Raw genomic sequence first — 67,202 nt, 5'->3', positions numbered from 1 at the left:
GCATTCACCTCTGGTAGGTATGTTAGCATGCTAGTGATACTTGTGCAGAGTCTTTTTCATGTTTATCCTGTTGAACAACACCAGTAGTTTGGGAGAGTCTTTGTTATTTTCCACCACTAGTGCCACTAGTCACCACTTGTCAAGATGGCGCCGTCCTATGGTAACTTGGTGCTGCTCTGTTTGTGTATTTTTTGTGTCCACAAGTGGATTGTGTGGACTGTTTACTGAAGTATGAACAGATGCAAATCCGAGATACCGTGCAGGATGTACAACCTAAACTGTTTTTCTCATCAAGCAACTTTGTGCTTGGGATCTCGGTGGAAGCTAATGCTAACACCAAAACAACACGCTCATACATCCTTCTACATGAATCTAAGGTGGTGTATTGACTCAAAGATCCTGTCAAATTCTTGCTCGCCTGAGGTTGAGAGTCTCACAATCAGATGTAGACCTTTCTATTTACCGAAAGAATTCTCCTTTGTAATATTAGTGACTGCTTATGCACTTTATATTTGCACTTTGCACTGCAACTTTAACTATAATATGCACTTTTATTTCATGCACTGTTTTATTTGCATTACACAGCTGGCCTTTTTAATGTGTGTCTGTGATTAGGTTGGCATGTAATGACTGAGGTCAGGCTGGAGAGCGCTAACATTTTACTCTTTTTGTTTTTACCTTTTACCTTTTACTTTGTGCTCTTTTTACTTTTTATCATTATTGGCTATGAAACAAATTATATGTGTGTACATGGACTGTATTGTTTTTTGAGCTGCACTGCAACAAATTCTAATCAACTTGTTGAAATGGCAATAAAGCATTGAAATTGAGCTGAATTTTCTTTACCACACACAATAGTCCTACTCCTTTCCATTTACCCTCCCCCACAGCACACACGCATACACACACACCAGCCTTGGAGGTGATGTGCTAATTGATGCAAAGTAATGGAGGAGGTGAAGTCATAATAGTCGCCCTGCTAAGCTTTGCAGAGTTGTTGTGTTTGCAAGACTCACACTGAAAAAAACTCCATGTTTTCTGAACATGTTTATTTGATTGAGATTTGATTAGAAAAAAGCTTGAAATAAAGCAAACAGAGAAGAGGAGAAACATGAAGAGAAAGAACAGAAGGAGGAAGAAGGGGGACATGGAGAAGGAAGAGGATTAGGCATGGGGGGGTGGAGACCTCCTGCGGTTTTGAGGTCAAACACACAGCTGTGGTCATCACCTTTCTCTGCAGGGGACTCACACACACACACACACACACACACTCACACACACACTAATGCGATCATCACTCTCTATGGGAGTTTGACCTGAGCCAGATGGTCACCACTCTCTTTTTATGACTCTTTTTCTGTCTGCCTTCTCTCTGTCCGCACCTAAAGTCTGAGCTTTTCAAATACGCTCTCCAGACTCGATACATTTCAAAACACCAGTCTTTAATTGTGGTGTGAATGTGGCAAACAAAACCAAATCAATGTTGTATCAATAACACGATTCCACAGGGAGCTGTGTAGCAAGAAGAGACATTTCCGTCGTCTCAAACTCTCTGTGATGGCACATTTTGAACACCAACAGGCAACAACACCTACAACACAATAGGTGCTGTCATTAACCTGTATTTAAGTTTATGCTGTGAAAACAGTTACAAAAAGATCCCAGTAGTGCAAAACCACAGGAATTACTTTTTGCCTTGATAAACAAGTAACAAGAAAAAAAAGCCAATTCTAACCGCAAGCAACAATGTGGATGCCATGTTCCAAATATTTGGTCATGAGGGGAAATAAGAGGATTTTTAATCATAATAATTTCTTTATTAGAGTTTCTGTTTCAAATAATTCATCCTCATGTTAGATGTAAAACGAAAAAAAGAAGAAAAGGTTTTTTTTGTGTCACCATCATAAAAAATGTTTTCACAATTTCATCATTTTACATGACAATGAATCTTCTGAAATGTTTGTTGCATTTTTATAAGATGTTTTTTAAGAGTCAAAAATTCAAGATTGGAAAAACATATTTCCAAAAAGAGTAATAGACAACAGACTTAAGTTGTGTGCAGAAAAAAGGATGTAAAAGTAACATTTGTTCAACATGAAACATGTTTATATTTTTTAAAAAACAACTCTTCATGAATGTATGTTTTAATCTGAACTCAAACCTCTTCTGGGTGTTCAGATCTCTGTGGTGGTTGATGCTGTCTTCACTTTCATGAAGTGCTTGTATTGTTTAAATGAAAGTTGTGTGAAACCCACATACCATACAAACCAACACATCACAGTAGATTACTGGTTAAAACCTTTATTGCATGTTGATTCCCATCTCTCTCTTTTTCCTCCTCATCTCTCTACTGTCGCTACAGTCTAATATGGGACAACCGATTAGTTACTGATTCACATGATGTCCTGATTGTAGATGGAGCTCATTTTATCTCTATGTTACTTTTCTATTTTATCTGTGGCCTATTTTTTTCTGACATGGTTGTTTTTCTAATAAAGATCTTGAAGGTCAAAGCTTGCAATATCAACTGTGTGGCCTATGTTTCTATTTCCCACTGTATATTTTTTCCTGCACCAAAAGCAAACAGCGACTTTTGCTCACGCCCAAAGTATTGGGTGTGCACACTGTCTACATTCAGCGCTTTCCTGCATCAAACTCCACCGCAACTTCCTTGTCTTCATAAATTGTCTTATTACATACGTCCACAAAATATGAAATACTGGTAATGCTCCAAACCAAAAGAGAGGAAACAGAAATTCATTAGCTTTCTTCTACATAAAACTGTACACTGATGATGCCCTCCCTGTTAGTTTTTGGGATAATTGCAAACTGAGGTCTGTTTAGTTTGAACATTTCAGTTTAGCTTACATAATTTGACTTTGATAATTTTTGTCATTGACCTTTATTTATCCAGGATTAAGCACTTTGCTCCCACAGTAGTGATAGTGAAGAAGGGACCAGTGCTGCTCTTTCACTTCACTGCACCCAGATGTATCCTGAGAGACTGGCAACCTTCCTGTCAGCCCACTTTTCCAATCTTTAGCTAACACTGCTCACTAATCATGATTTAGTTGAATTTAGCTTTGTTTAGTGTTAAATATAGTGTGGTACAGTTAGTTTTATTCGTAAAAACCCACAAACAACTGTTTTAAAGTGGGTCATACTGGTGAAGGTTCATATTAAAGGAGTTTAATTTGAAGTTTCTGAGTGTTCCAGTTATTTAACGCATGAATGTGTTCCTTTCTAGAAGGTTAGACTTCCTCAATCCAAGTGAGTGTGATCGTGTGCTGGTGTGTATGTGTGTGTGTATGTCTAAAGATCATGCCAAATTACAGCAGTGCCTAAAATGTTTTTTATAAGGCTACAGACACGTGTTTTCAATGTTCTTTAAATGCACTGCCAACACACACACATGCACATGCACAGTGCTTCCAGTGCCAGATAGTTAAAATTAAACCCCTCCCTTCTTGTCTCAAAGACAAAAATTAATGTTCCCTCTTTTGCCATCAGACTGCATGTGATTAAAAAACTGATAAAGTGATATTAATAAAACAGTAATGTAAAGTTGCTGGAAACCATAAGATTGCTGTAATTTTCTCAAAATAGCAAATTCATTAGCCTACAGTGTGCTTTCAGGTATTGTCATAGTAACCACAGCCATTTATGAACCCATACTGTTCATGTCAAATTTGACCCATTTTTAACATTTGAGCTGGAGCAGTAAAAACGTGTTAAATGGGAGCGGAGCAGGTGAACCCAATTGCAAACACAGGCGAGGACACAGGGATGTGCTAGGAACAAGGTATTTATGTTAAGGCGAGGAAAAGGGAATGCAGGCCTGGGGAAGCTTGGACTGGTAGCTGGGAACATGGGACTGGAACTGAAGCTTGAAGCTGGGAACCTGGGGCTGGAGCTGGTAGCCAGGAAAGTGAGTAGGGGAAAGCCACACCCATGCCAACACACAGACACAGACAGGGAGAGACAGACGGGGGGGGGGGGGGGGGGGGGGGAGGGAGACACAAGAGACACCAGGGAATATGCTGCGGCACGGCCAGGGCTGTGATAAAACACCCTGAACACCATTCTCTGAGCGTGAAATTGTATGACTTTTCCTGAAGTGACTCAGAATGCACAAAAATGCAGTTTTCTTTTTGTGCAGCTGATACACATTTCTGTACAACGAGGGTTAAATTTGACCCATACTTTCTTCACATTCAATAACATTCATTGAAATCATTATGGCTCTTATATTCTCCTGTTTCAGGTAACATAGGACCACAATATTCTCCATAAGAAACCTAAAGAATACACTTTCTCTGTTCACTGAAAGCCTCAAGAAGGATAATTACCCATTTATTACTGACTGTTGAGGTATTTATGAATAAAAAAATAGTTATATGGTTCAGGAGTTTGGTATAGAGACTAATTATGAGTCAGAATATGAGCAGTATGTGAGGTGTTAATACCATGAACACCAGGCCTGATCTTACAAGTTACCTTGAGAAGTGTCACCTGTCGTGAACTTTCACAGCCACGGGTCGTCATTTGTTATTTTTGACATGTTGCCAGACTCCAAGGAGGCAGGTCACCTGATATGAAGCTGGCAGAGGACAGACTCCGAGGGAGAGAGATTCAAGATATGAGCGCATGAGGGTGGGGTGCTGCAAATAACAGCAGGGAGCAATTTTTTGTTGAGACCGTGATGGAAAGTGGATTATAACCCTCATCCCTGAAGTATTTTGGTTCAGTTTCAGTCTGCATTTATTCGTTAAGTGACAGCAGAAGGCTGGTTGAGCTCACCGGTGTTCAGATAAAGCCTCCATCGTTGTTGTTGGCAACAGAAGGCATTTAGCGTATGTTGTGGCCTTTTAGTAGCTGCCATAAAGTTTAGCGGAAATTAAATCCCCTATCAACAAAACATTTTACCAGCACTACCTGTGCCATGATCAGAACGCAGAGCAGCAGTGATGTCTGGTTAAGCTGTGATATGTTTTCATAATGTACTGTCCTCAGTTGACTTTAAATGAATAATTAAGCTTTTTTTTTCAGGTTGGGGGCAGCTGGCGTCTTCCACAAAAGTCTGAGCAAAGTGAGAACTTGTAGATTTAAACTGGAGCACAGATTAGATATAATTAGAGAATGTGAAAACCAATTATGGCTCGTCTTTATGTCTGTAATTAACTTAATAGGCAGCTCTCCTGAAGTTGGACCCAAGTGGTTTCCCTATTGGAATAAAACGTTTTTCCACACAGGCTGGATCACTTAAACACAGATCAATCCAAAGATTGTTTCTGCTATTTAGCTGTCATTTTCTCAAAGTGCCCAAAGTATTAATTACCAGCTACTTTTTTTACAACTCCAAGTCATAATTATGAGATATATACTCACCGAGCACTTTATTAGGACCACCTGTGCAATCTAATGCAATCCATTACAACAGCTCTGCCATAAATTCTACTTTTACAAAGCTTATTGGATTGCATTGGATTGCACAGGTGTTCCTAATAAAGTGCTTGATGAGTGTATATTCTCTTTGATTAAGCGATGTTCTTTTGAGGAAAAACATTACTTGTGAACGTGCAAAAATGCAGGATTTGCAGAAAAACACAATCGCACGTCTGTGTGTGTGTGTGTGTGTGGAAGTGTGTCCCAGTAAGTCTATCTTTGTAAGGCTCAGTCTGAGTTGTTGAACTTGGGAGTTAAAACATTTTAGCCAGTTGTGACTTTCTCACATACCTCCAGATGGAAGTTTTAGAGGAAAAACTTGGTTTTAAGGTTAACGTTAGACTTGGGTTTAGGTTTAGTTTAGGGTTAGGGTTGGGGTCAGGCACTTATTTGTGATGGTTACCGTTTGGGTAAGGGGCCAGAGAATACATTATGTCAATGAGGGTCTTCACAAGGATAGAAGTACCTGTGTGAGTGTTTGTGTGTGGGACCTACTCCTCACGACACTGTGGTCAATCAAACCACCCTCTTCTCTCTGTGTGTCTCTGCGGCCTGGCTGCAATTCTGCATGGTTTTACCCTCTCTCTCTCTCTCTCTCACACACACACACACACACACACACACACAGACAGCCTCTTATAAATCCAGGTTGTGTTGTTTCCAGCAGCAGTAGAAGTTTATGAGGGTTTGGCCTGGCTGTTCAGGTCACGACATGGGCTTGGCGTGTGAGTGTGTGTGTGTGCGTAGGCGAGGTGGGATGGGAGGTAAAATGGCGATAGTGGGAATAGGAGCTGCGTTTTTATAAATAAAGAATTATTCTGAAATAGCAGTTTAAGTCTGATTTTGCATGAGCTATGAAATGCAAACAACGTGATGTTCGCAAGAACAACTTGTAGTAAACACAGCTTATATTCAGTAGCTTGTTGCATCATCATGCGGCCCCCATCTCTTTTTTTCCATATTTAAATCATAAACATATATTTCTTCAGATTCTATATGTTACGTACTTCCTGGGGCAGTGTGGTGGCCTAGTAATCAAGATACATACCGTATACTATGATAGATGATGACGTTTGTTGCATCTCCTTCACCATTTACTGTCTGCATCTCTACTGTGGTCTGCCTAATAATGAATAATAATAATAATAAATGCCCAAAAGTAATCTTAAAAGACACTCACATTATGTCCAACCCTTATCCAAGGCGTGCCATGTGTTTTCCCCATCCCCTAGTCAGCCATAGTTTCTCTCTTTTCTATACAGTTTGAAAATGATTGTGCAGAGACTTTAACTCGTCATAGTCACATTACTGTTGCATAGTTATACAGTTTTTAAAAGTTCATGTACCGGTAAGAAGTCTGACATCTGTTATGTGAGAGTGATCTGCTAACAGCAGCCTTTTTAATGTGAGGAACTCCCAACTTTACATTATAATTCGGACGACATCTGTGTTTGATAATTTTGTGTTTCCTGACACTATATCTCATAAATGAGGCGCTGGCAGCTGAGTCTCAAATCTTGGCTACAAACTCCTAAAAAAGCATGAACATAAGAACATAAAAACGTGGGAACAAGGTGACATCAACATCGTGTCTTTTAAGACGATAAAAATATGAGATGAACTTTACAACACCGAGATGTTTGTGCCGTGAAAACTGAATATTAGATTATCAAGAAAAAGGAGGAAACGCTACACGTAAGATCCTAGAAGCTACTGCCAGCAGCTGTGATCCTTTGATGTCTCGTGTTCAGCTCCAAGAGGGAAAATATATCGGACTCTCTTACTCTCCCTGGATTCCCTGCCCTCGTTACGTTTTTTTTTTTTTTTTTTTTTTTTTTCCTGTTTTACTGCAGGCAGTTAAAGCCGGAGCCAAAACCTGCTGGATACTTTTATATAGAAAACACTAAAACAGCAAACGAGAGCTGATCACGAACATGGGTTAGAGGAATGGAATGGAAAGGAAAAAACACGGGGAAAGGAGGATGTAGCAGTGGAGGATATGTATAAGCACACTGTTAATATCAAGTATAAATTATATAGTATGGAAGTGGAGGAGAAGAGTAAAATGACTTGATAGTGTGAAAAAAACTGGATACAAAAAAGTTCAGACTCCAGAACACCAGTGAAATGTTGTAGATGTCTCTTTTATTAGAAACCCTTTCTTCAGTAGTGACCAAAAGAGGTTAGTGAACCGTTATTAAACATTGTGGTGAGGCATCAGGCCATTTGTCATGTACACAAAATACCACTTTGGCAGTCGCTCTTTGCCAAATATGACCATAACACACTCACAAAGCACTCACACAACCCTTTTCGAGTATCGTCGGTGGGATGTGAGTAGCGGATGATCACAATCTGAGTAAATCAGCGACGCTCCACTGACCTTCTGGTATCTCACTGAGCCTCCTGACATCAGATCCAGGGAAAAGCTGATAAGGACTGCACACGTCGACACAGTAAAGGGACAGTTCGAGTAAAAACAGAAAGAGTTTGTAACACAACTGAATATTATTACAAAAATATAGTTTGCATGAACATCTTAAGCTGCAGTTAAACTACTTATAACAGAGTATTATGCAGTATGAAATCTGTGCATAGTTGTCTCTCAGTCCAGCTTATAAAGCAGGACCAGCTAGACTGCTAAATATGTGCTCAAAGATTGTTGTTCAAATGCTTGAGTCGAGATTTCAAACGGCATATACTAAAAGAAAGAATATTACATCAGTCCCTTCTCATATTTTATTTGGAGAATATCAGCTTTTGCAATCAATCAGAAGATTTAGTCCCACATGCTCAGACTGAACAGACTGTGGGACTCTTTTGTTCCTCAATCTGTCAAACTGTTAAATCAGTTAGTCAGTGCTCTTGTGCAGGCACTGAATGTGAAAGTGAGGGATGAAATTCATTTGCACTGCAGGTAATTATCTGTAACGTCTGATGTAATGTTTGTAGTATTTGTTTTGTTGTTTGGTTACATGTAGTGTTTTGTGTGTTGTTATGTAGGAAACAGCCTACGCTTTGGGACGCAAGACAAGTGAAATAAATGATAAAGTGAAATCAAATCAAATCAACATTTCTTGCAACGTAGCCGTACTTCTTGCAGATTCTGTTGCCTCAACATCTGAGAGGTGATGTGAACCTGAACATGGCGGGTGCAGCTGATGCTGTTCTCTGCAGCTCTGAGGAGATCTCTGCTGATTCAACACACAGCTGAGGAACACATGGGCATCCCACGCACACACACACACACACACACACACACACACACACACAGGCACGAACACGCAGTCGCACACACATATGCATTAGTGTTGTTATCATGGAGAAATGTATACGTATTCTTCTTGCTGTACTTTTCTGAAATATAGAAAGACAAAAGCAATGTTCATCATGGAGAAGTTTTACAGTTTAATGCTTGACAGTAAAGTAACATTTACATAAAAACAGCAAATCATAACCAGAATCTAGTTTAAAACTGCATATATTAAATACTTATATCTAATAATACTTATATCTTTTTGTCCAATTTACTAACATTGCTAGCTGGGTGGATAGCTAATAAAAACAAACATAAATGTGGAAATGTTATTGGTATTTTTCTGTTATTGTAAATCAACCTACAACAATTTTAGGGGAGTACTCAGTTTTTTTTTATGATCGGTTACATGCATAGTTCAATACCCAGTGCCCGTCTTCAAAACTCTTCACACAGCCAACACACCAGCAACAATAATTGACCAAACAAAAAGTATCCAACAACGACAGCATTCAAATTTCCTAAATACTTTTCTCACTCAAACACAAACAACCAGCTAAACTCTGTGGATCTGCAGCACATTTTACAAACGTTTACATATACTCACTTCAAGAACTAACATGTATTCATATCGACAGTAATTTGCCAAATCATAAGCACACTGAAATACATTTATATTCAACCAACCCCCCACAGATCCAGTATGCCAAAAGACTTTTTCCTCTGTGTGATGTTGATGAATGAGTGTTTGCTGTTTGTTGGAGCTTTTTTATACATAGTCAATTTTTGCTGTATTGGAGAATTTACAGTACTTTCTTGTTTTTTTTTTATGACAATATTCTAATTTACTGTACTAATGCTGTATCACAGTATTATAAAGTACAGTATTTTGTATTTACTTTATGACAAGAAAAGAAAAAATCAAGTCAAAAGTAAAACCCATTGAAACCTTTCCTACTGCATTTCTGTGACTCGCTCCTGTACAAATCTTACTATATTTCATAATGAAAAGTTTGTTTACACAATTTACACATTTCTCACACCATCAATAATTAACTAACAACATATACACAATAAAAAAGTGTTTTACTACTTCCAAGGCTGCCATAAAAAGATGCATCATGTGTTGCCTGCTGTTTATTGAATCTCATTGTGTTCTGACTGACACGTGAGTTGTTGTGTTAGTGTCTGCTGGAAGGATACGTGTAAAACGAACGGCTGTGTCAACCAGTGTGTTGATAGAGTTGACTGTGTGAAGAGTTTTGAAGAGGTGGACTAAGTATTGAACTATGTATGTAACCAATCGTAAAAAACTATAACGTCAGGTAAGATAAGACTTTATTGATCTCCAGAGGGGACATTTGCATGTTACAGCAGTGCAGGAAATGGATAAGAACTAGGAGTAATAAATGCAAACAAAATAAGAAGTCAAGTAAATGGAATTCAATCTATATACCTTATATACATTATGAACATTACAATACTTAGGCTATATACATGGCCAGACTTGTGGATTGTAAAAATAAAAAAAAAGTTGTGCAAAATACTAGCTAGCTATAGTTATACTGAATATGTTTATATTATAAAGGTGAAGTAGTGAATACAAAAACAAAGTGTTGTCAGTTTATTTATGAACTATCCTTTATCCAGTTTTTGTAGTGTAAAGAAATATTGACAAACGCTGTTTTGTATGCAGTCAAAGCAAATAAAGCAGACAAGGTGAGGACATATCTGAACCTGACAGTCAGACACTGGAAACAGAGATAGAGTGGATCCTCTTTCTTTCACTATCGCCTCACGAGCACACTTATTTTTCCCATCACTTTATTTATAGAAATCGTCACTTACAACATGTGTGACAATAGTACATTAACAGAAAACAGTTAGGCATCATAATGAAACAAAGATAACATGAAGGACATGACTTCCTTTTCAGTTTGTTGATACAGTCAACAAGGGAACAAGACAAAGGTTAAAAGTAATAATATTTAAATAGCTAGAAAGATAACAGAAAAACAAGGCAATACAATCAGATTTCTTTAAAAAAAAATCTTGGAGCATACTAACTGTATGTGCCCATTTCTCAATGTTTACAAGCTGGGGATGCTCAAAATACTTTCTAAATTCAATCAGGAAAAGTTCAAACGTTGGGTGAGACCTTGAGGACTTGGATTAATGGATGTGGACTTTTCCCAGTTAAATATATACGTTTACAGTCCGTTGAACTTCCTGGTGTTTGTTGTCATAGTATAGTATTACATCCTATTGGCTTCCAGCTTAATTGAGTGGTGGGTTTGAGTGTATGGTGAGTATATACCGACACTCATAAAATAGATGTTCAGTCTTGTCTTCTTCACTGCTACATAAGTCACATTTGTAATAATTATCGATATCCACAGATCTTGAGACGAAGCATCTCTGACATACAGCAGCTGCAACAGGTGTGGCACCGCCGTCATTTTTGTCCCTGCCGGGCTGCCATCGCAGAGCGACAACATTGAACTGCCAAAGGCAACTTCTGCTTCCACTGCGCTGCACTGATTTGAATATAAAAAGATCACATACCTCAGGAGTGCTGCCGTGACAGTTTCACACAGTTGTTCGGACTTGTTGAGGCTTCCCCGCATCGCAAATCTCCGCGACTTTCTACCTTATCTAAGTACAAACTGACGGTTGGTAAGTTTAGTTAGCACCTTTAGCTGCAGTAGCATGAAGCTAGCCAACTTCAGCTAGCTGTAGCGCTATATAAACAAACGCAAACTCATGTTTAAATTAAATGGTAAATAACATGTAATGAAGCTAAAAAAGAAAGGAAACTAAGCAAGAAAGGCGTGTAAAGTTATAATAATGTCTGTAAATATTTACTCGTTGACAGAACACGTCTGTCAGGCTATTATTAGCTAATCTATCAGGTCTGTGTGTAATTTACTTTAATGTATTTTTAGTGATTACTGGCTGTGTGTTTCCATAGATACAGACACAGACGACCACTGTGCGGATTAGCTTTCGACTTAATGTTAATGTCAGCTCGTAAGAAACATGTAGCAGCACAAAAATCTCTAAAGGTTTTACTGGGCATTGAGTGGTTGTTGTGACATGTTAGTGGTGCCATTACAGATCATAATAATCCAGCAAAGATCAAAAGAAACCACCCCCGCTCCCAGTGGTTTATTCTGGCAGTGGTGGAAGAAGTATTTAGATCCTTTACTTAAATAAAAATAAAGTGTTAGCAGTAGACTGTACTTAAAATATTAAAGTAAAAGTACTCATTTCCTCCCTGTGACTAATATGTTATTATATATGACATCAGTAGATTATTAATACTGGAGCATCAGTGTGTAAGCAGCATGTTGCTGTTGTAGCTGCTGGAAGTGGAATTACTTTGAATTACTTTATATACAGTTAGCTACTTTAGTCCAGTGGTTTCCAACCTAGGGGTCCGGCCCCTCTAAAGGGTCACCAGATAAATCTGAGGGGTCGTGAGATGATTAATGGAGAGGAAAGTAGAAAAGTTTTGATACACAAATCTGTTTTCAGTTTTTGGACTTTTTCTCTAATCTTTGATTTATAGTGAAATATTGGATCATTTGAACATTTATTGAAGTGAAACCATGTGAGAAGTTTAGAGGGAGAAATCACTATTTGGTGGAGTTTTTAACAACTCATAGACGTCTGAAATGTGACCCTGACTACACACTGCTTTTTGTAAGACGTCAAAAGCCAAGAAGGTTGGAAACCACTGATTTCATCTTTGATAATGTGTTGTATTTTAAAAGCTTGTTATATCATCCATTGTGTCAAATCTTCATCTGAAAAGTAACTAAAGCTGTCAAATAAATGTAGGGGAGTAGAAAGTACAATATTTCTCTCTGAAATGTAGTGGAGGGGAAGTATAAAGTAGCATCAAATGGAAATACTCAAGTAAAGTACAAGTACCTCAGAATTGTACTGAAGTACAGTACTTTAGTAAATGTACTTTTTTACTTTCCACCACTGCATTCTTGAACTTGGAAATAGTTTCACAATATAATTTTAACTCAAGGTTACTGAGGTGATGACTGTAAAATGCAGTTGAAAGCACCGGAAAAACCTGGACCTTGAGTTGTCAAACTGATATCATGATATTAACAAGCATCATTTGCACTGTACACTTAATGATATGGTTGATTAAATTGATGTTCAGTGCATCGTAACAATGATAAGGTGGGTAAATATTCACTGTGATCAGTCAAACAAGTTTCAGTGTTGATTTTTGTAGCATACTAGTATGAAATGAAAGTTTATCCTCTCTTGATGATTGAAAATCAGTTTCAACATTTCATCATTTACTTTGGAAACAGTCAGCACTATTGTCCTCTAAATTAAGTGACCTGAATAATGCTAGTTATTATTGTACATGTCAGACAAGTCAAGTAATACACATATTTACTGTGTTATTTTGACAGGTGATTCTTAGAAAACAAGCACCTGAAACCAGATGAACCACAGAGGCGTCAAAACAGGAAAGATGACTCAATTGTTTCTTGCAAACTGATTTATTCTTGGAAGTGAACTGAAGACGAGAGCTTTGGAAAAATGTTAATAATGATGCCTTCACTGACCTGCGGAACAGATAATCTGAAGTGATGGAGAACAGAGAGGAGAGGTAAACACACACACACACACACACACTCTTGTGCTGCCCCTGTCCTGATTATATCTCATCACTAACCTGTTTCCACTGGAAACATGTTGAATACGAAAGCAAGATGCCACTGAAATCATGTTTCCTTTCATCTGGGCAAGATGTGAGATTATATCGACCACTGAGCTCTCTCAGTATATAACAGTCAAGTAAAGTTGCAACAATTGGTCAATTAATAATTTAGTTGATTGACAGAAAATTAAGTGCCAACTGTTTTGATAATCAATTAATCATTTTGAGTCATTTTTTAAGAAAAAATAAAATGCCAAAATCTCTAGTTCCTTTAGCCCTCTATGATAGTAAACTGAATATCTTTGGGTTGTGGACTGTTGGTCGGGACAAAACAAGATGTTTTAGGTTGCATCTTGGGCTTTGGTGAACAGTGATTGACACTTTTCACCAATTTCTAACATTATAGACCAAACAACTAATTACTAAGAGAGATAATAATGGACAGATTAACTGATAATGAAAATAATTGCCAGTTGCAGCCCTACAATTAAGCTTTAATTGCTGTATATAGTGACTTTCATAGCAGTCGTGCATTTCATTTACAAGTGACAAACTAATCACAGTTGTTTGTTGTTTGTTGGTTTTATATGTTTATGTTTAAATGGTCAGCCTCAGTCAGTATCAGTCAGGCTTTACTGAATACGTTTTAGCAGTTATTGAGGTTTTGAGAATTTAAACTTAAAATGCGACAAATTAATTTTTGTAATTTTTGATATACAGCTTCATAATGAGATGGCTGAACTCCATGATGGCCGATTGCTTTAATGTGAAGAAATATCAAACTCACAATGAAAGAGTGTTCATTCAGTGTTATACCTCAGTGTTGCAGCTCTGCTATATATTTGTGTCCAGTTCAATATTGAATGAATGAATGAATGAATAGTTTTATTTTTGTATCCAGTCATTTACATGACCCATCCCTCATGGGATTATTCAGGCATATTAACTAACAACAAACCAAACATTCCAGCATGTAAACCCACCATTATCCAGCAGCACAATACATCAACACCATTCAAACGTAAACATAAACCTCCCACAACTAACGCTCCAGGAGATATATCCCACAATGGAAAAACAACAAATATATAAACAGCCCCATGAGCACAAAACACAACACACAAATCCAAACAAAACAAAATCTGCATCCATCAATGCCAAACACTGTATGAAACAGTGTTCTCTGCATGTCTTCAAGCAAAATCCAGCTGAATCAGGTGCTTCTTAGTTCAAAGACAGCAGACTTCCAGAGAACAAAAGAGACTGGAGGACGCCGATTAATTCACAGCCTTTAATTGTGCAAACAGACTAACGTTTCAACACAACTGTGTCTTCAGTCTTTGACTCTGGTGAAGACACATTAATGTCAAAACGTCTGTTTGCATAATTAAAGGCTGTGAATTAATCGGTGTGCTTCAGTCTTTTGTTCTCTTGGTGCCAAACACTGTATATTTGATCCACTTCATAGACCGATAGTTTGCAACCTATATAGAATAGAGTCTGAGGAATTTTTCTATCATATGTTACTTTTCTCCTCCAATCCCATGCTTTAGAAATATATTCAGAAAATGCAAAGACATTATCAAAAAGGCTTCAATTAAAGCTCAACAATATTGAACAATATTTGTCATAAATCATGATATAAAGGACATAAGAGAATGAAATTATATCTGTATCTTCTAGTTTCAGAATATAGTGATAATAAACCTCATCTGTGCACAGAGTGATCTCTGACTTAGGAAAATTATACTTAACATATTTTCACATTTGTAATCTTTCTTAAATAAAAAATAAGTTGTCCGTTTAGGCTTTTGCCAGATATCAGTGTTGTCTACACTGTTGGCGTTCAGGTATTTACAATGTTTTTCTCCTTCCTCGACACATAACTGCATGTCTGGGCCTGAGCTGAACAAAACAATTAGTGGTTGATGGATGAATTAGATGGAATTTAATCTGTCGTTCAGATAATTGTCTTTCGTGTCACGGATGCCTGAAAAAATACTTTAAAGAAGAAATGTCTGGTTGTGTCTGGGCCAGGCTGGTGATTGTTAGGTTCAGCCATAACTGTCAGGTTAGGTTGAGGGCAGGTTATGTCTAAAATTTCAGGCTCAATTCAGGGTAATGTTAGTAATAAATTTTGTGTGGGTTATTGCAGCCCTGCTGATGAGCGGGCCCCCACACCTCCAGAGAGAGGACTGCTCCACATCTGGAAGTCAGGGGGCCCCAGTGAGCAGCTTTGCCCTGAGAGAGTGCTGCTGTCCAAGTGCGTCCTGCAGGTCGCGCTGGGAGAACACCATGGACTCCTGCTATCACAGGGTGAGAGAGAGTGTGGACATTATATTGTGTTTGAAATCCCCTAATCTAGGTATTAATAGTATTTGTGGTTCAGAGTTCTTCTCTCTAGATAAACAAGTTCTTTCCAAAAACAGCACCAGAGGAACATCTTCTATTTTATCCATATCGCAAAGGATGATTTTTCTTTTGCGTGCATCTGTAGCTGCAGATTGAAACCAAGTTGCTCGTGTGAACTGAGCTTGCTGTGGTTATATCATTACATCTTCAACAATTACATTCCTCCCATTCACATTAAACCATAAAAACATTTCTACCCTTAGCTTCAAGATCAAAATTAGCCATTTCCACTCAGTTGTTGCCATCTTCCAGGTGGTCAGGTGTATTCTTTCGGTGAGCTGCTGTGGAGAGGTCTGAGCGTTCCAGTTTCTGCTCCGGTGCTGGAGGAGTCCCTGCTGGGGAGGACGGTGGTCCGTGTGGCTGCCGGCGGTTTCCACTGTGGGGCGGTGAGCGAACAGGGAAACGTCTACATGTGGGGGGAGAACACTGCAGGACAGTGTGGGCTGACCGAGAGGGGCACAACCGCAAACATCACAGGTTGGTCAACACCTTCCTTTCTCATTTTATTCTTTCATTCCTTCCTACATCCCTTTGAGTCGTCTTCCCTCCTCGCCTCCTTCTTCCTTCAGCGCTTCTATATTCTTCCTCATTCGTTCTTAGCTTTCTTCCTTCCTGTCTCACTTCAGTCTTTCCTCACTTCCTTCCTTCTTTCTTTCCCTACATCCATTTAGAGAAATTTAGAGTTTATTCTAAACACATGGTCCTTCTTCAAATTTTCCTTTTCTTTTCACTTATTTGTTTATTATTAATTTTTTTTGTCAGTTATTGTGTCATTGAAGGCTATATACTGTAGCCGTGTAAAGTGTGTTGTACCTGATCTGAAAAGATGTTAATACATGCCAGGACAACATAAGCTATCTAAAAACCACAAGAACTCTGACCAGTGTGCTCAGGCAGGTCTGTGTATTTTTTGGTGCTTGTAGAGCTTGTTGGTGGTGAGGTCAACATGGAGCAGATTAAAGATCTAATACTTTCCACTTCATGACACTTACAATAAGATTGTAACGGATGCAGCTGTGGTAACAGAAAATGTGGAAATAATCAAAGTTAGATTATAAAAAGTATCAGAAAGATATGTCTACTTTTGTCATAAAATCCCCTCAAACAGCCTTTAGACTCTTTATATGTATGTGTTTGACACTTTGCTTTGTGCTAGTTTCAGAACCATGTCCTGTCACTGTGGTGGACAATGAGGTCGTTCCTCCAGTGGTGGTTCGGGTTGTGGATCTGGCCTGTGGACGTGAGCACAGCCTGGCTTTGTCAGCCCAGAATGAGCTGTGGGCTTGGGGCAGTGGCTGCCAGCTTGGCCTGGTCACAAACACCTTCCCCGTATGGAGACCGCAGAAGGTATGCCTGTGTAAGACTAAATGGATTGACAGAACAGTATATTTTTATAATTTATCATTTTCTATTTCTGGCCCAGGTGGAGCACTTGGCAGGCAGACATGTGATCCAGGTAGTTGCTCTTCCTGATATCTTCATTGCCACATTAAAAGTACAGAAATAAGATGTTGTTTCCAGTGTTACTGTTTCTGTTTATTTCCCACAGGTGGCTTGTGGTGCCTACCACAGCCTGGCTCTGGTTCGGAGTTTACCTCAGCAGAACTACACTACGCAGAAACCCCCGGAGAAGAAGGAGCAGGGTCAGTCACCTCGCTACTCATCTACAGAGAGGGAGGAGCCCCTTGCAGTTGATGATGCTCACTACTGTCCACTGGGAGTGGAGCTAACTGAAGTCATGACAGCCGAGGTAAACATACCGTGAGACGAAGAAATTGAAGAAATCTGGTGATGAAAACCACACTCAAAAAATGAACACAATTAGTAGTATAAAATTGTCACTTTACATCAGCTTCAACATCCTGGAATCTGTCATTTCTAGAAGAGAAATTACAGAATCTGGAGGTTGTAAAAATGTCATTGATTGACTTTTAAACTAGTCATTGTTGTGATGTGGTGCTATGGGATCTTTGAGATATGTTTCAGCAGCTATAGCACTACATCATACTGTTCCTTTCTACATGTATTGGTGCTCATTTAAATGATTTTGAGTGTTTTCAGCACTGGTTGATCCCCTTCTTTGGTGTCTATTCCCAGATGTCCCCCAGAAGAAGAAGACCCAGACAAAGGCTCCGACCTGGGGGAAGATCTGCTGGCAGCAGCCCTGGGTCTGGAGCTGGTCTATGTCCATACTCTGAAGACGGCAAATCTAACACTATACAGTACAGTATTATGAATATTATGCTTCTCCCTTTTATTTCTCAGTTTTAACATTTTTGCATTTCATGTCCTTCTCTTATTTTCATTTATCTCTGTTCCTTTCCTCCATCGCAAAACAGGGAGAATCTTCCCGCTGGCACCAAGCTGGAGTCCGAAGGGCACGCTGACCCTCTAACCCAGACAGACGGCAGCCCTAAATCCCAACCACTGTCAGGCTGGACAGCCAACAAGAACTCCTTTAATGACGAGCTCGAGCTTCAGAACCTCCTCCAGAAGCTGTCTGGTCACTCATTAGAGATGCGACATGCCAGCGGACCTGGAGATACCGACTCGCTGAGCAGTCAGACTTCAGGTTAGTGATGTATCTGTTCCCTTTTCCTCTGTGCAGTCCTATGCTCTAAAGTTTGTTCCTTTGCATGTTTGTTCTTTTATATTTATATATTTCTCATCTCTTTATCCATAGGTGTGTTCTTTTGTTTTTTGTTCTTAGATTTATGTGATCTGTTCTCTTTGTTGTCCTAGCTATTTGTTAATAGTAGTTAGCTCATTTGTTCATTGTTTGCTTGTTACTCCGTTCTTTGCAGATTTTTAGTATTTAATTTATTTTATTGCTACTGTTTTTCTTCCCTTCTCTCCATTCATCTTTCCGTCCAGATGACAGCTATGTTTCTTCAACTCCTTCCACGGATATTTTCACTTCCAGTTACAAAGACGACATGCCGATTAAGAGTCAAACTAACAAGTAAGACCAAGTTTAGTTGACGATGAAGCACTTTTATTTGGACAAGAAAGTCTAAGAAAATTGTCAATCATGTTGTAATCTATGTTGTGATAAAATAAGTTGTAGAGGTACAATCAAGAAAGAGAGTCAATAGCACTGAAGATGAATAGGAATGTGTTGGGTATTACAAGGAGAGGAGTCAAGCATAAATTAGCTCTGTATGCAGACGACTTACTTCTGTTCTTGGCAGACCCAGATAAATCCATTCCCTAAGTATTGAATATATTGGATGCATTTGGTAATATATCAGATTATGAGGTGAACTTCGGTAAAAGCAAACTCATGCCTGTTAATGCAGCAGCCAAGATTTTCCCCCCTCACTATGTTTCCATTCAAGATCTCCCAGGAGAAGTTAACTTTCCTGGGAGTCTGTGTTACTAAGAAATTTAATGACCTGTTTGACTTCATTTTCACCCCTTTACTTAAACGCTTGAAGCAAGATTTTCAGCATGGGGCTCTCCTCCCCCTTCCACTGGCCAGCTGCATAAACTGTGTCACAATGAATATTCTGCCTAGGTTTCTTTATCTCTTTCAGTGCATTCTCATTTTCATTCCCAAACCTTTTTTTCATTAACTTGACAGTATTATCTCCCAGTTTTTTTGGAACAGTAAGAACCCTAAGAGGGAAAAAGGAGATATTACAGAATCCCAAAAGCTTAGGTGGTATGTCCTTGCCCAATTTTCAGTTTTATTATTAATCTCCGCTTGATACTATATTGGACTAAACTTAAATCCCCTGACCCCATCCTGGCCCGGCTCCGCATTGAATCATTCTCCTCCGCCCCTTTATCATTGTCTGCTTTTTTATGTTTATCATTCACAGACCCACCCCCCAGGTGCAACAATAACATTATTGTTGCCAACAGTATTAAATTTTGGAGGCAATTTATTTAACATTACAGGTTCCAACATCTCTCCCTTTTGGCCCACCTTCACGCCAACCCACTGTTCCCTCCTTCCCTACATGATAATGCTTTTGAATCATGGTGCAATAAGGGTGTTGCTTTTGTCAAAGATTTTTACGTAGATGGCGTTTTTGCCTCATTCAAGCAACTTATTGATCAGTTTGTTATCCCAAGATCTCACCGTTTCAGACACTTTCAGGTTAGGAACTTTGTGCGCAAGTGTTATCCTGATTTCCCCTCTATCCCTCCCTCTTCATCTATTGATGCTCTTCTAGACGTTGACCCTGATCTTAGAGGGGCCATCATTACAGTTTATAACCACCTTTTTGCACTACAATCCCCTGTGTCTGTTACTTTATAAGCAGCCTGGTCCCAGGACATAGGTGGTGCTATAGGTGACCCAACTTTGAGAGTCCTTCTGATCAGCGTGCATTGCTTCTCTATCTGTGTCATACATGTGGTGATTCATTGCAAAATTGTTCATAGGACTCACTGGACCAGATGTAGACTGGCTAGATTTGATCTAAACATAGACCCAACGTGTTTTCGTCACCAAGCTCCTGCCACTCTTATATTTGTTCTGGTCCTGTCCTTCTCTTGCCCCTTTCTGGACATCAGTATTTGCAACAATCTCTCAAGTTGTCCCAAGCCCTTCTGAGTCTTCTCCTATTGCTGGTCTACTCTGTGTTCTCCCACGTGATAGCCTACTTCACTTCCCGCCTTCCAGCATGACTATTTTGTCTTTGTAACACTTTTGGCCAGACGACTCATATTACTCAGAAAAGTGGAAAAGTGCCCTCCATTCATTTTTGTTTAATCATTGTGTAATAGGAACACACTGAAGGTCAATTTTCCCTCAATATCCACATGCCAAATTGACTCTCACCTACAGTGTATTTGCCACCTGATCCTTGACCTTCTCTCCTACAGTAGCGGTGGAGTGGCCGGGGTCTACTCCTCCTCCTCCCCAGTGTGTTCGGAAGAGGTTCGGATTTATCTGGAGAAGGAGAGGCAGGCACTGCAGGGGCAGAAGAGCTCCAGTCTCACAGATATTAACCAGAAGGGGAAAACAGGACCAAACAGGAGACGCTCCCTGCCTGGAACACCCACTCATGGTAGGAATAGAAAGGGTCTGAACAAACGGATTGATAAAAACTCTTCATCTCAGACATTTGAGTTCCAAAATTAAACAATGCAGCCCTAACTTGTAGATGTAAATACACTGATGAACTCAGTTTCCCTTTTACGTTACTTGGGTTAAAGTTCTAATATACTGTTTACAAAAAATATCAGTAAGTACAGGAGATATGTTCTCCATTACGTGTCTGTCTCAAAGGATCTGATGCCTGATGAATGCCACCTGTTCATAAGTAGGTGCACGTTCATGGGATTTGATCATTAGCATAATCCATGCCACCATATAAGGCTACTTGTTCTGCTCCGTTTCTGTGTCTCACTCACAGATTTATTACCAAGGAGTCAAACGAAGAGCAGGGTGACCAATTTTAATGTTATCTGCAACAGAAACATACAGTGCAATTTCAGTTTGTTTGCCTTTCCCTTTGACGCAGTTAACCGTAATGAGTTCTCAATGACCTGATATTATTGTTAGCTCAAATCAGTTGAATGCACAGGCTCACATGATAAAATTGTATTTGATGTCTTTGGATTCAGTATTTGCTTTTTTGAGATAAGGTGACAATTAACTTATTATCAGGAGAAAATGAAAACAACTACACATATAACTTGTATTGCAGAAGCCATGAAACAATTATAAACCCTTCTCATAGCTCAACTAACCATGTACTCTTTATACATCCACAGAAGAATTTATGAAGTGTATTACAACAGTGGAACAAAAATGTAGGCAGATGCATGTTGTAACCTTTACGGAAACTGGTGATTAAGAGACGCAGCAGAGTAAGTTCTCCTCTGGTTTGCCAGGACTTTCAGGAGTGTCAAAATGAAAGTGTCTCATCAATCACCACAAAACCACTCAGCACATAGACTTGTTTTCAGTTTTAGTAGTTTTAGTTAGTTGTCACGTCTTTGACAAACATGGCTAATAGTTTCTGTGTGCACCCTGCGTGAGACACATGGCTACGAAAATGCACCACTTACTCTGCGAATCAGGCATGATGCACCTGTGCCTTGACATATGAAATAAATACCCATGAGTGGTGTAACATACTTGTAATCTAGCTGTCTGTTGACACGTGGCATTAACATGCGTCTCCACATGCGTCCTGAGTGACCACTTGTGATCGGATCTCACTTCTCTATGTGCAAATAAACACGGACATCATTTCTGTTTTCAAAGACCAAATTCGTTCGTTATTCGTCCAAAGCTGTGTTCAACTTGTTTGATAACAGGATACATGTTTAGGATATATATGAATATTCCGCGTCGAGAAAGAGAGAGATGCAGTGATCTCCCCGCAGCTGCGTGCGCATTTACGCACAAGACACAGCAGCATAACTTCATTGATTATTTAAATCTCCGACATGCCGACAGGATCAGTCAGGATCTAATGTTAATTAATGTTCTGCGATCTTCTACACATCCAACAGGTCATCTGTTACACACACAGTCCAGGTTTATACTGTTTGGAGTAAAGCAGCCGTCCTCTTGATAAATCCTGAGCTCCATTATGTTTAGCAGCGTAGCAAAACTAAAAACTGTCGTTATCAATTTGACAGGACAGAAGAAACTATGCAGTAAGGTTTTAGCTTCTGAAGTATTTTTTAGACAGACAAGCGAAAAATGAATGGTTGATGAATGAATGAATGGCCCAGATCACCTCCGAATGTGGTCTTAGTGATCGGATCTCAATCCGTCCTCAATGCATCTTGGGTCTGTTTACACCTGTACATAGAGCTGTCCACTTGTGATCGGATCACCCGAGACGGATGTTAATACCAGGTGTAAACAGAGCCATACATTGGGCCTCATGCAAGAACATTTTTTTATGCTTATCCAAAATCTCTTTTTTTCTGTGAGGTTTGTTTGTACGATTTTTCCAAGTCAGATTTACCAAACTCTCTTAACCAGACAATGGTTTGTTTTAGCCTGATGAATGCCGTCTGTTCATGAGTAGGTGCACGTTCATGGGTTTGATCATTAGCATAATCCACAGCACCATACAAGGCTTCCTGTTCTGCTCCGTTTCTGTGTCTTACTCACAAATTTGTCATCAAGGAGTAAAAAGAAGAACTTCATCTTGCAGAGCTTTAAGTCCTGCTTTTAGAAATCAGCAGACAAAAACATAATGAATTTAGCAGTGCCAGTAGTGGCGTTAGAGGACTCAAAACAATTAGAAAATATGAATAGTAGAGCAGTCAACAGTGTGTCATCAGAACAATGCTGAACTGTGACAGAAATAAAGAGGGAATATACCGTCTGCTAGAGCGGTCCATGTCTAATATGAGAGGTGGTAAAGGAGGATATGACGATCATGAAGGTATCAGATGAAATAATATTGTATAACCTGCAGTAGGTGATTCTTACACGTCAGGTGCAAAAGATGATACTGGACAAAGACCTGCATAAAGACCTCGAGGCAGCTGTCTGAGAGAATTTTCCTACAACTATTGAAACATAGAAGTTGCTGTGCTGAAATATTCAAATAAATATTATAAAATCTAAAAACCTCTCACTAAATTGGAAATCCATGATGATGATGACAATAAGATGAACTGAGTATTCATTTTGCATGAAGTTTGTCTTGAGAACGAATCCGTTTGTACGAGTGGTTCTTGCATGAGGCCCAAAGTCTGGCCCCAGTCAAATTAACAATACCAGCAGACTCGCTGAAACGCAGAAGGATGACTCATTTTAACGTTATCTGCAACAGAAACACACAATGCAATTTCTGTTTGTTTGCCTTTCACTTTGACGCAAGGAACAGTAATGAGTTCTCAGTGACCTGATGTTATCAGCTCAAATCAGTTGAATGCGCATGCTCACATGATAAAACCATATTTGACTTTTTGAGATTAAATATTTGCTTTTTTGAGATAAGGTGACAATTAACTTATTATTGGGAGAAAATGAAAACAACTACACATATAACTTGTATTGCAGAAGCCATGAAACAAATATTATAAACCCTTCTCAACTAACCATTTATTCTTCAAGCATCCACAGGAGACTTTATGAAGTGTATCACAACAGTGGAACAAAAATACAGGCAGATGCATGTTTTAACCTTTTGGGAAACTGGTGATTAAGAGACGCAGTAGACTAACTTCTCCTTATCTGGTTTGCTAGAGTGTCACAATGAAAGTGTCTCAGCAGTCAGTACAAAACCACTCAGCATACAGACTATTTGTCAGTTCTAGTAGTTTTAGTTAGTAGTTATTTCAGTCTATTACACAACTCGTCTAATGCTGTCATTTTTTAAAGTTCATTACATTAAGCTTCAGTTTGTTTTTTCTTCTATTTCTTCCTGCTTTCCTCTGATGTTGTTGGTTCTGTGATTTCCTGCTCTGTGCCTGCTTACCTCACCTTGACAGCTTCACCTTGCTCACTGTTTGAGCTTTGTGATTAACATTATTATTTTTCTTTCTTTCTTATCAACTGTGTGTATCTGTTACAGGAATAAATAATGTTGTATTGAATTGGATTACTGGCTCTTTATGCCTCTGTGCTGGCAACAGCATTATGTTTTCGGGTTATCTCAGGAACACCTTGAGAGAATTTCTTCAAATTTGGCACAAACGTTCACTTGGACTCAAGGATGAACTCAAGAACTTGAACTCAAGACTGAATACGCTAATTATGACAAAGTTTCATCTAATTTTATCTAATAGGATAAAATTATGAAGTGATGATGTGTTATATCTAAAAGGTCAACTTCACTGTGACATAATAATGTTCTGCAAAAACTCTTTTCTGGCCATTATTCAACGCCATAACTCAGGAACAGAAGGGGAGATCGTGACCATATTTCACATATGGTCAGATACTGAATTGCTGACACTAATCTTGGTGTCCACTTTGAAACTGTGGTGATTGTATTGATCCTCTCTGTTGCCGGGTTGAAGATGTGTGTGAAGCATCCACGTTTTAGAATTTGTAGCTTCTTTGCAGCAACATCCACATCTATCATGGCTACAATTTTGTGTTCTATCAGAATCAGCTTTATTGGTCAAGCATTTGAACACATGCAAGGAAAATACACTTAATACCTTTTATTAAATTCCCTCAAAGTCTTCACTACAAATATTAGGTGAGTCTAGACAAACATGGAACTGCAATTTGACTGGTTGGCGGAGGCTTACAACAGCGAGGTGATAAAATGTTTAAAGTTGGTTTCAGAGGAGCTCACATAAGTTGTCAGGGTGTGTGCGGGTTATATGACCATGTCTGCTGTTTCCTTCATCATGCTGCTGTATGAGACACTTCATCTCTTTTCTCTGTTTCTTGTGGCTGTTTTTACTCCTGACGCACGAAGTTCATTTGCAGTCTTGACAGATGCTCAAATTTAACCAGTAGGTGATGGTTCAGTTGTTTGAAACAACATTGCAACCAGGATCTCACCATTAGATCATGTATTTTTCTTTCAGGGTCTCCACGGCGACGGCGCCCTTGTGCCTGCGGGCCATCGTCTGCGGGTCGGACTCAGGCTGCAGCCCCAGAGGAGGCAGGAGATATACTGCCGTCTCTGGAGACAGAGGTGTGGAGTTGGGGACGCGGGTCTGAGGGGCAACTGGGCCATGGAGATCAGCTTGCCAGGTCTGTTTACACACACACACACACACACACATAATATATCCCCCTTGTATAAACATATTCTTATACACTAAGACAGAGAACAGTATAGTACAAAATTAATGTTTGATTAAATGACTGTATAATGACGATAAATTGATTTTAATGCAATAAATGTCATATTTATTACATTGAATGTGTTTCGCTAACTACACTTTATTTCTGTTTTACATAAAATAAGACTATTTCATATGTAACATGTAAATTACCAACCCATAAAACCTCTTTTATTATATACTTCTTTTATTGATCAGATACTATGTAATATAAATAAATGATGTGAAATGTAGTGAAATCCATGAGACTGGACTTAACTGTGTGTGTGTGTGTGTGTGTGTGTGTGTGTGTGTGTGTGTGTGTGTGTGTGTGTGTGTGTGTGTCTCCAGACTCCAGCCTCTGTGTATTAATTCTTTGACAAGCGAGGAAGTGATAAAAGTCGCCGCAGGGTCGCACCATTCGCTGGCTCTCACCGCTCAATGCCAGGTCAGACACAGACACACACACACAAACGAACAACGGCACTTCTATACTTGTGAGGACCCTCATTGACAGACAGAGTGTATTCTTTACATCCTTTTCCTTCACCATCACAACTACATGCCTTATTCCAACCCTCACCCTGACCTTACCTAAACCTGAGAGCTCAAAACTCTGGCCAAGACTGGCCAAAATGTCCTCACCTTCTGGTTCCAAAATTCAAATTGGTCCTTGCAAACATAGACATACTTACACACACACACACACACACACACACACACACAGACGAACTAACTGCTCTCGTGTGTCACAGGTGTACTCGTGGGGCAGCAACATGTGCGGACAGCTCGGTCATATCAACAGTCCTGTCACTGTCCCGCAACAGACTAAGGTACAGAAATGTCTATTCTTTTATTCATTCAGTCATTCACACTCACTTCACTTGTTTCACACGTTCAGTCATACATTAATTAATTCCCTTAAATGCTTATTTCTTCACCTGTTATTTACTGACCTTAGTTCAGTGATTCCTGTGGCGTGAAGCTCCATGTTAGCAGAGCAGCAGCAGTCTGTGTGAAACCATTTGTTAATAGTTTATATACTGCTTATAAATGCTAAATAACTGGACTCAAGTGTGACCAATTAATAAATGTATTGTTTATTGTAGTGGTTGTAATTACAGTAACACAACTACAAAAAGTTAGTAAATGTCCTGATAGCATTCTGTGTTTTGTCTCTGGACGGCCACCATAGCTGTCTGATGGTCTTCGAGCGTGGGACGTGTCAGCCGGTCAGAGCCACTCCCTCCTCTTGGCTGACGGAGACTGTGTCCAGCCTGTCCTGTTGTACTGCGGCCAGCAGCAAGAGACGAGCTCATACCAGAGTCAAAGGTCGTGCCAGAGGTCACCTAACAGGGCAGAGAGTTACACAGTCAGACCCACCCTGCTGCCTTTCTGCGTGGAGGTTCGTAGGTCCAAATCACAACTGTTGTTTTTTTTTTTTTGTTTTTAATCTTTCAACAAGACTGACAGCGAAAAAGTGTTCTTTTTAAGAAACGACATGTGTGGCGCTGGCAGGGATCATCACAACAGACACAGATATGTTTACATTTTCAGCTAGAGGAAATAAACAGAACAAAAATGGAAAGTCAGAGAAAGTTGATGAAAAAAATGTTTAAAACAACAGAAGAAAAACCATAAAATACTGGAATGATGGAACATTATGGACGAGAGAAGAAGTCACTTTAAAGTCTGAAGTGCACAGCAGAAGAGTGTTTTGAATCCAAGCTCTGAGATGTTGGTTATGATTAAATCTGCAAAAAAGCACAAAGTGCTATTTGTGGGTGTATAATGTAAAATTAGGTGCTGATTGGTGTGGATCAAAGAAAACAAAGAAGCACACAAACACACACATCCAGTGCAGTTTTATTAATACATAGTTCAACAAAAAATAAACAACAAAGACACATTTAAGCATTAATCATGTTAATGTTACTGCGTTCTTATTATGAGTAGAGAAGTTCAAACCTAATATAAGCCTCACCAAAGCCTCACCAACCTCCACACACACCTGTAATCTTAACCAAAACATCTCCATGCTGTAACTATTAATGACTTTTGTTTCTTTTCTGTGTGTGTGTGTGTGTGTGTGTGTGTGTGTGTGTGTGTGTAGATGGGTTACGTTAGCAGGGTGTGCAGCGGTGGTCAGAGCTGTGCAGTGCTGGCAGATCACAACGTCATGGGTTTCATCTCAGCCATCCATGAACTGGCTTCCAGAGAGAGACAGTTCTACTGCTGGCTGAGCAGCGTCAGGAAGCTGCTCATGACCCCGCTGTTTAACAGAGGTGAGAGGGTGTCTGCTCTCCGTCTTTCTTTGATTAATACCACTAATTCCTGTGGTGCTGATTTTCTAACAGTTGAGAAAAATGTTACTAAGATACATATTTAAAGTGTTAGCTCGTATTCAGACTTAAAAACAGCCCTTTGATAAAACAGCGCAAAAGGCTGCGTCGGTGGAGACGTGTTGTTCAGGTGAGACAGTGAAATACAATCCAGGAAGTGAAATTGGAATGACAGAGCGTATTAAAGGGGACGTATCGTGCACATTTCGAGGTCTGTGTTTATATTCTGGGGCTCATGGAATATCTGCATGCATGACAGTTTCAAAAAACTCCTTATTGAATGACTTTCGCAACAAAGGCTGAGGTTGTCGATACAATCAGATCATCATGAGGAGGAAGTAAAGGTAACATTGAAAACGAAGGCTTTTGACTTACACAGAGCATTTTTACACATGTTCACCTCAAGCTTTGGAACTTTGATCATGTTTAACATCGACATCCAACATTATAACAGTATAAAAATAACAGAAAATCACAAAAAGCACGATATGTCCCCTTCAAGGCTTAGCAGACACCAGAGGTTTATAACACTCACAAGTCCGGGAAGTTATTTGACTAATAGTATGATAATAGTAAAACATTTTGCAATTTTAAAATTCTGTTTATATTTACTTTTTGGGTGTGAATTATTGAGTAAAGCAGACAGCAGTCCATAATAATGAATAGTTTGAATGTGTGTCTTCTACCCTTTTCCTCTCAAATGTAAATGAAAACTTGTGTGTGTCTGTGTGTGTGTACGCTCTACCCCACAGAGAGCGCGAGTCCGTCGTTAGGTGAGCCGTGCACTCATCTCTTCTTCTCTCTCTGTGAGCGTCTTGTTCGTCTGAGCGTCCTGATCGGTCGACACTCCACGTCACTCAGCTACTTCCTGCATGACGTGCAGGGCCGTGATGTCACTTCCCTTCCCCTGCTGACGCACACTGAACACTTCTTGGACATTTATAAAGAGTAAGGTTCAACTTTTTGTCTCGGCATAAAATGATCTTTACTGAACGGTATCGGACAAAAGTTTGGACACATTTTCTCATTAATGGGAGTGTGTCCAAACTTTTGACAGTTTCTGTATTTTCTCAAATAAGTTTAGGACACACATCCTCATATTTTAAAGGTTATGTGTATATTTTATTGTAGTTTTTGTTTGTTTTCAGTTCCTCTACTCTTGCAGTTTTCAGTTCTTTTAGTTTGTTTCATTCCCAGTTTCACTGTCATGTTTTTCTCTTGTTTTTACTATGAATTTGACGTGATTCATCCCACTTTACGTCTGTGGGTAGAATAACTGCCAGTTTTTACAGAAACGATCATTGTCTCATACAACAGAAAGCAATTCAAAGGCAAATACTATAGCTCTAATTGTTTTACATATGATGATATTTATGATTATATTTAACACATATATTTAACAGCCATAAACAAGTTTGATTAAATACCAGCTCATATTCTTTGCCTCAATGTTAAAATCACATCATGTCCACTGTAATAACAGTGTATACTGTACCTGTACTGCATTTGACTGCATACGTCTGTATGAATACTGTGTTTTATTTTGAACTGTGAATGAATTTTCCTGAGTTTCACAACTCATGCAGTTGCTGCTCTCTGGGCTCGTTTGGAACAACTTGAGAAATCTGTCACATGGGTGTTTATGCTGTTTTCAAACCAAGAGTTTGTTCGTCTGGTACGAATCAGTAGATGAGTCGCTAAACCTGTTGCATTTTCCACCTGGTCTGGTTTCTTTTCATGTTGAAAAAATTCAAACAAACCAAAATGCATCACTAAACTCCATGACAGAGTGTTGACTAGATGTATCTGGAGCAGGAGCAAGACTGAGGAGGAAGAAGGTCTGCCCAAATATCAATAAGGCAACATACTTTGTTGCTAGTCCAGGTCGGACCTCGATTCATTCTCCCACTAGCTGCTAGCAACTGTTGATTTAGCTCATCAGCATCCCAGCATGCAAAGCAACACTTTGTAACCACTTCCTCTAAAGGATCTTGATATGGTTGTTTTGGTCTACACTTGAGTACGATTGCTGTGTTCAGATTTATCCAAACCAACTGCAACAAGCAGGAAAACTAACCAGAGTCCGATTCAACCGGACTGAACAAGACAGGTTTGAAAACAGCCTAAAACATAAACCAGTAAGGTTTGATTTCAGAGCCAGTAAAGCTACAAAGTTTCTGTTGACAATAGATAGTGAAGGAGTGATGAAAATAATTCCTTTCAACATGTCAACAATAGTAAGAACACCACTGATATGATGTAACTGTAATAATAACAGCACAGTTGGTCTGACATTGTGAATTAAAATAAAAATCCCAATTAAAGTCTCTCTTTCTCTCCGTCCAGGTATTGTTCTTCAGTAGGTGACTTCCAGGTGATGGGTGGATTCCAGTCACTCCATAAACTCTCACTGTAAGCTCCTTTTTTTTCATTTTATGTCCTCACTCGAGGAGTCCTGCTTGCCTCATTTTTCCCTGCACCCCAAAAATGTAGAGACATGAATGTGCCCTCTCCAAGTCCCACCACAAAGGGCTCCAACAACAGAACGAAATCTGAGTCTGAGCAGGAAAAGATTCAGATTTAACAACTTCCTGTGCAGCAGGAAATATTAAAACAGACAATTTGAACTAAAAGCAAACACATATTTAGATGAAAGTACTCAAGATAATTGAGTCCAAAGAGAGTTTAAAGTTTGTCTTTCTCTGTCTGTCTGTGTCCAGTGAGTGTTTAGGTTCTCAGCAGACGATACTCGCTCAGCTCTGTGTATCAAACAAGTCTGCCGGCGATGATGTTGATCTGGTGTCGTTGTTGTACTGGCCTCTGCAGCAGCTCCACCAGTACGGCCGAGTTCTGCTTAAACTGGCAGCCTGCTATGATGTGGTGAGGGTGAAACACTCTCTCATCACGCTTCTTTTTTCACTCAAACACTCTTTTACTTCTTGTTCATCTCTCTTTCACTTTCTCTCAACTCTCTGTATTTCCCATCATTGAGTAATTTTGGCTGTATTGTAAGTATTACTGTCAGTGTAATAATCAGAGGATTATCCAGCCTTGGCAGAGACAGAGATAAAGAGAGTTCTTTAAATTAAGAACTTAGTCCTCATTATATTTACATTGTGGACTAGAAAATGTTCCTCAACCTCTTCCTCATTTTTCTGTAGGCAGCCGGGTTCGTCTCCGTCAGTCTCCATACAGACGGAGTTTGTCAACACTGAGTCTGAACTAGTTCATATTTTTCTCTGGTTTTGAGTTGTTCCAGTAGTCTGATAAAGCGTACTGTATCTGAGGGGATTCATTTGTATGTTCAAAAATTAAAAAAAAAAAAGTTTAAAATGTGTTTTCTCTCATCTTCTCTTTCTTTCCTCCAGTTAACAACAGAGTATCAGTCCCTCCATCAGGGCAGCTGTCAGTATGAGTCTCTGTCTTTGTCCCTGCTGAGGAGGAAGAAGGAGGCTGAAACCACCTTCCTCTTCTGGAAGACACACTCTGGAAAAAATACTGTGAGAACAACTCTGTGTTTAATTATTTTTAACCTGCACACATTTGTCTTTTCTGTACTGGTTTGCTGACAAATCCTCAAGAGATTTTACATCGCCAAAATATAATACATAGAAGACAGTTTGCTCTTGTAAATCATTTCTTAGCTCTTAAATTTCTTAAGCTACTGCGCTTGTATTCACCAAATTAGATATACTGGCGTCCCTGCTTTCTGTGTGCTCCTTTCTAATCAGATATTAGTCACAAAAAGATTTTTGCCCTGGACAGAATGCCCCGAACAACAAGCTTTATCAGTCAAATCCTCTAAGTATAGCTATACTATAGTTATATATATGCATAGCTGAGGTTAAATGAAAGGTTGGGGGTTTGGCCTGCAAGTTCTACCAAGCTGAAGTGAAAACTCAGAGTCTTCTTGCATATGTCAGTGTTTAAATGGAAACCATGTATCCCCAAAATGTCAACTTTTGTGAAACATCATTAAAGGTATTCAGATAAAAGCTAAGCAGTATGACTGTTAAATGACAAATATGACAGCGTTAGTTGTCTTCATTGACAGTTTTCTACAGTGGAACAGTAATTCTATATGGGTCAACATGTGTTAGCCGGTTTTGGTGAACTGATGTTGCTACAAGGAAGGGAAATTAATTAAGTGATACTGATGTTTAAATGTCATTTGACGAACTTTCCAAAAAGAGAAACAGAGATGAGAAATGGAAACTGGTAACTATTCTATGTAATTCTCAGGTTTATCAGTAAGTGTGTGAATTACTGCAGACTCTCTGCTAACAGTAAGAACTAGGGTGACATCTCATAAATGGGTCAAAAGCAGGTTGAACACGTGTTCAGTAGACCTGCGTCACACGTGCGTCTACTGTCTGAAAGGGGTATGTTGAGGTAGTAATAGATACATGCAGCAGTTGTGTCTGACTTGAATCTATTCAGCTTCTTAACGTGTGTGTGTGTGTGTGTTATACGTGTGTGTTTGTCAGGAGGTTCTGCGTCTCCCGCAGCGTCGTGTGGTGTGTGAAAGCAGCAACAGGTCTCTGACTCTGCAGAACGCCGGCCGGTTCTCCAACCACTGGTTCATACTGTTCAACGACGCGCTGGTGCACACACAGGTACACACACACACAAACACACACAGAGAATCAGTACAAAATGAACTAAATGATGGTAATTTTTAAGGGATAGTTACAGGTAGTATGCAGTAGGTCCAGGGCGACTAATGCTGATACTTAAATAAACTGTCTCTTAATAACTGGGGCCTCTTCCAGCTCCTTAGAGGTAACATCTGATGAGAGAAGTCATGATTGATGTGATCATGGTGTCCTTCAATTAACAATTAAATCCAAACAGCAATCAAAACATTTAATATAAATAATTTTAAATGAACATGATGCTGACAGTGATGATGTTGCCGTTGGAAACATGGTTCAGATCAGACAACGCTTCCACTGAATATCAGTCTTCATCTCTGTCTTCTTGGTGTTTATGGTCCTCTAACATGTTTTGCAGATGAAGTTTATATTTGTGTCTTTCGTTCACTCAGGGTGCCATTCCCTCTCAGAGCTTTGTAAGTATATGTGACACCAGTTAACCCAACTTCACCTCCAACCAACCAGTTAAATCATGTGAGCTTTGTGCTGCGGCAGCATGGGTGGGCTGGCCTCTGCTCAGTGCTGACACTTTTTACAGGTTCACATGGGAATAGTAAGCAAATAAATGAATATTCAAACAGGACTTTATGTAATGTTAAACGGACCGTTAACCCAAAAATTTATATCAATATGGGAAGACAAACTTAATGAATATCCAGATTTGTCATATTGCAGCCTTGTTCATTGTGGAAATAAGTTTTGCAAAAGCTGTAAAGAAAGCTGTACATTGTACGGTCTGATTGCATAAAACCGCGGCCCGTAAACATTACAGACGTCCTGTGTTAATATTTATTTAATGCATGTTGTCCTGATAACAGATTGTGCCCAAACTGAGCTTTAGCCGCTGCCAAACAGGCTGCTGTGTGTGTGTGTGTGTGTTTGTGTGTGGATTTGGGTTTAGATGTGTTTGTAGCAGCAACATTAAGAGGTCATAGTTGCAGTAGCACATAGCCTGTAAAAGGATGCAACTCACCGCTGCATTTTGGCTGTCAAATGCATCTTGCTCCAGGAGACGTCAGCATCACCTGCTCTGAACAAGAAAAACGTTACCGTCACCGTTTTGCTCAGATGACAACTTCCTCATTCTTGGAGGATAACATATTTACTGTCGCCTTGTCCTGTGTGTCTCTCCCTCTCCACTCTCTGTGTTTGTTTTTAGGCAGTTTGCTGCTGAACCCTTGATAAGGTCTAATAGTTTGTGTGTCTCTTTTTGGTGTGAGGTGGTGTGTTGAACCTGTCCTGTTTCTCTCTCTCTCTGTCTGTGGTTTTGGGTTCATGTCCTGTGCTGTTAATTAGATCTTAAAAACATTGTTGATACTGCAGGTTACAAACATTTCACCTTCTTAATATAATAGTTAAACATGGTTGAATTAAACCACACAAGATTAAACTAATCTGAAAGGAGCGTATCATAGACTTTGCATGTTTTTTGGGCCATTAACTATAAATCACATATACTGTATTTTCCGTTATTGCTGAGTTCTTTGAAGCAAAGTGTAACTTTTTAGATTCATTTCCTACCTTCCAGGCAGCCTTTGTTTTCTGTAAATTCCAGTATTTAGTGAAAATTAGCTTGCAGAGACTTGAAACTTACTCAAGATAGGTAATAAATTACAGTGAACACTTTATTATTTATTTATTTGTATAAGTTTCCATCATCAGCATGTGGAAGTTGCAAGACGGGACTATTTTCAAACTCTTTGTGGTGCATTCAAGGAAGCTCTGAAAAATTCAACTTAAAAGACAAAATATTAAGAAAACATGGATGTCATAAAAATGATGATATGAGAGTGTTTCTTACATTTCGCCTCAGATGTTTAATTTTTTTCTACATGCAGCAGTAGCACCACATGAAGATGAAGTAGAGAAAAAAAACAAACCTTGGGGTGAAAAGTAACGTGTCACTGTGACAGATTACCTACATACCTCAAGCAACAGTCACGTCTGCAAGTTGATTTTCAAAACATACTGAAATTGCCTGAAAGTAATTGCTGCCTGGAACGTAGGTACTCGGTTTAGAATTTGATACGACCTTTGTACAAGAATTTGTACAAAGAAATAATGATTTGTACAATTAAATAAATACCATAAAGGTCAAAACTCTGTTGAGAAAACAACCGACAAATATGTGACTTTGTAATAGAAATGGGAAGTGGGTGCACAGTGACATCTCATTCAGCATTCCTTCATCTCACGAGCATATTATAAAACTGAAATCACACCGGCGGTTCTCTGTGGAACTCACATGCTGCATGTGGATGTGGTAATCTCTGAAGTCATGAATTTGGTAATCTCAGACAGTGTGAGGTTGCCTAATGTGAGAAGTATCAACATCCTACATATGCAGAAAATGTGAAGAAGTACATTAACCACTGCCGCTCTGTGTCTCTCTTCAGTTCTCCACACATCACGTCTACCCTCTGACCTGTCTGTGGGTGAAACCGGTCACTGAGAACAGCGGCGGACTGTGAGTTTGTGTTTGATGTGCTCACTTATTGTTTTTGAAAAGCCAAACTATGAATGTCGAAAGTAAGGAACACAGAGTCATTGATGTTTTAATATAATCAGTGAGCCATCATTGTTTATGATGATGAATAATGAGACATCTCACTCACCCCCACATATAAAGTGATAATAATGTAGTGTTATATCTTCGGCCTGGTTTGCTGATACCACAAACTGTACCGAAACACGGACACAGTGTCTGGTGTTGCCCATAAAAGGTGTTTTTGATCCCTGGAGATGGAAATTACATCTCAGTAAATCCATATTTGGACAATGGGGATGGGCGCGGCTCTGAATGGAGCTGAAACTGTTTAGGAAGCAGCAAATCACTACGGCTGAGAGTGAGAGGACCGAAATCTGTGAGTCATTTTTCACATCGACATCGAAACTCACATTAGAAGAAGTGAAATTAGTTCTTGAAAACCAAACTTCTTCTATTCATTGACTTCTTTTGACTGAATATTTTTATGGACTCAGCATCTAGTGGCCAGTGGATGAACTGCATTTTAAGGCACTACAGCACTGTTGAACATTCAGCCTTGGTTCAGAGGTTGCTCGCTGCCAGGTTGATACTTGTGTCTGCTCTGGAAATAGATCAAATATATTGGTGAAGGGATTTGGGTTTAACTTAAACCTGAGACACACCTGAGAGTCTACACCTTTATACCAACCTGCTGGAAACTAAACTCTTCTAACTTTGTAAAAAATCTTATAAAACACTTTGTACCATGTGTGTTGAACATCTTTATACACATTCAGTTTATTATTGTCGTTGCGTTGTGTGTCTTCAGCTATGCCATCAAAATTACGTGTCCAGAGGAGAGTTTCACCCTGGTGGCCTCAACACCACAAGAGAAGGTACATTCATGGTTTATACACTCGCTACACACTTACTGAAGCTTCATCCGAGGAGTTTTATGCACATAATGCAGTGAAGTAGAGAATCTGAATGGCAGCTACAATTTTAGAAACAAAAGCATTAAGAAATTTGGCGATAAGATTGATGGAATCTGTGTATAAATCAAGTCTTTGCGTTATTGGTGTTTCAGCCTCGTTACTAAACAGCAGAAGTGACACATGTTTATATGATGTACTGAACTAGGAAGCAAATGTATTAATTCAGCCCAGCTGATATAAAAACATTAATAAACATGAACTTTTCCTTCCAATTTTTCTCAAAGGAAGGTTTTTTTGACATAGATGAGATCATTAAATAGTGTGACCATTGAGTTTTTGTAATTTGGTATAGTGCAGTGCAATCTGTGAAACAGGCTGGACGAGGAAGAACACATCACTAATCACACCAACTCCTGCTCCCCTGGTTCAAAGATCACTTTCCAGCTTCTCTTGTTGTTGATTCGTATTTCAGAATCTTTTCTGCCTCTGTCTCATACTGCCGTATCTCCCTCAGCAACTTCTTTTTTTTGTTTTCTCTTTTTCTTTGTAGAACAAGTGGCTGCGTTCTATTAACCAGGAGATAGACCAGGTGCTGGGTGGCGGAGGTCAGGGGTCGTCACCGGGGTTGACGGCAATGTCTCGGACAGCCTCCTACAAGTTTACGGGAGAAGGAAGATTCAAAGACGCCCGGTACACGGGGGGCTGGCTGGCTGGACGAGTTCATGGCAGGTTAGAGAGCATGTGTGTGCGTGTGCATGTGTGTGTGTGTGTGTGTGTGTGTGTGTGTGTGTGTGTGTGTGTGTGTGTGTGTGTGTGTGTGTGTGGTTATCTCACATCCATCTCTGCAGCTTGAGCATTTACTGAATAATGTTTGCTCATGTTTTCACGTCTGTGCATTCCTTTTCGGCAGCTCACTATAAACTATGATGATATTGCAGTAGGAGAGTATTGAAAATGGTCCCAGCTCATACCTGCCCATTGTACCACATAACAATAACATAATTATTGATTAGTCAAAACATACCGAGCCACTGGTGGGCAGGGCTGCAACTAACAATTTTTATCTATAAATTATTTTTAGGGCTGTAGTCAACCAAAGAATATCTTGGTCGACTAAAATTGTACATAATGTAATGAGACAGAGTGCACAGTAAACTCGGCAGCCACTGTTCTGTATTTCTCTGTTTTGCGTCTTCAGGTTAGGCTAACCCATTGTTGCTAACTTTGGAGCTAACCCCCTTCACTTTTCCAGCATTTGGGGAAACAACAGACGTGACTTTTTACCATTTATTAACTGACACACTGCAGTCTGTTCTGTACATTTACTGCCAGACTGACAACTTACTACTAACCTTTTCCTCTGCCCCACTCACATCCACCATCACTTCTCTGCCGCTCGCTCTTTCCCACTCGCTACGCAAACATACTCTTTAACGGAGCCACGCTACCAGTAGTTTCCCAGGCAACAACTCACGTACCAGAACAGCGATGCACAGAGACTCCCAAACGCTATTTACCATTCATTCGGATATTAAATATTAAAAAATATTTTTTTGGCCTGGCGGGGGTTCTCGTTGTTATCATTATAGGAGAAACACCGATTCAGTAAACGTTGAGTACAGTTAGACCCAGCGGTCTCCATTAGGTTGGGCGAGTTCAAAGTTGTGAAAAGAACAGGGGTGTTTTGAATACACCCCTGTTTTCACAGGTAATTTGTTAGTCTGTCCCTCTCGCCGCAGGAAATAATGGATTACTCCTGGAAAGCTATTGATGTAGAACTTTTCTTCATATGAAAATAACACGGAGATTATTCAACCAATGAGAATTTAGTTGGACGAGAGCATATCGACCAACTAATCGACCAGTCGACCAGCAGACTACAGCCTGTATTATTTTCTCAGATTTTTTCTTTAATCCTTTAAACATAAGAAAATAGCGAAAAATATCCATCCTAGTTTGAGTACAAGTTGTTATCTCCAAATGTCTTTATTTTGTCTAACAGTCTAAAACCCAAATACACTCGATTTATAATCATGTAAAACGAAGAAAAACTGCAAAATCTCACATTGGGAAGCTGAAACAAGAGAATTTTAGCACTTCTTTCTTTAAAAAATGACTCAAAACAATTAATCAATTTTCAAAACAGTTGCCAATTAATCGACTAATCGTTGCAGCTGTAATGGCGCAGCCCCTTAAGATGATGACAGTGTCTTTAGTTTAAAGTATCAAAGACTTGTGGGGCGAGAGGTGCAAGTAAATGAACCAGCAATTAAAGTACCTGCAGCGAATCAGTGAATCAGTTTGGACTGTGAACTCACAGTCTCCAGAATTGTTGAATCTTAAGTTGGTCAAAGTTAGCTGAAGTTGATTCTACCTGGTAGTGGCTAATTAAATGACCACAGAGTGTAAAAAAAAAAAAAGTGACTGTGTAAAGAAAGAGCTGGATAGTAAAATATATTTGCTTTTACAGAGGAAACATGGAGTGGCCAGATGGACGGACCTACAGCGGGAACTTTAAGAACGGACTGGAGGACGGGTCGGTACATCAACCAGGTGTTATGTTGTGAAACTCATAACACTCAACATATCTTCGTATAATTGTTATTTTTCCTTCCAGCTACGGGGAGTGTAAAATGCCTAACAAATTGCTGGATAAACCAGATACTTACCAAGGACACTGGAGAGAGGGCAAGATCCATGGTTTCGGCAAATACAAGTCAGTATGCTGTTTTCTAACGACCTTTCAGTAAAGTAGAGAGTAGCAAATGACAAATGACCTGCATATAATGTTGTATGATTGTATAATTATGTAAAAATGTCACCAAAATGAGCCATGAATTACTAGTGTCATGTTTGATTTGAAGCAGCAGTACTTGACACAAATTTAAAGGTAATATTAGTGACTCAAGTGTTGGTGTTTTTCTCTACACATTGACATATAAAGGGTCACTATATGTGTGTGTGTGTTCATGTCTGTCTCGGTCTTTCCCAGGTATGCCAATGGCGAGGTCTACGAGGGCTGTTTCTATGATGACCAGCGTCACGGTTACGGCATGCTGAGCTCCGGTAAACTGGCTAGGACCTCCTCCAGCGTTTTCATCGGCCAGTGGGTCCATGACAGGAAGACTGGATATGGAGTCTATGATGACATCACCAGGTCTGATTAACGGCTCTGTCTTTAAACACAAGAACGCTTCCTGTGTAGAAAGCATTTAAGCTCTCAGCTGGAGGTTTCCTCTAAGTGTTGTTGTAGTCAGTTTTGGGAGTAAAGCATGCAAGGATACAACTTTGAAACAAGTGATCCTATGTGTGTATATGTAAGTAGTTATCCTGGCTGCAGTGAAATTGTGCTTTGAGTGAATTTAAATGTGATCAGTGAACATTGATCACTGCTGTCATTTGTTTTTCCAGAGGTGAGAAGTACATGGGACTATGGGTGGACGACCAGAGGCACGGGAACGCCGTGGTTGTTACTCAGCACTGTGTTTACTATGAAGGGACCTTCAGAGAAAACAAGATGAGTGTAAGTTAACGATGACAAATACATGGTTTGATGTACAGAGATTCAACTGAACAACTATCTGATGAGTCTGTTCATGAAACTGAGTTTTTGATTTCCAACCCAGACAGTGAGTGTTTACTGCCAAACTTAATTATCTGGTAAGATATGGACCAATAAACAGTGTTTATGATATTAGTTAACCTGAAGTTCATCATCTGCTAATAATTGCCTCTGTTTTTAGCCGCAAATGTATTATATATATTTGGAGATGAAGATCGGTAGTTTCGGCTGATCTGTAGTGTCATGTAAAGACAGAAGATGGCGCCACTGAGCTTTGATTTTTCTCACATCAACCATAAACAACAATGGACTTAAGAGATGATGAAAGAAAAGTTAATAAATGTCAGCAAATGTATCTCAACAGTGTCTCCCAGATGTAATGTCCTGTTACAATAGATGACACTGTGAACATCTAAACTCAATAGCTATAACCAATTGTGGTGAATGAATCACCTGCAGCCAGAAATCTGAAAGTATGACAAAATGCACAGTAACAGTGAACAAATGTTCTGTGATCAAAACAAAAAAATCTGTGGACACAATCCTAATTACTGTAGATCCATAATATGACTTTATGAAATTCGATGTGTATTTTCTATCAGGGTACAGGTCTGCTGGTGTCAGAGGACAACACAGCTTTCCACGGGGAGTTTTCTGATGATTGGATTGTCAGCGGGAAGGTAGAAAGCATCTCTGTCTCTTTTTATTATTGTGCTCCGGCTGTCTGTCTGGCTCTAACAATTGTTTATTCTTCGCCACATAGATATTCTGTCCGTGTCTCATGCTGACAGACGTTTTTTACCACATCTGCCTGCTGCTGCCTGTCTGATTTTTGATAAGCACTTGCTGATTGCTCTTGTCAGTGTGCCAGTAGCGCTACAGAAATCTTCACAGCTTTGTTAGAATGTAATTTGGTTTTCTTGTTCAGCATCAGTCAAAACATGAATCACTTGTATTTTTGTCTCTGTGTACTTTATTTCAACTTACTACAAAATGATTACATGTTGCTAACTACACGCGGCCACCTGCAAGATACTGAATATAGTTTTATACACAAGCATAACTCCCCCTCTCTTCTTCCAGGGAGTTTTATCCCTGGCTAACGGTGACTCATTAGAGGGCCTGTTCAATGGAGAATGGACTACAGGGCTGAAGGTGGTTGGAACGTACTACAAACCAGCCGTCGATGGAGCAGAAGACAAAGACAGAAACAACCTGCTGTGAGTTTTACTTTGTACTCTTTTACACCTGGAATTGACTTGAGCTACCTGAGCTCAAATGTTATGTTGAGCGGCAAATGGTGAAGTCTGCACAAGTTTTATTTGGATATTTGCATGTACATCTCTATGTCTTTGATATTCTACTAGAGCTGCAACGATTAGTCAATTAATCAATCTGCAGAAATTTATTCGACAACTATTGTGATAATCGATTAATCGTTTAATCAGCTTCTCTTGTGAGGTGTTATTGAAGACATGACGGTTTGTAGAATCTGTCGTTTATGTTGTTTTTGGTATTTAAACATGTTCAAATGTGTGCGTATGCAGCAGGTTGGGTCAGTACGTGGTGCCCGCAGGTCAGAGGTGGACCTGCGTGTTTGACGAATGTTGGAGTCGACTGGGCTGCGACAGTGCAGCGAGAGGAGAGCGGATAACAGCCTGGGAGAACATCGCCGTTACTATAACAAGTGCACGTCGACACTGGTAGATACACACAGATACACTCAGTGCATTAACAACCTGGTTACTGTAAATCCACACATACGTTGCTGCAGACCCTGACCTTGTTTTGGAAGCGTTTACTTATTTTAACTGTATTAGCAATAGACGACCCTGCTTTCTCCCTTTTTTTTTTATCTTTGTTTTGTTTTGGTGTGAGTGTGTCAGAGCAGTCAGAGTGTGTGAATTAAACAAATACTTAAATGGTCAGTGGTTTAAACCGACCTATTTTATTACAGTTTTAGTCAAACTTTGGATGGAAATATTTTAAATACCAGGCCGCATCACTCCGTGTTAAACTACCTCTCCTTTCTTCCAGCCGCTCCACTCCACTTTCTCTGTCTGGAGTCTTTTGTTATGCATATATGTACTTGTAAAAAGACGATTAGAAACCTGGTTACACAGAAATCTACGCTCTGTAGGAGAAATCTACCTGGGGAAAACAGGGTTTTTTTCTAATTCCCTCCCCTGATAACAGTAACCAGGTTTCTCATTAACGTTACAATTAAAAAATCAGAGAAAACCAACTGTAACCTGCTTACTTTAGTGCATGTGAACGTACTGAAATACACACACAGAGGCATTTATAAACTTGACTGAACCTTTCTGAGATGTATGGCTGTATATCAAAATAAGTGTATGTGTGTGTGTGTGTGTGTGTGTGTGTGTGTGTGTGTGTGTGTGTGTGTGTGTTTAGCCCTAACCTCAGCAGATCTCAGACCAAAATACTGGAGGGTTTGGAGTTCATTCCTCAGCACGGGGAACCAGTCACCACCGCTAACTATGACAACATACGAAGATATCTCACCAAGGTACATGTGACTGTGAGGGAAACTGTGTGTGTGTGTGTGTGTGTGTGTGTCATCTCATACACGTGTGCTTGTGAGAAACTGTCTCTCTCTTTCTGTGCAATGTTTTGTCAGGTAGAGAGTATTGTACAATATATAGGCTGAGAAATAAGAATAAAATGCACTCAGTCGCCAGTTTGACACACTAAGAAGTGTTTCTAATATTTTGTCCACCCTCATTTTTATTAATGGACAAATTGTCAGAAACACTTTTCAGTATCCAACCCAACAGTAACAAAAGACTATAAAGTTGAAGTAACACATTACTGAAACAGTTGAACATCATGACCTTCATAAAAGTAGCATTGCAAGGTATGACTACTGCTTTAACCTCATACTGAATCAGTGATCATGACTCATTGTGTGTGTGTGTGTGTGTGTGTGTGTGTGTGTGTGTGTGTGTGTGTGTGTGTGTGTGTGCGTGTGCGTGTGCGTGTGCGTGTGCGTGTGTGCGCGTATCTAAGGCATGTGAGACGCCCCACCACCCTCTGGGCTGGCTGGTGGAGACATTAGTGACCGTCTACAGGATGACTTACGTCGGTGTGGGATCCAACCGCAGGCTGCTCAGGCAGGCTGTCCAGGAGGTCCAGGCCTACCTCACGCATTTCTACAGCATCGTGAGGTAGCTTCAAGTTCTGACATCTCACTCGTTGTTTTTACTGCTCAGCCCTTATAGGTCCCTCAGGTTGGCGTTGCGTTTTAGACTTCATGTTTTTTTCCACTGTGGTTGGAAAAACTGGAGAGACTCACTCAGGAATTGCAGAGGGTTTTAGTTTTCTTATGATGTCTGTTTAGAAAGGCTGGTGGGAGGGAAATGCGTTTAAATATTGTGCTGACCGGTGCGTTGAATCTAAAACAACTCCAAGGACTGGTCTTGTCTCCAAATTCATGTCTTTTTGCTGTAGTTGTGTCTACAGAGTTGATATTGATTTTTTTTTCTTTATTATATTTGGAAAAAGTACAACATTACAAGTCCAGCTTGGCTCTTAAGCAGGTACGGAGGTATGAAAGTGACTCAGGTGTGTGTCAGTGTCACATAATTAGTGCATATTTCTGCTGTACTGCTGTGCAAGTTAACATTGTGTACATAGAATTATTTTATTTTATAAAATTTCTTTTTCTGTGCATTAGTCTCAAATTGTTTTACTGTTTACATTTGTTCTGTTATTATCAGCTTGTCAGTCATCTGTTAAGCACTTTGAATTACACTAATCTGTATGAAAGGTGCTATACAAACAAAGTTTTATTGATTGACAGATAGATTATAGGCTATTTACTCTATGACACACACCTTTAATACCTTTTTCAAACAGAGCATTTAGTGTTGCAAGTCCTTGAGAAGCAGAAATCATCTACAATCTTTTTTGGACTCAGCACTTGGACAAGAAATGTGTGTGTGTGTGTGTGTGTGTCTGTTTTGCACACTGATGGTTCAGAGTTGATATTATCATGAATGACACAAATCTGCCGCTAATCTTTGCAAACTAAGTTCAATTACAGCTCAAGAGTAGTCAGACTCATACATGTCCACAGAGTAAATGGCAGATTATTAGATGTATGATTATATATGTATGTGTATGTAGATATATATGTGTGTGTGTGTGTGTGTGTGTGTGTATTAGCAGGTCATGACACAGTTTACAACTGATCATCTCCAAACAAAACCACAAAATCAACACCAACACAGTATGATGGCACAGCAGAAATTAAATAAAAACACAGTTAACTTTAGATATTTAAGGTCCAGCTTAATAACAAACGTTTTTGCCTGCAGGTTTCTGTTTCCTGGGTTACCAGATGATGGCGGCATCATCCCAGACCCCCCCGTCTCTCCATCCAAAAGCAGACACAACTCGGACACATCAGAGTGAGTATCAGACAGTATTAGACAGATAATCCTGCCGTGTAAACGGACTAAAAACTAACAGCTGTGGCAGATGATCAGAAATTGGGTTTCGGTTTTACGCTCTCTGCCCTTCTCACGACACATCTCGTCGCTCCCAACAAATAAGTGATCAGTGAGGTTTAGTAGTGAACAGGGAAAGTGGAGAAAACTCTGCATCTGGCTAAACAATCAGGAAAGCAAACTGGTCTGGTTTTATACATCGTCTCTGACTGTTCGTTGCTCTTAAAACTTCAAGATTTGGAAGAAATTTGACTTGTTTTTGCTTTTTATATTTCTGGTTATCATTGTTCTTTGAGCAAGTAATTTGTTATGTGTTCAGTGGATGAATAAACCTGTTCATTCAAAAATTAGGCTTGCAGTTAAACCGACTCGAGACAAAAAGTAGGTTAAGATGGACGAGACATGTGAACCAGGAATACTGGTCCAGACCTGAGTCCCAGGTCAGGTTGTAGCATGTATTCTTGGGAGTTATGCGGCTTAAAGTTGAAACTTCATTACGATCTTTTTATTTTAAAAGACTTTATTAACCAAAAAACAATTTCCATTTCATCACAATCCAGGTGTTAAACATCGTAAATAGAAATTACAATCAAGTCTTATGAAAGTTAGCAAAAATGTAGTTATAATAATTAATTGTGCATAAACTCTTTTTGCTTTTAAGTTTATAAAATATGTAAAATCATGAAGGAAAAGAGAAAATATTGGTTTAAAAAAAAATACATTTGTGAATAAAAAAATCTTCACATTGACAATAAAAACAATCAATCAAACGTGGTAACGATCAGTCGATGAGTTCAACAGTTACGATGGTTCGTTTACAAGATGACATCATTCGTCTCAGTGCTGAAGACAAACTGTATGTTAATACTTCATCTCCCTTTCTTTCCTCCTCCTCCTCCTTCACCTCCTCCAGCTGTGTTGTGGTGGTGAGCTGCTCCTCTCTGCTCCTCCCTCTGCTGCTTCCTCGTCTCTATCCTCCTCTCTTTACTCTGTACTGCCTGCAGGAGGAGCCGGAGGAGGCCCAGTACTGGGACCGCATCCTCCGACTCAACAAACAGCCCGATCAGTCACTGCTCAGCTTCCTGGGAGTGCAGGAGTGAGTGTGAACATTCACAAACACACACACACACACGTAAACCCACAAATAAACTGTGTCTGGATAACGGTAAGTTTAGCGATGTCGTTCTGGTTGTTAGTGACTTTTATTTCAGCATCAAAAGAAGTTTCCTTCCATTCAAACCAACATTTTAGAGTCTTTAAGTACCGTCTGTGTTTCACGTCAGCTCTGACATACTGAGATTATTTCATTCATAATTTACATCTAGTCTCAGTTCGTAACGTTCAGACTGAGCCCACTGCACCAAAATCACAGCTCAGCCCGTTCCTGACAGCTCGATTACAAGAGATTAATTACAAAAGGCGTCTTTTTAAAGTAGATTATAATTGAATGACTCCGTAAGGAAGTGAAGGGAAAATAAGGACAACAGGAGGGACTTCTAATTTTAATCATACAGTAGAGAAATAAAATAATTCATAAGACACACGTTTAATTTTAAAAGTGACTGAAATATCTTGAATTTCTAACCTCACCTCTGATGCTGTCCCACTCACACAGAGCTATATGCTCACAAAGTGTGTATGTGTGTTAAAATTCAACAAATGACCTGATAATTGATGCACAATTTTACGTTTTGCAGGTATTTTAGTTTGTTTTGTTCAGTAAGAATGTTTTTCTCTTGTAGGAAGTTCTGGCCGGTGTGGATGTCAATTCTTGGAGAGAAAAAACAGGTCAGATATATTCAGTGTTTTCTCTACATGTAACATTTCTTTCTTTTTTTTAATCCTTATCCATATAATTGACACACATCACTGATTACCTGTGACACCAGTGTAAAGTTGTGCTGTGTTTTCATTTCCTGTTGTATCTCCTCTATCACAGATTGTATCCAGCAGTAAAGATGCCTGCTTTGTCTCCGCTGTAGAGACACTTCAGCAAATCAGGTAGCTGCAGTCCTGGACCCGGTGTTACTTTAGATCTCATTGAAGTCTGTTAGCGATTGCGAGGTAGCGTTAGTGTCAACAGGTCGGTTTAGATACAATGTGTGAAACGGTTTTCTGAATCGGTCGAGCTGTTGATAGTAAGTGCGGCCTTAAAAGATGGCTGTCAGGGATGAAGATTAAAGGGCTGTTCAGATGTTGCGTCTTTTGCGTACACAAATTCATTTTCAATGCGTACTCAAAACCGAAAGTGCGTTCCTTGCACATTGTTTTTTTGGGTACCTCTGCGGTGCACCAAGATGTACCGCGGAGAATGCAACAAGTGCTCCGCAGGTCATGTGACAATAATAATAACCAATCTGCTCTGCAGGACTTGCTTCACCCTTTCTGTCCAAGGACGTCACAACATCCAGTTGAAAGGTCAAGCAATGCTGGTTGCCAACTGCCGTTAAAAACCTAAAAGATACAAGTTTTTTTGGTTGCTTAGTAACAGCAGGCGTGACAGTAACACAACCTCCCAAGTAAGGCTGGGCAATGTATCGATATTATATCGATATTGTGATATGAGACTAGATATCATCTTAGATTTTGGATATCATAATATGGTGATATGACATAAATACTCTTTTCCTGGTTTAGTAAAATGATGTAATTTTCTGAATTTACCAGACTGATCTATTATTTGTCTTTAGCCACTTAGTCATTTTATACACATTACTGATGATTATTTAATCAAAAATCTCATTGTGTAAATATTTTGTGAAAGCACCAATAGTCATTATTGGGGCCGTTCAACATCTGAACGGCCCCTAAAAGGAACAAATCATCATATTTATATTCTGGGACTCTACTGGAAAATCTTTGCAAATCTCCTTATTTATCTTATACTGGCCCTTTAATGCAGCCCCTCAGTTCAGCCTCTGTCTGAAACAGGTTGTTTTAGCACTTGTCTGCGTTCTAATTGGTTAGCTTCCAAAAGTTTCCGGCGGCTCCAGATGTTGCGTAAACAAACAGTAGTAGGAGGATTTCACTTCTTTTTCTCGTTCTTCACCCGCGATGTCAAATTCTCAAATACATCCGTACACGATCCGCATAAAACATTACAAATGAAGCGTTCAGTGCAGGCTGAAGTCTGGTCTTCTTTGACATGTTTACCTCAAGTTTTGGAACTTTGACTATGTTTAATATAAACATCTGACATCATACTAGTGTAAAAATAACAGAAAATCACAAAAAGCAAAAAACTAATATGTCAAACAAATTTGTGAGAAGTCACGTCGAGGACAAGGTTTGATTTAATTTGACCTGCACTGGTGACAGTTCATCTGCACCGGGACTCCATTCAGAGACAGGTGTTAAAATTGAAACGCAGTCTTTAGATTTGACAGTTGCGAGTGAAGATCGGACGGAGGGACTGAAGACGTTTCAGCTTTATTTATACAGAAGTCTCATTTTAAATCAGTTTTAATCCAAGCAATGCCCGTCCATGACATGATGTGGCAGATTATTCCTACATCAGATCTCAGTTCTTAACCTTAAAGCTGGAAGTGATCGTTCATGATTATGTGCATAATTAAATGATGAACTTCTCCTTCACACGCAGCACCACCTTCACTCCATCAGACAAACTGCTGGTCATCCAGAAGACGTTTGAGGAGTTGACCCAGGAGATAAAGCCTCTGCTGGATGGTAACTTCCTGTGGTGCATGGATGACCTGCTGCCTCTCTTCCTCTATGTGGTGCTCCGGGCGAGGTCACAAACACACACACACTAACACACACACACACACACCTACTAGGACGCTGCAGGCTGGTGACTGAACTTGTTGTGTTGTGACTGTTCTGTCGACCAGGATCAGGAACCTGGGAGCCGAGGTGAGTCTGATAGAAGATCTGATGGATCCCAACGTTCAGCACGGAGAGATGGGACTGATGTTCACCACACTGAAGGTGGGACCGACAGCAACTACGACACCAGCGATACCTTAAAGTCCTCTTTCACTCAAAAAATTAGTGTTTCTTCTTGTTACTTCGCTTGTTTGAGCTTCACTGTGCAGAGTTTGACTGTTTTCACATTTTGCTACTGAAGAGGAAAGTTTCTCTGTTCTCACCTTAAATCTGAGTTTAAGGTGTGTAACCATGAGCGTGATTTGTGACATCACAACTAGTTTTGTGTAAAACTCTAATATTCCCAGAATTCAGGCACAGTATTCTTCAAAAACTGTCTTTTACTGCGTATTTTGGTACAAATCTGGATCCTTGTTTGCATTAGAAATGTCTTAAAAGCAATTATTAATGTTTTCATCATCGCCAATCATTCATTAATTCTGTTTCTATTCTATTCATTCACTTTTTTAAACATGTCTTTGTGTCTGTGCTGCAGGCCTGCTACATCCAGATCCAGCGGGAGTCGACCACATAAGCATCGGACAGAAGAAGGAGGAAGCGAAAACAGCAGCACGACACTTTACACACAGGGGCTGCCGGAACCAAACCAGTCAAACGACCAGTTTTCTACTGGTGGCCACTGGGAAGCTGCACTGAGGCTGAGCAGAGGGCGGGGAGAGCGAAAAATGTCTCACACCTCGTTCAGTGTCGATCCTTTTCGGTATGTTCTGGACGTATTATAAACCGCATTATCATCTCAACCTGAACTCATTTCACTGGATTAGTTCTCCTGTTACAGCAGTAATTATCTGACAGCACTTAACATTTATACGAAGCTCAAACCTGGACATTTACAAGCAGAAAAAATGTCTGATTAGCTGATTAATTGTCACACAGAGTTTAGATCAGACTTGTTTGGTATCAGATCATCTGTGTCGGGTTGAGCTTCGGTGTTTCGGTCAGTGACTCTGTTGTTGATGCACTTTGTTAAACTACCAAGTCATTCAGAAAACCTCTAAATCTAAAAAACAAAGATTACAGTTTAGAAAAACACTCACTTTACCTACAAGGGATTCATCCCTGTGTAACATTTTCAGCAATACATTAACTCAATTTTCATCTTTTCATCTCAAACAGAATGTAAAAGTCTCAGACAGTTTGCTTGAAAAACTGTAATAACAGCGCAGTTTTCATTAAGTACTACATTAAGTATTTTACAGTATTTTCCGACAAGTTAATTTACTACAAGATAAGTTCTCATGTGAGATTCTGTACTGTATCGTATGTATGTATGTTTCTTCTGTTTTCTATCAGAGCTTCCAAACACTGCAGGCAAAGTGAAGAGACTAACGAGTCTCTGATGAAGTCTGAAACACACGTTTCAAAGGGAACATGGGCGAATAATTGAAAAAAAAAAAAGAAAGAAAGGTGTAAATATTTTTGTAATAACCAAGCACTCTTTAACTTCAAGATTTTAAAGTTGTAAATCTAAACTTTCCAAGTGTTTAATTTCACTGAATTTTAACAGTGAAACTGAGCGAGTAACCAGATACTCTGTCAGATTATGGAGATCATCTCCGACCTCAGTGTTGCACTCTTTTAAATACTGCAAAACCTACAGTCACATACGGGTAAGTTGAAACTGTATACAGCGGTTGACTGTATGTAACTTCAGTTTGGTATAAAATGAACAGTTGAGACAAGAGCGCTTGGGCATGTTGTTAGCACTCGTAGCGTTTTACAGAAGGAGTTTTTCGTTGTTTTTAATACTTTTCACCGGTCGCAGAGAAACAACAGGAGGCACAGATGGAGTTTTTAGGGTCAAACGGAGCCTCCTGAGTAGATATCAGAGCTTTACGTCATCAGTGAGCAGCTGCAGCAGCTGAAGAGCGGACCGAACGTGAGGCTCCGCTTCTCCCGTCTAAATTAAACTCGTCAGTGTGACTCACAGTGTACAAAGTCTGTGAGTACAGAACAGAACAAACTGCTCAAGGCGCTTAAAAACCTCAGCTGTGGTCTGATGTTCCTTCAATACAAAACCAAAATTACCAGACCAGAAAGCTTGTAGCTAATGAAAAGAAAAACAACTTTTTTTTGTGTGTGTCATGTTATGCTCCTGCAGGCATAACTGTATGAACATCTTACTTTGCTCCTGTTTCACACCCCAAACTGGACGATATTATATCCTTTAAATGCTTCAGTCACAGATTACACTAAACAGATTTTCACTTTCTTGACACTGTTTGAATTATTTTTTATTTATGTTTTTAAAACTTGTACACTCATGTACTGTAATCTCGACCTGTGTGTTCTCCCGCAGTTTGTCTGACTTCAGATATTCATAACTAATATCCAGCAAACTGACCAGCAGGACGACAGAGCGACACGATTCTGTATTTAATATGATTAATGAGGGAACACCGATCAGCTGAGCGTAAAGGAAACATTCATTCCTGTGTTTCTGGATGTGAACGATCATATAACGAACACATTTCACATGAGGGGAGTTTTAATGTTGCACTCACAGTTACCAACTCACCAAACTAGTAACGTTCACATTCCCTTTGTCATGAAAACTGGCTGTCGAGTTACTGTGTAAAAGGAATATTTCAGACTTCTGTTAGAGAGGTTGTGTCGTCTGATTGAGGATTCATCAACTTGTCGGCAGATTGAAATGATTTGATTGTAGGTCAGCCCGTTTTATGAGAATATTTAACATTTTCAACATGTTCGCTATTTTCTCATGAACTACTGCACTTAGTTAAATGAACTACTGTGTGTGTGTGTGTGTGTGTGTGTGTGTGTTTTCATTGAGATTTTATTTGCTTTTATAGCCGATTAGCTACAGTAGTCTATAAAAACGTCAAAGTACATTAAGGCATTTTGTTTTCTTTCATTTCATTTCTTTCTTATAAATTTGCTTTGATCATTTGAAACCATCAGTTTGTGTTATAAATGTTTTCAGATTTAGATCATTTAGGAACATTAAAATAACAACACACACTTCCAAGTTTATGATCCTTCTCTGGTCTTCAGGTCCTTGAAATGACTCCTACAGTTATGTTTGAGTGCAATATCCTTTTGTTTTCTGTTTTTTTAAAAGCACGAGGGAACCTCTAATCACTTATAAAAAAAAAATTTATTACTTAATTTATTATTAGAATGTAATTTAAATTATTTATTAGAGATATATTAAAAATATAAATCAGTCTTTTAACCTTTATTTCCCAACCAACCGTCTGGATATCAAAAAGAAGACAAACTTAGAGTCAAATTTTCAGATTCCCTCTAAAATCCCATCAGCCGTGAATCCACAAAGATTAATGAAAAATCCACTGAGAACTGCGATGTGTTAAATATAAAGACACAATATCCAAAAAATTGACATTATTAGTTTCTTTGCAGTAGTGCAGCATGCACTACGGTCATTTTACTGACATAATGAACTTGTTATGTTGATGTCAGGGTCTTTAAATCTCTCAGGTTCGACATCAGAAAGCAACAGAATATTTTGCCAAAATGACAGAAAAGCAGCTGTTGGTTTCTGACTCTCTTCTACCATTTCAACAATTAACTGAATTGTTTGTACTGTATTTATTTTCACTCCAGTTTTTGCTGAATTTATCCCCTCAGAAATCTGTTTGTGTTGGTGCAGTTGATTAAATGTCTTTGTTTTCTTTTCGCTAGTAAAACCACTGCAGTGTAGTTTAATACAGATGTAATATATAAGGATGAATGAGATAAAAGTCTGACTTCTCTGGCCTCCATTAACACCAAGTCAAACAACAATACAAATGTTTTTCATGTCATAACCCAAAATCTACAAATCACCTGTAATCTCAGTACTAACAACCATTTTTATCACATCATACAACAGTTAAATTTATTTCCTACTCGTCAGGCAGCCGTTGGTTTGAGATCATTTCAGTAGAAATCAGCATTTACAGATTACAAATTGTGATTGTATCCCTTCATATTGAAAATTTTTGCCATTTTTTTTTTTAATTTCTTCTTAGTTACATTGTTGTCACATTAAAATACAGTGTAAAACTCCCTGTTGGTTAATTATTGTACTGAAATGAACTGAAAACAACGGCTGCCTGCGAGAATGAAAAGTCACTGAACATCTGTTGTTATTTCTAAAATGGTCCGTAGTAACATAAAGTGTTTATAAAGTGGAGGTTTCAGACTAGGAGGCTATAACCACACTGAATTTATGACTTAAGTTGATTATTTTTCTAACCAATTCTATATTTTTGTAACTTCATACCTTTTCTAGAAAGTGATGATCAAGGGAACTGATTGTTGAATGTTAAATAGTTTTGATGGATGAATGCATTGATGTAGGAAATGAATTAAAGTGTGTTTACTTAAAAAAAAAAAAATGGAGCAATAAATTTGGTTAAATTCTGAAAATGTCTCCTGATTTTATTTCTTGGATTCATGACTGAACTGCAGTTGTGACCAGTTTGAAATTTATGATTATTACGACGACTCCGTCCTGTTTCAAGTGTCCCAGTGAGCAGCGTGAACAAGACCAGGACCCTGAAACTGAAGCAGCTGAATGGATTTCAGCCATCGTTGATTTTATTATTTACACCTGAGCCTTTGTTACTATGACGATTCAAAATGTCTTCTGTGAAAACGGCTTCTCCACTGTCCGTCATCTGTGTGTTCAGGATGTTACCGACACTCATTTTCAATAATCAAATGTAATTATAATGTCTTCATAAGTTTTATAATAACTATATATATATATATATATATATATATATATATATAGTTATAAACATGTCAGGTTCTTGTGCTTTGAGTATTCTTTATACTTCTACTCCACTACATTTAAATATTTAGAGCTGCAACAATTAGTCAATTAATCGATTAGTTGCCAACTATTAAATTTATTGTCATCTTTTAAGAATAAAAAGTCCAAATTGTCTGATTCCAGCTACTTAAATGTGAATATTTTCTGGTTTCTTTAGTCTTCTGTGACAATAAACTGAACATATTTGAGTTGTGGACTGTTTGTCCTGACAAAATGAGACTTTTGAGGACGTCAGCTTGGACTTTGGGAAACAGTGATCAACATTTTATAGACCAAAGAATCAATCACTTAAAAATCAATATGAAAATAATCATTAGTCGCAGCCCTATAAATACTGTCGTCCTTACTCCTGCACATTTATTTCACAGTTACTGTTTACTGATTTGTGATGTGAAACATTTTGCTAATAATAGCCTACTTACATATTCTTACTTCATGGCATCTTCAATGCAGGACGTGTAGTTGAGTATTTTCATAAAACTTTTCAGTATTGCTACTTTTTTTTAAAATTTATTTATTGTGGACGGCTGCTGTGGATCCAGAAGGTTGCCGTCTGCCTCCGATACCCTGGCCGGATGTCTCCAGACGGGGTTTTACTGTCTGTGTAGGCTGGGATGTATCTTGTGGTTGTGTCAGTACATGTCAGGAAGTCACGTAGAGCAACACAAGCCTTCACTATAATGCACAGTGTTCTCTGTGCTGCACTCAACGGGACGACCAAACATCCTCCACTGTGATGCTTCGTCTTCACCTTCGCTCTCTCCTCAGGTCTTCTCAGAGCTGCTGAGAGCATCACTGTTCGACTTAAAGACACACTTACACTCACTGTTTGGAAATGTTGGCTGCACATATTAACCGCATGACTCCCATCCATGCATACACAACATAAGATATTTTGCATGAGACTATATTAACTCTTTTTGTGATAATGTCAAGTTGTGTTACAGAGTCTCTAATAACATCTTATCATGAGCTCTGTTTTCAACTTTTTGAACCGTTCTTTTACTGTAGATGTGTGTAGTTTTTTAAAGAGTAGGACTTTATCAACTTTACCCTGGACCTGTGAATCAGACACTGAAGAGATATCTGAAGGTTAGTGACACGTCTGCTAAATCACTCATCTGATTTGATGTTTATGTAACAAACATGTTAACACCTATAAAAATATTGAAACTAAAACATGTGTTTTTTGCTCTTTTCTGCTGCAGGAGACCCAGATGGTGTATCAATGTTAGTGCAGTGCTCAGGTATCTTCTTCTTGAAAGTGATGACAACACAGGATGTTATTACTCTGTGCTTCCAAATTGGGCTCCATCGTCCCCTTTAGTCTCCCCAGAAAACCACAAAATATAAATATTATATCTTGTATTAAGGTTTTTGTTATGAGAAAATATTAATGCCAGTTTTTTTTAAAATTCTGCCTTTTAACCCCATTCATGACTTTCTCCCCCTCTGATTTCTTCCCTGCGTTTCCTTTTCCACTCCATGGCTTCTGTCTTCCTCTATTAATGAATCCTCCTCCATTTCTTCTTCTCCCTTTTCTGCTCCGTCAACAGTGCACTGATCCTCCATCTGAGGTTTTTCAGGTTCACATCACCCTTCAGCCAGGAAAAGGTAGACGAACCAATTATCTCGACAAGAGAGCAGGTGGTGAATGTTAAAATAGGTACGATGAACACTGACTGACACAACTGGAACGCGACTCAGTATAGATGTTAGAGGTTGGGTAATGGCACCAAATGGACACAAGAGGGAACCAGTCACCTGTACTGGTAATGGTATGTGATGGTACAGTATCCAGAGAGATGGTTGGGACAACAAATAACCAAGATATTAGTAAAGTGTGGATGAGGACATCAGCTTAATATCAGCCAACTACCCCCGCTGAGCTCTTCAGTGGACTGTTTATACATTCCCTCACTCCACCAGAGCAGAAGATCCAAAATAAAGTGAAAGACTTGAGGCCCTGACATATTATCACCATATAAAGTTAATGAATGTAGGTTCAGTATTCATCAGGCCATCTACCCAGTAACTTTGTCTGTCTGGTGGGTTCATTAGAGCTTGTTTGACAGTAGCCTGTTGCTACTGGAAACAGGATATGACTCAGCTATACAGTAAATTTATAGGCCGCAAAACCTAAACAATGAACTAATAGATAATGCTTCTTGGTCTCGATGAGTGACTCCTTTCACTTTACGCATTTGATTCAAAGTAAATATAAGAAATACACATAATAACTGTAACTGCAGTAACAGCTGATTGCAGCTACAGACCGACTGTCAAAGCATCTGGAAGCAATTAACTGTTGGCTTGAAAACTTGTGTCTGACACTTAATGTCAAAAAAACAGTGTCCATATGTTTTTCTTCCGGCTCACATTGACTGAACTAGTTGTTAAGATCAACAGTCAGTCAATCAATCAAGTTTCTGAGGTCAAATATCTAAATCTAATGTTGGACCCTCGCCTGAAATTTGACAAACATGTTCAAAAAAAAAATAGTACAACTGTAAAAGTCAATCAGTTCACATTTAGACTAATCGGAGACTGTTTAACGTTAGACGCAGCCAAAATATATATAAACACCTCAGTTACTGTGTTATCTCGTGGTCGCAGGCGAGTTCATCAGCGACTGAACCCCTACAGACGTTCTACAATCAAATATCAAATATTGGACAAAAGGCCAATAAGATCACATCACTGTCACATCCTGAGAGACGTGAACATGCTAAGTTTTGACGACTACATTGCATTTGCGAACAATGCCGATCTTATCTTCAAGTGTTTACATGGCCGGGCTCCTCAGGCTCCTCAGGCTCCTCAGGCTCTCTGCAACATGGTGCGTCCGTTTCAGGCCTTTGGATTGTCCACATGGAGTATCACTGCAGGGAACTGTGAAGTTGTAAAGTATCGCACGTCCTTTTCCATAAAGGGAGCCAACACATACGTATATACACATATATGTGTACACTGGAGAGTCGGACTGCTGTTCCTATAATGTCAACAAAATGTACGACATAGTTTAACTCTGTTATCTGTCATTTTAAAGGCCCTTCTAGGAAATTAGCAGTAGCTATAAATGTTGTGATACATTGCCTTGGATAATTGCTACGCAGTTATCTGTATTTACTGTATCTGTCCCTAACAAATAAACATTAAATGAAATGAAACTACTGATTAGATTTAAGTGCAGTTCTTGAGTAAAAGCTCTCAGTTCTTTTCCACCACTGAACATATTCCTGAAAGTATGTAAGTAACAGAGATCAAGCAAGTAAAAAAGTGAATTTCTTTATGAAGTATCATGACGGCTTACTGACGTACGCATGTACAGTATAGGAACATTTATCATCCTGCTCAGCCCTGACTGAGAAAGTAGGAGAAGTCTTATTCTACAGACTGACAACCTACAGCAATGGGAGGTAAATAGCAGTTTGGCTCCCTGATGAAAGCTCGAGTTTTGACTTTCACAGTTTACTCAGAACTTTTACATAATCTTTCACAGCTCTACTGTGGATAACAAAACAAACACAAGGCTAAATCCTAATGAATATGACCTAGTTACATCTAATACTGCCCTCACACCAGGAGAAGTGTTAAAACCACGGCTGCGCTGTGCTAAAAGAACAGTGCATAGTGCTGAAATTACATCTAATTAACCTTACAGAAATTACATATTAACAGGTGAATTCTTACACTGTTTTAATCCTACGTGACCCGTAACAGATTTGCTCCTCACAAACACAGACAGGTGGCAGTCTAACAGAAACTATGTGTTGATGTTAAGGCAACAGGACTTTCAATCAATCATAAATGAAGGAGGAAGCTGTTTATCGTGTGTGGATGTGACCAAATAAGGTAATCTCCGGTGTCAAAGTGCAACACACAACATATATTCATATATTAGTAAGTTTCAACCAAAGAAAATTACAATTAAAATGAACAGTAACTCTGGTATTCCTCATGTACTAATGAGGAAACATAACATCTGCCCTCAACTACAATCCTAAACAGTGTTATAAATCCATTTTTATTCTTAAATTGATTAAAAGAAATAAACAAAGCATACAGGCCTGCATTTCTAATACGCTGGTTAACAGCCCCCCCAATAAAAAATCCTTAAAAACAGACCCATAGTTGAACCTGACCACTGACCCCCTTCCTACAGGACACTATGTTAATGCTCTCGTTGTGGCACAGCACTTGTTTGCCTGTGTGACAATTTCACTTTAAAACTTAAATATGACAAAAACTGATACAGTAAGTTAAAAATTAAAACTGAGGCAAAGCTCTTCAGGGTTCATGGATGACTGTAGATGTAACCAGTGAACCTACTACAGATCTTTTCCACCTGCAACAGACGTTAGTTGCACCAAAACCTGCAGTGTGTTACCTAAACAGCCTGATATCACACCTGTCTGTGGGCTGTCACCATAGTTTAGCACCTGTGTTGTAACAAGAGTGTGCATCTTTTTCATTATTAATTTATACTGTAGTTACTCACTTAATTACATTACTCGCATGTGTGTGACAGAGACAATGTATGTGTGTGTGTGTGTGTGTGTGTATACCCTTATTTCATTACATCCAATGCCCTAAAAGCATATTCACATCAATTTAGTGCCTGTCTGAGCAGCATATGAAGTGAACTGTACATTTCAATATTAGGTCAGGAGTTTCTGGGTCTTTCCCGGTGGTTTGATTTGATTAAACTGGCCAATGAGGGAACATTGAGTTAGATGCTGACGCTGTATTTTCCTCTAAAAATTTTAACTCATCACTTTCTGCATCGAGAAAAGATCTTAATATTGATTATACCAGGAGGAGGATTTAATTTGGGCAGCTGGCTCTGACTGACTTAAGAAGAACGTATTTTATGATTAAAATCTTGTGATGTTCCTGTGAAACAAAAACTCACACACACACACACACACACACACACACACACACACACACACACACATTATTAGAGTGCATGCATAAAACACCATGTACTGTGGTAGTAATGTCTATGCCATAAATCACAGTGGAAAGTCCTGTTTCTGAGAATTTCTGAGACCTGCCTTTGATCACAAAACCCTATTTGGTAAAAATTGTGTCCTGCTAAAACCCACGATAAGGACTTTTCATGTTAGATGTGACTTTATGCAAACTTTCATAAATTTATATGCATTTTTAATAAACTTAAAGGACCATTTCACTGATTTTCAACCTTATCTCTCACTATCCTAATTAGGGATATAGTGTGAAAAACAGATGTTCTCTGTGTGTCTAGGGTGCAGCTGCAAAATCTGTTTTTCTTCCAGCACTGGCACCATCATTTGACGTGTGCAGTGACATAGTTGAGGGCAAAGAAGAACTACAGGCCTTCAAGGACGGTCAGAGGTGGGTCTCCCAAAACAATCTGCTGTTACACTAGACACTAAAATATCATACTACTAAATACTTAATATCAGTATATTTGGAAGAAAACTAGTTTCATGATACGCGGCTGAATATCGGGCTGTGGAATCAGACACAACAGAGTGTAGAAAGAGACAGTGACCACTGAAGTGATGTCACAGCCACAGCCTGACACACAAACTCCAGCTGCTGAGATTCTCTGTGATTCTGCCGACAGCGAACCAGAGAAATGGGGACGGCAAGTTTGCACTGATCCACATAACTGACTCCAGCGCTGTTTATTTTATGATCCTTGCTGACCAGTACAATATATCCAGACTTGATTAGTAAAAATGTTTTGTAAATGAAAATAATCCTCAGTAAAGAGATATAACACTGCTTACTAACTTTGTCTCTGCTAACCGTCGGTAGTAGATTGGAAAGGACACGTGAAATGCATTCTGTTTGCTGTAGGATTCCCCCTAAAAGAGCGATATAAGGAATCTACAGCCTTTTTCTCAGTTTTCTCTAGTCTCTGCAGCACCAGTTTCAAAAACAATTGCACATTTCTACTACACAGGTGACCTAGTTTTAAGAAATCATCATATTTGCAGCAGTGAAGTCTCCCTTTAAGTCCTCTTTTGGTCATGAGTACACTGTAGACTGCTGAAATATAACATGCAACAGTAATTTCCTTATATTTGACAGGCAGCAAATGAACTAATGAATCTCATAGTGCTATAACAAATATTATGTGTTCATACATTTCCTTTTTGCAGACTCAGTGACCTGTAACCAGGTGTCAAAACCAGAGGTTGTTCAGGGAAACACGGGCGCTGCAGAGTGTTTAAAAAATATAAAACCTGCTGGCATTTGTTTTGGAAAGACGGAAAGAAAAGAGACATTGGAGGCTGTTTTTAGTAGATGTGGAAACAGACAGTTTGACCTTTAGGAGTTAAATCCAACCTGAACCCAGTTAGTTTCTCTCTGTTGCAGGTTTTGCATTTCATCTGCATCAATAGTCAAATGATATAAATAATTATTATACTGCTGCTAATAGCAACCTTTACAAAGCCTGGAAAGGGACACGGAGGAACTTTTTTTTTTTTATGGTCGGAAAAAAATCTGTTTTTCTTTTTGTTTTGTTTTGTTTTGTTTGTTTGAAGGGAATGCAAAACATTTGACTCTGATTCTGAAATATTTTTGAAACTTTCGGAAATACCCCTTAAATCATTCTGTCTGCATTTGGCAAACAGGAACTCATCCTTTAGTAGGAACATATGGAGGATCTTGTGCCGTCACAGTCAGGTTTACGTATAGTAAAGCAAATAAGGAAATGCTGATAATACGAGCAGAGGTGTGTGTGTGTGTGTGTGTGTGTGTGTGTGTTTCTGGCCGTATTGCACAGTGAGAGCTGACTTTCAACATCATCTGCAGAGACAGAGCCTGTCCAAGCTGCAGGTCAGCAGGTTCAGGTTGGCACACTTTCTGAAACACATTCACATTTTGGCCACGTGCCCATATCTCAGCTGCGTTTGTCTGCAGAGAGGATGAGAGAAAGAAAAGGCGGACGAAGAGCAACCGGGGAAGAGCACATGAGAGAATACAAAGCGAGAGGGAAAGGTAGAAAGAAAGAAGGGGACATCAATTCTCATCACATTCGTCGTCTTACTTCTCTTGCTTGAAATCTTCCTATTAGTAAAAATGCTGCTGGCACCGAGAGGGGAAGAATATGTGATGTGTGTGCGTGTGTGTGTGTATCCATGTAATTGAAAGATTACAGACCAGGTGTAACTGTAATCCAGCAATAACTAAATCCCTGATTCAGACTCAAACCATGGATAACCTCAACCACCTGTTTAAAAAGAAAAACTCTAACATAAACAACTTCACACATCAGCAGCTCCAAATGGCAAAAGAGGTTAAAATGTTGGAAAATCTTAAAAACTGTTTTTTTATGAAGGAGAGAAAGGTTTGTTGGTAAATCGGTTAGAAAGGAAACAAGTACATAAACGAGAAAGAGAAAGAGAGAGTCGCCTCATACACACAAAAAAGGATATTTAGTCCTCTTTGTCTCTTTCTGTGTTTTTACCCTCCTCTCATACAGATCCAGTAACAGAGAATAAATGGAGGAAAGGATAGAAGGAGGACACAGAGGTTTATTGAGCGAGTTATTGACCCAGAAACCTGCTGGTGACCACATGGCTGGCACACTGGCCTGGCCAAGCTGTCCGGGCCTTGACTACATAACTCATCATTCATTCACCTATAAACATTTTCCAACTTACAGAAATAAGTGTAGATTAATGATGTGGCAGAGACATAAATTACAAGGTGAAAAAAAAAACAAAAAAACCCTGAAAATTCATTTTCTTTCCACTGAACTCACATGGATTTACTCTGAGGTAAATCAGTTTGTGTTTTTTGAAGCGGAACATTTTGGATTGAAGCTGCCAATGAGGTCAATTATGGCAATCTGTGCACAAACCATTAAAAATCCATCTTTCCACAATGAAATGATTACACGAAAAGAGGGAACAGTAGAAATATACAGTTCTTTTAAAGGCTTAAAATGTCTTTTTGTATATCTTTTATCTTGGGCAGATGAAGTGAACATATAGTCACATTCAAACTGGATTCATATTCGGGGAGACAGCAAATAAAAACAACATGCTCTTCTGTGACTTTTTCTCATTATTCCGTCACTTTTCAGCTGCTGCTAAATTATTTGAAATAGTCAGGGATATTCTCTGGGAAAGCCACATGCTCCTCATTACTAGTAAACTTCATGCTGGTAATGAAATCATATCTTAATTAAATTCTTTCACTGCATTAAAGGGCAAGAAAACAAGGTGGACGATAGAAGAAACTAAAAGAAGAACAATGGCTCCGACGTCAGAGTCAATTTAAAGGTTTAACATCTGATCTCACCAAATTCAGGGTGTCCGTTAATTATCTTGAGTGCATGTAGCACCAAAAAAAAGACAATACTGATCATATTATGGACTAAATCTCACATATTTTGACGTTAAGTAAATTTAGATGTTCTGTATGTTCCTTTAAGTTGGCTCTTCATCTGACAACCTGACACCAAGTGTGCAGAGTTGTGAAAGTAAGTCAGAGTTTGAACTTCTCTGTAAATCTTTCTTTTTAATCTTCACTCCGTTATCGAGACGACACAGATGTGAAGGTGCAGGCCAAAATATTCCCAAAAAAAGTATTTACTGCATGAGGCTTAAGCAGTATAAGTTAGTATCTTCCATCCTTTTAGTGCAAAACATCCTTTTTTTTTGCACTGTTGAATATTTTGTGCAGCTATTGAATATTTTTAATTTAACTCGTTTTCCATCGACAGTCTAAAAGTTTGTCTGAGTCATGAAAAAATGTTGCATCAGTCATCGGAGGTGGATGACTTCCCTTCGCCAATATTAGACTTAATAAAAACTTGGGCTTGTTTGTCATATGAACAGCAATATATATATATATATACACAAATACATTCAGTTTGTTTTGGTCACAACGACAGCAGCATTTCTGCTGTAATGACATTTCTTGCAACATTTTCCATCTGGGTGGAAACAGTCTTCTGTCTGGACGTCCAAGCCTTGAACTGCAAACTCGCATTTCTTTACAGCCAAGTTGAGCTCTGGACCTTCACCAAGATTTTCAGCCTATGTCAACAGAAAATTCACACCTGAATCCTGTTGGGACGTTCGGTATAATGACTAAATTTTAGCCTGAGTCTTGTGTAAACCTGAGCATTAATCTGCTGGTGCATCTTGTATTTCTGTGTACACACATCCTCTATATCATATATGTGTTGGTATACTTGAAAGTTGGCTGAAGGAATGAGGGTCGGTACTTGTGAAAGAGGAACATGTACACATATGAACCTTAAACGGAGTATCTGTGTGTGTTTGAACCAGAGCTGATTGAATAATTATTGTTAATTTTTTTAGGTGAAAATGTCAAACATTTGCCGGTTGCAGCTTCTCAAATGTGAAGATTTGAAGATTTTCTTTATTATACGTGAGAGTAAACTGAATATCTTTGGATTCTGGACTGTTGATCGGACAAAACAAGACGTTTGAAGACGTCACCATGAGCTCCACGAAATTATAACCAGAATTTTACACACAAAACAAAACAATCACTCAGTTAATGGAGAAAATAATTGTTAGTTGCAGCCCTAATTTGAACTGTTCTGTTTGGTCTGATCCTGTTCTCCGTTTAATGTAATTAAGTTACCAAACAGACCTTATGACATATAAAAATACTTTGAAAACAATTTGTATCTGATATGGGTGAATGGAAAAATCTACAATCTACGAATACGCAAACATTTGTCATTTCTAAAGTTTAAATGCTGGACCCAAGATGTCTCTACTTCACTGTAAAGTCCACTCTCAGTGTTCTCAAGTTTCCACATCACACTTCTGTTAGTTGAATACTGGACCACGGTTGGCTCCAGACTAGCTGTGATGTCACAAATCCTATTCGTAGGTACAGGTGCCTTAAATTGAGATTTAAGGTGAGCACAGAGAAACTTTCCACTTTCAGCAGATTAATGTGAAAACAGCCTTTTAATGCCAAACTCTGCACATACATTATTCTGCACAGTGAAGCTCAAACCACCCAAGTGTAGGAACAAGAATAAAAACATATTTGTGACTGGAGGGAACTTTGAAGTTCAAGCTTTATTGCCATCTGAATAAGAAACAGATATCTCGGAAGTTAAGACTCAAGAACAACATAAATATTAACATTCGAGTAACATCGGGTCACCTTGTGGTATTATCGCTCATATATAAATGTTTTTATATGCAGAGGAAATTAAGGCTAAAGACAAAAAGCTCAGTTACATAACAGCAGCGATGTGTTTGTGCACATGCTCATGGGACGCAGCTGTTAGTGCAACATCGTGGTCGCACATATTAAAAAAAAAAAAAAAAAAGATGCAGCTGATTTGAAACATGGTGCACAAATCCTGTACTTTATACATCCAACTGTGACTTTTCACTGCAGTACAAGGACGTGATGCTACTTCCTGTATTAGAACAAAATGTTTCCAGTGAATACAAATCATGTTTGGATTACGGAGATAAAATTACACCACTAGTCTGAATAGAGGGAGAGAGACAAATTAATCTGAAAATTGAGACTTTACTGTATTTGGTGCCGAGTTTGGAACGACTAGAAGGCCACGCAGTGTATTTCCATGGATGAGTCAGCACAATAAAAATCCCAGACAAGATCATCTGTGATCAGCTCAGGATTAAATTTCTGTTTAAATACACAATTTCAATCCATAAATATACAGTAGATATCACACAGGTATCGTATTAAACATGTGTGAAAGACAGAAAGAGAAAGAGAGACTGATATGTTTGGCTTGAAGCTGTTGGTCGCTAATATCTTAATTATAATGAAATATTTGCTCTAATTTTGTTCTTGTCGGTTGTTAGACGATAGTAACTAAGAGGAAGAAGAGGTGAGATACAAAGAAAGACTTTTGTCATCTGGTCTGTGTGCATTAATTAGCTGTTCCCACGCCATTTGCTCATTACCGCTACTGTCAAAGATCACTGGAGGTGTCGTGTATCACTCCCAAAGGACACACACACACACACACACACACACACACACACAGCCCACAGCTATATGAGCTGCTGGATAGGAGCCAGGTTTGTGAGCAGTGTCATCTACGTGACAGTCTGCAGCCACAAAAGCTTTTTGTCTGCTCAAGTGAAACCAAAGCACCTAAACATCTGACGTATGATCGACTCAGTGTGAGTGAGTCCAGGCAGTGTGCAGTCTGTCTGTAGGCAGGTGGTTGTTGTTGTGGTAGGAAGGACGTTTGCTTTGCTCAAAAAATCTTGTGACCACACTGGTGGTTTTACACGTTTCAGCTCCATTACACGCTGAAGCATACAAGTTTTTATCATTTTTATCAACCTACAGGCAGGTTTCAGTCTAATTTTCTATATTTTTATCATCATCAGATCCCACAAAAGAAGAAAAAAAAACAACAACAATGAACTGATGCTGCTAACAAGTATTTTCTGTGTAGATAAAGGCTTATATGGCTTATTCCTCTGCACTATAGAGCTCCACTGTTGTCCAAAAACTGTTAAAAACACATTAATTGAGGCACAGTGTTGCTCTGAGTGACATGTTCCTTCATTACTGTGAACAAGGACACACTGTAGTTTATTTTGAGTCGATCCCACATACACCATCCTGCTGCTGGAAAAGTCATTAGTGCAGCAGATATGTTGTGCTCAAAGGCAGAATATAGTCCCAACAAATGCACCATTTACTAGCCTTTAAAAAAAAAAAAAAATCTGCTATATTTGACCCATTTTTTTTAAAGGTTTACATGTTTAGTAGGAACTTGGGGCTGAGTGCATGAACAAGGTCAGATAGTACCAAGAGACACATCATTGGTTTTGGTCTTTTCGTGAGATTTGTTGATGAGACATAAATAATATAAATAGCAGCAGCCTCATCCCTTAACACAATGTAGAAGTCAATTTTAGACAACTTAAGAGAGAGGAATGGGAGCATGCCCTTGCCTTACAAATATTAAATAAAAAATATGACACTGAACAGACTTCTTTCGGTTTAAATTGTAGAAACTGATGATTAGGACTGACACTTTGGTTAGCAGTCCCCTTTATTGTTTATTTTGTTGGCCAGAGGGCTTTCAAATATGACTGTTGTCAAGAATTAAAACATAGAGGACAACTTGTGGGTGTAGCCATATACAGCATATCAAGAAATAAACAGTATTTTCTTCTGGAGAAAATCCTCGTGGGGTTTTTCTAGCTTAAACTTGTTTCTGAGCAAAGCAATCGGTGATTTAGATCAGAAATTCCTGTGAATGTAGATTTTTTTTTAGCAGCAGATTTCACTACAGTTCACACTCAATATTTTAGCTCCAGAAATGTGCTTTTATCAGAAAGTGACAGCATCAGATTGCTCTTGAACACACCAGCAGACAGAGTTTCCAGAGTAGTCGACACTCACAGCCGCAAGACCGCATGATGATAATGTATTAAACAAAACAAAATGAATAAATGGTTTTAACTGGGATTAACTGTATCTCGAGCAAGTTTCAAGTCCGCAGAAACCAGCAGATGGTTCCACTGTAGTACATTACAATAGAGCCAAACGGATGCTGCAGTTTACCGTAACAACATGTTGTGTTGTTACAGTAAACTGTGAGTTTGTATGCATTCGTGCAACCTCTGACGTTCCATCTTAATGCACCATTAGACGTCTGGCACTGTTCATCACTACCTGTATGTTCTGAATGAAGATGTTCACATGACTCGCATCTCTAGTAACGGCTTCAATGCCTTTTTATGAGTGAAGCGGTGGGAAAAAAAACTGTTTTAATGTAAAGAGGTCTAATAACCTATTTATGATGTTTTGATTATATTTTCCTGTTATGATTAATATCCACTAAACCATTTTAGAGGACAGGTAATTATGCTGTTTATTCTGTGGAACAGCCAAAAGCAAAAAACTTGAATGAAACTTCTTTTTGGGAAAGATGGCGACGTAAAATATCATGAACAGAAGAAGCTGGAGGGTGAAACACAAAGGCAAAACACTTTCCCACCACTTTGCTTGTCCATGTTTATATATTAACTACAATAATGACAATAAATCTTGTCTGTCATGCTGCTCACACTGCAATCTACCTGGCTGATGAGTCACTCCTTTCTGAGAAAGTGTGGGAGGCTGTTGTTGTACTTGATCTACTAATTCCTGACAAAGCATCATCATTTCAACAAGTAAACATTGGCAGGAAGTGCTAATGAAGTGGTCTTAATCAAAAATGATTGTACAACCAATGCAAATGTTTTCTGAGTGTAGCTTTTAGTCATGCTTGTAATGTAGATAGATAGATAGATAGATAGATAGATAGATAGATAGATAGATAGATAGATGGATGGATAGATAGATAGAGAGATATATTTGACAACTGATAAGGATAAAAACAATAAAGTTAAAAGATTATTTCCAAGATAGTCGTCTTAAAACAGGACAAAACGGGTAAATTGGCAGATCTTCAAGTTATGCAAGACATGTTAAAACACCTGCAAAACCAGACAAGACTGAAGTATAGAAAACAGACAAAAAACAAACTTACAGACAGGTGTTGAGTCTAATGTGCAGCCTCACAGAGCTGCTAGCATGGCTGTAGATTTGCAGACTTGTTTCAACCCAATAATCTGTAAAATCTAGAGAGAGAAGGGGAAATTCGAAACGGTTGCAGCCTCTTATCTATTTTGCAACTACAAGCAATATTACTGTTGAAAGTAAATCGAACCTGTAGGGAAACAAGAAAACAAATCAATTGCTAAAAACAAGAAGCCTTAATCTTTTGTCTTTTTTATGTGTGTGTGTGTGTTAGTGTTGGTGATTTAAGATCTGGATTTGCTTCACACCCACTGTGACTAGACTAGAGAGTCATTTAATGCTTTAAAGATGAAAGATCTGTTAGTAACAGAAGGATTCAGTGAGCACAATCGTGGACCCGACCGGTGTGACTTCTTTCATTTCCATGAAAATGTCAAAGGAGGATTTCCTGGGAGGCGTAACACATCAGACCAACATTCATTCATTCATTCATTCAATTACACATGACCCTCTCTGTCATGTGGAGGCCTGATGAGAGGTTGTCTCTTAAAACACTGTGGCAGATATAAAACACTGTAAGAGGGACGGAGTTTATATTGCTGTGCGCTGTCACTTCCCTCAACCAACCTCCATCACTCACGGAGGTCCTCTTTCACATCTGGATAAGGAATGTTTGATCTACATTTGCCCACACACAGACACACACACACACACACACACACACACACACACAAACAACCAAGCTAAATATTACCTCAGAGGTGTCACTGTCACCAGTGTGCTGCTGGGAAAGGACTGTCTCTCAGCTGGATCTCCTGATCTCCAGTTACATCATTCTCAAAGAGTCGTACACATACATGAATCATTAACTGGTTTTAAACTTTTGAGCCTCATTTAAGGGAACCACTAGTGCTATTTCTAGAGATTTATACATAACAGGAAATGCTGTTACATTGTGAAAATCTTCTAACTAACAGGTCACTGGAGTGGCACCTTTTGTTAATAT

General features: G+C 39.0%; 1 protein-coding gene across 4 annotated transcripts; it reads left to right on the top strand.

Moving 5' to 3' along the window:
• The first annotated feature begins 11,171 nt into the window (after window positions 1–11,171).
• Window positions 11,172–59,439, top strand: LOC122992110 (alsin-like). 4 transcript variants are annotated; one of them, XR_006405986.1, is made up of 42 exons: window positions 11,172–11,377; window positions 13,147–13,346; window positions 15,553–15,713; window positions 16,062–16,286; window positions 16,966–17,156; window positions 17,233–17,265; window positions 17,359–17,559; window positions 17,907–18,031; window positions 18,149–18,381; window positions 18,684–18,771; window positions 20,646–20,830; window positions 25,284–25,452; window positions 25,875–25,971; window positions 26,279–26,356; window positions 26,719–26,928; window positions 27,637–27,808; window positions 28,618–28,813; window positions 30,212–30,277; window positions 30,586–30,745; window positions 31,234–31,365; window positions 32,353–32,481; window positions 32,913–32,936; window positions 34,917–34,987; window positions 35,817–35,883; window positions 36,473–36,651; window positions 38,393–38,458; window positions 38,540–38,638; window positions 38,915–39,079; window positions 39,334–39,445; window positions 40,087–40,164; window positions 40,568–40,704; window positions 41,032–41,187; window positions 41,900–42,014; window positions 42,515–42,672; window positions 43,825–43,917; window positions 44,870–45,052; window positions 45,699–45,744; window positions 45,896–45,957; window positions 47,558–47,707; window positions 47,808–47,904; window positions 48,338–50,644; window positions 59,403–59,439. XR_006405986.1 is itself a non-coding variant. In XM_044365713.1 (41 exons), the coding sequence occupies exons 2-41, from the start codon at window positions 13,327–13,329 to the stop codon at window positions 48,374–48,376; spliced, it is 4,968 nt and encodes a 1,655-aa protein (XP_044221648.1). In that variant the 5' UTR covers window positions 11,172–11,373; window positions 13,147–13,326; the 3' UTR covers window positions 48,377–51,838. The 4 variants fall into 4 exon arrangements, 3 of the variants coding, with proteins under 3 accessions (XP_044221648.1, XP_044221646.1, XP_044221649.1); XM_044365713.1 differs by lacking the exon at window positions 59,403–59,439 and having other exon boundaries at window positions 11,172–11,373; window positions 48,338–51,838; XM_044365711.1 differs by lacking the exon at window positions 59,403–59,439 and having other exon boundaries at window positions 48,338–51,838.
• Window positions 59,440–67,202: the final 7,763 nt, after the last annotated feature.

The sequence above is a fragment of the Thunnus albacares genome, chromosome 11 (genome assembly GCF_914725855.1).
Source record: "Thunnus albacares chromosome 11, fThuAlb1.1, whole genome shotgun sequence".
Classification (NCBI taxonomy): domain Eukaryota; kingdom Metazoa; phylum Chordata; class Actinopteri; order Scombriformes; family Scombridae; genus Thunnus; species Thunnus albacares.
The sequence above is the reverse complement of the archived record's forward strand: the minus strand, read 5'-3'. Positions and strand labels throughout refer to the sequence as shown.

What these genes read in the sequence shown, in the direction of transcription:
- LOC122992110 (XM_044365713.1), top strand. Translation starts at nt 13,327, where the DNA reads ATGGAGAACAGAGAGGAGAG. An exon ending in CACAACCGCAAACATCACAG is followed by an intron (nt 16,287 to 16,965) that starts GTTGGTCAACAC and finishes GCTTTGTGCTAG; the next exon opens with TTTCAGAACCATGTCCTGTC. An exon ending in CTGTCCCGCAACAGACTAAG is followed by an intron (nt 26,357 to 26,718) that starts GTACAGAAATGT and finishes CGGCCACCATAG; the next exon opens with CTGTCTGATGGTCTTCGAGC.